The following is a 54,880-nucleotide window of genomic DNA, read 5'->3' on the forward strand; positions in this document are numbered from 1 at the left end:
GGCATCAAGGCATGCCCATTTCCTCATTTGTCTGTAGTTCAGAAGGTTCTCAATTCATGACTTACCGCTTGGTGACTATTGACGTTATCTCTGAGCAGCTATAGTCTTACTCAGAAAATTCTTACCTATGCCTATTTTTAAAAATTTATTTTATTTTTAGTTAAATGCAATTACAGCATTTCCCCTCCCATGCCTCCCTGAACCCTTGTCTCCTCTGCTCACTCTTAAATTCATGGCATCTTTAATTATTAAGGATACATGAATATATAAATTCAACCTGCCGAGTTTGTTTAGTGTTGCGTGCTTGCACTCACTCTCTCTCTCTCTCTCTCTCTCTTTCTCTCTCTCTCTCTCTCTCTCTCTCACACACACACACACACACACACACACACACACACACGTTTTTAGGACTCATCACTTGGTATTAGATAACCAATCAGGGCCTCATTCCTGGGAAGAAAGATGGTTTGAATAGGAATGGCTCCCATAGAATCATGTGCTGGAATGCTTGGCCTGTATAGAGCGGCACTGTTAGGAGGTGTGGCCTTGTTAGAGTAGGTGTGGCCTTGGTGAAGGAAGTGTGTCACTGTGGGGGCAGGTTTTGAGGTCTCATATATGGTCAGGCCATGCCCAGTGTGACAATTCACTTACTGTTCCTTGCAGATCAAAATGTAGAACTCTCAGCTCCTTCTCTAGCACCATGTCTGCCTGCCCACCCCCATGCTCCCCACCATGATGATCATGGACTAAACCTCAGAAGTATAAGCCAGCCCCAATTAAATGTTATCCTTTATAAGAGTTGCTGTGGTCATGATGTCTCTTCCAGCGATAGAAACCGTAACTATGACAGGCAGTTATGGTTTATTGACTAACGTATGGAAAGTGTTTGCCTCTACAGTCAGAACAATTTAGTTCTGGCGACTGTGTCTTTCAGTCACCATAAGCAGAGCTTGCTGCCCCTCCACATTTAACTCCAAAATGATTCACATGTTTTGTTTTGTTTTGGTTTTTTGAGAAAGGATTGCTCTGTGTAACAGTCTTGGCTGTCCTGGAACTCTCTGTAGACCAGGCTGGCCCTGAACTCATTGAGATCCATCTGCCTCTGCCTCCCAAGTGCTGAGATTAAATGCCTGCACCATCACTGCCTGGCTCCATTCACATGTTTGAAAATACCTTCCTGTACTTATGAACATTAAAATGGTAGTATGCTGCGGGCCGCAGGAATATCATAAGAACTCAGCTGGTTATGGCAAAGTCACTACCTGGAGGAATCAGGGAATTCCTCCAGAGGAAACCAAATCCCAAGGAGTTTTTGGTGTTACTTGGCTTGTCATATATCAGCTGTATTCTGTTATGAAAATCATGTGTGCCTTCATAGTTTTCCCAATTGACTTTTCCCTAAGAAAGGCTAATAGTGTGGACTGATCACTCTCTGGACATACACATTTAAGGTATTTGGAGAACAGCCTCAGGAAAGGCTTTCTCTGGAATCAGATATCTCCCCTAGCCACTTACAAGGACTAAAGGAGACATCGCCCAGGTGGTCACCCAATTTCCGAGGATTAACAGTGATAACAACCCACAGGCGAGTCTCCTGACTTAAGGTAAATTCCACAAGGGGACACCGCCTAGGTCAGGTAGACATTAAGTAATAGCTTTACACAATTTAGCTCAGACCCCTCCTTTCTTACAGCCTTACTAACTTTATAGACCTCTAACTACTTACCTAACCACTTCTAGGAATATTTAGTTAACCTTCTGTGCTAACAGCTATGCTCAGCCAGAACTCCCAGTTCAAGCCTCCCTGTAATTATCATTATTGGTAGCATCCGGCCAGGTCCATCACCGGATGGAGGAAAGTACCTTATCAGAGATACCTCTATACTCTCTAAGAACAGACTTAAGCATCCAGGCTACCTGTTTGAGAAGGCCTGGTGGATGTGCTAATTAAGCTTAACTTCCTCCTTTCCCAAACCTTACCTCCAGTTCCAGATCTCCCTTTAATTATCACCAGAGGCATCTAGCTGTACACAGGTTGCCTAGAGACTGAGCACACTTTCCCCCACCCTGCAGAAAAATGGCAGACAGCTTGGACAGATAGGAGCCACAGGAAAAAAGAAGACAGTTTTATTTTCTCCCATTGACCTAGCAACTTATAGATTTTTAACATCCTTTACCAAACACATTTAAGGTTATAGTTGTGCACGTAAGACCCCTCTTCTTAGATATTACCCATATTTAGCCTTTAGTTAATTCATTAGTCACTTCCCCTTTGGGTCACAAATGGTAATTAACAACTAGTGCCCCTCTTTGTAATTCTTATCAACCCTCCATTTGATCCTGATAGCAGACAATCACTGCCTGAGGAAGTTCAGGCTCAGTGTCCTGGGTGGAGGGGAGGATTGTGATTTTGGGGAGATATATAACTGTAAAGCAGGACAGAAGTGAGAAGAGAATGGAAGAACGAGATGGGTAAGAACTTGAGAGGAACAAACTGAGATGGGGAAGAAGTAGATTGAAGGGCTACAGGAGAGTACTAGAGGAACGAGATGGAAGATGAGGAAGAGCCAGATGAGAGAGAAGGAGACGGGAGAGGAGATGATATGGGAAGGAACAAGATGGATGAGAACCTAGAAGGGACAGAACTATATGAAGGAATTAAGATAGAACATAGAGGGGACAGTAGATAAATATAGAGAAATCAGGCAAGAAAGGAGCTAGACATGAGAACAGAACTGAAGCTGGGTATAAAGGATGTTATGCCAGGAGAATTAAAGCGAATGGACCAAAGAACTCTGCGTGCGTAGACTGATTTACCGACCTTAAAGAATAGATTCTCGCCGGGCGGTGGTGGCGCACGCCTTTAGTCCCAGCACTCGGGAGGCAGAGCCAGGCGGATCTCTGTGAGTTCGAGGCCAGCCTGGTCTACCAAGTGAGTTCCAGGAAAAGGCGCAAAGCTACACAGAGAAACCCTGTCTCGAAAAACCAAAAAAAAAAAAAAAAAAAAAAAAAAAAGAATAGATTCTCAGCTGGTTGATAGATCCTTCCGCGGACCCTGGAAAGGAGACTATTAGGGGCTGGACCCCAATAGTCCCCAACAGTAGTAGATCTTTGAGAACAGACATCTCTCTCACTCCTTCTCTCTTCCTCCCTTTCCTTCTTCCAACTCCTCCTACGTCTCTCTTCTGCATGCCCTCTCAAATTCATGGCTATATATATATATATATATATATATATATATATATATATATATATATATATATGTGTGTGTGTGTGTATACACACACACACACACACACACACACAAATATATAAATAGAGCACGTTGAGTCCATTCAGTAGTGCCCACATGTACATGATTTCAGGGCTACTACTTGGTATTGGATAACTAGTAGGGGCCTCCTGCCTGGGGGAAGACCACCTCCTTCACTCTCAGCCTCCCTTAGTTGCCTGTAGTTCTTAGAGGTGGCGTCCTGTGAGTTTTCACCCCTTCCCCTTAGCTTCTCTGTTGGTGGTGTCCTTGTTCAGGTCTTATTTAAGTAGCCACATTGTTGTAGTATCATGACTAAGGCTTCCCTGTCATTTCTAGGCGACACAATCTCAAAGCAGATTTCCTGGTTCTCTGGCTCTTATGAACTTTCTAGTCCCTCTTTCATGATGTCTTCTGAGCCTGAGGAACAGGGGTTTGATTGTAGATGTATCTACTGCAGCTGGGTACACCATGATCAATCAGTTGTTCTCTGCATTTTGACCAGTTGTGGTTTACTGTAATGGTCTCTGTTTAAAAAAGCTTCCATTCGTGAGGCTTGGGAGCTACACTTAACTGTGAGAATAAAATAATAAAGATAAGTGTTTAGAATGCCGTCAGGAATTGACTGTACTGGTTTAGTAAAGTGTTAAGTCCTTCTTTATGATCCATGACCTCACTAGCCCCTGGTAATCAGGTGGGTTTTCAGTACCAGGCAAGATTTCCCTTTTGTTGAGTGGGCCATAGTCTAAGGCACTTTTAGGGCACGATGCCTTCATATGCTTGTTGTTTTTGGGTTCATAGCCTTCACAGCTGGGCAGAACTAATTGTGGCTTCCCTCCCTTAGCAGCTTGCACAGCACCTTCTGGGACTATGAAGGTTAGTTCTCAGTGGGGAAATCATCCAGGCCAGATCCAGCTCAGATGCTCCAACCCTGTGCCCAAAGTGCATAGTGTCTTCACTATGCCTAGTTCATAAATTGTCTTCCTGCTGCATCTCTAGAAGATTGAGAAATTCAGGCCTGACACTGAGTTCTCTGATCCATTTGGAACTGGTTTCTGTGCAGGCTGAGTGAGAAGGACCTAGCTTCATTCTTCTACATGCAGATATCCATTTTTCTCAGTATCCTTTGTTCCAGATGCCGCCTTTTCTCCACTGTGTATGTTTGGCTCATCAAAGTCAGATGGCTGCAGTGGGCTTGTGTCTGGGTCTCCTCTTCTATTGTTCTACAGGTCTGTTTTTCATGCCAGTCCTATGCTGGTTTTATTACTAGTACCCTTGTAAGATAACATGCAATGAGTGTGGTGATACCTCCTGCAGTGTTCTCAGGGTTCAGGATTGCTACCTGGAGTATTTTGTATTTCCATATGAATTTTAAGGTTTTTTTTTTCTGTTTTTTTGAAGAATTGAGTTGGCATTTGATGGGTTTGCACTGAATTTGTAAATTGTTTTAGTTTCAAAGGCCATTTTTACAATATTAAGTCCATCAGTCCATGCACATGAGAGGTTTTTCTATCTGGTGTCTTCTATTTCTCTCTTCAAAGTTTTCAAGTTTTCCCTTTTCTTTTGTTTGTTTTGTTTTTTCAAGACAGAGTTTCTGTGTGTAGCCCTGGCTGTCCTGGAACTCACTCTGTAGACCAGGCTGCCCTCGAACTCAGAAATCTTCCTGCCTTTGCCTCCCAATAGCTAGGATTAAAGGTGTGTGCTACCACTATCTGGTCCTTAAAGTTTTCATTGTAGAGGTCCTTCCCTTTCTTGTTTTGGTTTATTTCAAAGTATTTTCATTTCTTTAGGCTATTGTGAGTGGGAATGCTTCCCTGATTTCTTTCTAAGTGTATTTGACATAGAAAGGCTTATGACTTGGGTATGTTAACTTTGTGATTGCCTGCCACATTGCTGAGAGTGTTTACCAGCTCTAAGAGTTTCCTCACAAGTCTTTGGGGTCTGTTAGGTATTGAACCAGATTGCCTGTAACAGGGATATTTTGACTTCTTCCTTTTCTATTTGTCCCTTGCCTTTTGCTCTAAGAATCCTAGTGCTATATTAAATAGGAGTTGGTAGAGTGGACACACTTTTCCTGTTCCTGATCCGATGGGGCTTCCTCAGGATTCTCACTTGAGCTTGAGAGTGGGTCTAGATTTGTTATAACCTTTATGTTAAAATAGTTCCTTCCATGTGGGGGTCTCTCCAGGGCTTTTATCATGAAGGAATGTTGGATTTTTATCAAAGACCTTTTCTGCATCAATTGGGATGAGCATGTAATCTTTGTCTTTGGAGTCCATTTATGTGATTATTTATACTTAATAATTTACATTTGTGGATCCATAACTGCATTTCTGGAAAGAAGCTAACTTGATCATGCTATTGATCTTTTTTTTGGGGGGGGGGTGGTTTCGAGACAGGGTTTCTCTGTGTTGCTTTGTGTCTTTCCTGGAACTCACCCTGTAGCCCAGGCTGGCCTCAAACTCACAGAGATCTGCCTGGCTCTGCCACCCAATTGCTGGGATTAGAGGTTTGCACCCTCCCACCCCCCACCCCAGGCTGCTATTGATCTTTTTTGTATATCCAGTTTGTAAGTATTTTATTATGACTTTTTAACCTCTGTGTTCATTAGGGAAATTGGTCTGTATTTTACACACTAGTTTTGTTGTTTTGTCTGGCTTTGTAAAGAGTTTTGGAACCATTCCTTCTTTTTCTATTTTATGAAATAATTTGAGAAATATTGGTGTTAGCTGTTCTGGGCAGATCTTGAAGAATTCTGCACTGAATCCATCTGGATCTGAGCTCTTTTTAGTCGAGAGATTTTAAGTTACGCTTCAACTTCATTTGCATTGTCATAAAAAAGAACTTTATTTACTAGAACATCTTAAATGACATGTTTTGTAGATCTCTGAAGTGTCTGAAGACCACCTGTGTATCTAAAATATATCTGTTTGACCCTGAAAACATACCTAATATAACTATAACTTTGATTGTGATAGGTGACTATTAACCTACATTTTCTTATTATCCTAAACAGTTTGTAATAATAACTTTTTTTTTTTTTTTTTTTTTTTTTTTTTTTTTTTGGTTTTTTCGAGACAGGGTTTCTCTGTGTAGCTTTGCGCCTTTCCTGGAGCTCACTTGGTAGCCCAGGCTGGCCTCGAACTCACAGAGATCCGCCTGGCTCTGCCTCCCGAGTGCTGGGATTAAAGGCGTGCGCCACCAACGCCCGGCTTGTAATAATAACTTTTAAAGACTAGAAATTTACATTACATAGTTAAATGACCTGCATAGGTATAATACCTTAAACAATAGTAGAAAGGTATGTACAGTATGTTCTAACAAAAATAACCTTAAATTTGTTTCAATATACAAAAATATCTTAAACAAGAGTAGAAACACATATACAGCATGTAGACAAATTGCCAAATGGCCTGTCTTTTTCTACTACTCACTCTTTAATATCCAAAGTATTAAGTGACAAAGTTTTTAAAAAAATACAAAAATGCACATGTATAATGAACTTAACAAAAAGGCAGAAAAATCCCCCCCCTTTTTTTAATAATAATAAAAAAACTGGTGGCGTATGCCTTTAATGCCAGCACTCGGGAGGCAGAGGCAGGCAGATCTCTGTGAGTCGAAGCCAACCTGGACCACAGAGTGAGTTTCAGGAAAGGCGCAAAGCTACACAGAAAAACCCTGTCTTAAAAACAAAAAACAAAACAAAAACCCTCACAAAATCTCCTTCCAGCATGTATCATAACATAAACTGGCTTTAAAATTCACATACAGAGAACTTCTTTCCGTAAACTACACAGAAAGAGTCTGACCGCGCTTTAGGAACAGGGTGGGGCAGGTGGGGTAGGGGCAGGTCAGCGGCTGCAGCCAGCGAGGGGCAGTTTTGATTCAACCTCCAACAGCTTCGTCTGCAAGGCCGTCAGGACGTCTTCCATCTGCTGTATGGACTTCTCCATTTCAACTCTGCTTTCCAGATTGAGAAGCTCCTTGTCTCCCGACACGATGTGCTTTTCGGCCGACCCTAAAGTGTAACTTTCAATGGCTTCAACGCTGAGGCAGAACAAGTCCCTCTTGTACTCGAGGTTCTTGGGCGTGCGTCTGTACACACAGCCGAGGCTGAGGGAACAGCCTGCACAATGCAGGGTCTCAAGAACGCAGCCCTCCTCACCTCTGCACCTGGACAGTCTCTGCTCTTTGTCCACCGACACATTGGAGGAAACACAGCGCAGGAGGATGCAGTTGTCGTCCTCCCGGTTGGTGACCCAGGTGAGCGAGTCGCCCAGCGGCCGGCTACAGCGCGAGCACAGGAACACGAGCGGGTTCTCCCTGGCCTCCGCCTCCTCCGCCGCTGCCGCCTCCACCGCCTCCTCCGCCGCCGCGCTCGCCTCCTCCGCCTCCGCCGCCGCCGCGCTCGCCTCCTCCGCCTCCGCCGCCGCCGCGCTGGCCATGCTCGCCCACTTCCGCAGCATCAGCAGCCGCTTCCCCAGCCACGAGGAGTCGCTCCGCTGGCCCTGGTGGTTACACACACAAGAAGTCGAGGAGCGACCCAGAGAGCAAGGGGCCGCCAGGAAAGACAAATCTGCCGCGCCCAGAGCCCCCAAAACACAGCTAAATGGTCTTATTAATGATCATTAAAAAAAAAATCGGAGCCAGAAATTGGGGTTAAAGCCTGAGAGATCAGAGGACTAGGAAAAGCCACAGATAACCTCACCTCACCAACTCTGCAGCTTCCAAAGCGAGTTACTTCTTGTCTTCCCACGCCTAGATGCCTTCCTCTTGTTCTCTCATTTGCTCTCAGCCCAGATACATCACTTCCTCTTCCTGCCCAGCTCGGTCACTTCCTGTCTGTCTGTACAGACCCCCAGACTTCTATGGTTAGTGCTGGGATTAAAGGCATGTGTCACCAGCCTGGCTCTGTTCCCAGCGTGGCCTTGAACTCACAGAGATCCAGACAGATCCCTGCCTCCCGAGTGATAGGATTAAAGGCGTGTGCTGCCATTGCCTGATTTTTATGTTAATATAGTGCCTGGCTTTTTCCTCTGATCCTCAGGTAAATTTTATTGGAAGACACAGTATATTGGGGATCACAATATATCACAACAACAGTATAACAAAAATAATCTTAAATTTGTATCAATATTGCTGGGCAGTGGTGGTGCATGCCTTTAGTCCCAGCATTCGGGAGGCAGAGCCAGGCGGATCTCTGTGAGTTCGAGGCCAGCCTGGTCCACAGAGTGAGTTCCAGGAAAGGCACAAAGCTACACAGAAACCCTGTCACGAAAAACAAAAACAAACAAACAAAATTGTATCAATATACAAAAATCCATTCCAATGTTTGGGAGCCTACAAGTGACTCAGTTTCCCAGGTTGAATCTGAAGTCTATTCTGAGTCAATAGAGTTCGAGCTTGCTTGCTCCAGTCTCCTTGAGGGCTGTGAGAAAGTCCTGATTAGCCCACAGGTAGGAACACACTATCTAGCTAAATGCAGGCTGCTGAAGCCAGCTGGAGGTACATCGAGATAGAAAATGAAACTGCCTGCTCCTTGACCCAAGGACGGGATAGATAGTGGTTGAATGCCTGTGCTGTGCATTGTTCTACCTCTGTCCTTCAAAATGTGTATATATAAGCTGGCTGTGAAATAAACTCAGGACTGTCTGGCATTGACTGGCTGTCTGCTTGACTCTGTTCTGTCTCCACTGCCTCTACAAGCCGCACGCCTCCACCCAGCTACCTGGTCAACTCATTGGCTGGCTCTGACAACAGTGTAAAATATTTGAGACTAGTAGTTGTTATTTTTAGCTTGAAAGTAGATACAATGATCTACTCTTTTATCCTATTATTTCTGTACCCCCTTTTTCTTTTCAGAATGAGATCCCTGAATCTAATTTCCTTTGCTTAGTTTCCTCCTTGACGCTGACCAATAACAACTTGTGACCAACCCCCTTAAATGATGACAAACATCCATCAAACAACCCTAAACCATCCATCGCACCGCTTGGGAATGTGGGCATTGTGTTCTCTAGACTGATTCCTGTTGTCTGGGGGTGCTGGCTTCTTTGGGGGACCCTGAGAAAACTGGGACAAGATCATGGTCTGGGAGGGCTGGCTGTGCCTCTGTTGTTCAGTCTCTGTGTAACAGGAAAGCTCAAGCTCATCTGAACTCTGAACTGCAGTAGTCTGTGAGGCTGGACCATCTCAGCCAGCAGCCTTGAAGCTGTTCTGGATATAAAACTCTGAGGAAACTGCAACAGAGGCATCTGAGAGGCTGGGTCACTTGGACCACCTGTTTTCACTAATGTCTGGACCCTTTGCTCTGAAAATACATAAACTTTCAAAGGTAACATATATATCTGTATTAACACATGTATGGAACATGCAGTGTGCACAGTCAGTTTAAGATGTTTTTTTTTTTGTTGTTCTATGTTTGAGCTGGTAAAATGTATCTGTCAATTTTATAAGTCTGTTGAACTGCATAACCAAACTGTAATATAAATCTTTATCCATGTCATATGAAAGGATGGTATGTAATAAGTCGTGAGGACTTTGTAGCCAATAAGATTTGTCATGTCTCACCTCATCTCTGAGCTGTTTCCATGCAGAGAAATCAGCTTACATATCACCTGTCTGGTAGTCTTTCTTGGCTTCCTCCCCCTTGTCTGTAGCCAAGGTACTCAGGAGGTCTTCCCTGGTCAAATCTGATCTCTATTAACCTGGAAAGAATCCACAGCCTTTTGATTCCTGTGGAAACAAAAGCATAACCTCTTCTCCAATGTAATACACTTTTTGACCTCCATTTTAAGTCAAGGCATTCCGCTGGGTGGTGGTGGCTGTGCAGGCCTTTAATCCCAGCACCTGCCATGACTGCTTTCGAAGAACCATGAATGAAATTAACCCTGTCCTCCCAAAGCTGCTTTTGGTCATGGTGTTTCATTGCAGCAATAGAAACCTAACTCGGGCAGTAACAGATAGGATTCATGTTTTTGCTCTTTTGTTATTCTTTAAACTCCTAATATCACCCAAGTGCTCTTTTTATGTGTTCTAATATGTTGCTTCTTTATATGCATTTGATGTATGTATCTTCCTCATATCTGAAGGTTAGAACTGCCAGTTAGAAATAATATAGTTTTAAAATCATATGTTCTTGTATCACATTTATGTAATTTTTCTTTGTGTTCTATTGCTTTTGTTTTATTTGTAGTTGTGAGCTCCTTTCCATTTTCGTCCAATAGGTGACTTTTTATGTTTCTCTTTTGTTCTGACACAATAGATTGTTCTACATCTGTATCATAAGATGATTCCTTTAAGGTTGTTTTTCACCTCTAGGCAGTACTAACCAGTATTAAAACGAAAAGGACATTTCAATATTTGATGATTTTTTAACCCAGTTAGTGTAGAGGTTGGAAAGATGGTTCAGTGGTTAAGAATACTGGCTGCTTTTCCAGAGAATCCAGTGTAAATGCCCAGTTCCAGGGGATCCAACAACCTCTTCTGGCCTCCAAAGGCACTGCATTCATGCGGTGTTGTGGTGGCTATTAGGAGGTGTGGCCTTGTTGGAGGAAGTGTGTCACCATGGAGGCGGGCTTTGAGATCTCAGATATGCTTACACTACTGTCCATTGTCTCAGACCACTTCCTGCTGCCTGTGAGTCATGATGTAGAACTCTCAGCTCCTTCCCCAGCACTGTGTCTGGCTGCATGTGCCATGCTTCCCACCATGACAATGGACTAAACTTCTGAACTGTAAAGGAGTTACCACAATTAAATGTTTTCCTTTATAAGAGTTGCCTTGTCATGGTATCTCTTCACAGCAATAGAAATCCTAACTAAGATGTGGGAGCCCACAACTGACTCAGTTTCCCAGTTTGAATCTGAAGTCTATTCTGAGTCAGTAGAGTTCAAGCTTGCTTGCTCCAGGGCTGTGAGAAAGTCCTGATTAGCCCACAGGAAGGAACACACTATCTAACTAGACGCAGGTTGCTGATGCCAGCTGGAGGTACATTGAGATAGAAAAGGAAACTGCCTGCTCCTTGGTGCAAGGCAGGATAGATAGCGGTTGAATGCCTGCGCTGTGCATTGTTCTACCTCTGTCCTTCAAAATGTGTATAAGCTGGCTGTGAAATAAACTCGGGGCTGTCCGGCATTGACAGGCAGACCTCTTGACTCTCTTCTGTCCTCTTTATTGTCTCTTCAATCTGCACGCCTCTACCAAGATACTCAGCTGACTGTTGACAGGCCCGACACTAAGACATGTGTACAGACATATATTCACACAGGACATGCACACTTATAAAATAAAATTTGATCTTAAAAAAATGTATCAGTCTAACCATAGAGTGGCAATATATGCCTGTAATTAGGATTTCAAGTTGGAGGATAGAATGGACTGTATAGCATATGCTTGTCTTTGACTTAAAATTTAAGAATTTTTTTTATGTATATGTATGAATGCCTACATTTAAAATCGTATGTTTCACATAGATCCCCTGAAACTGGAGTTAGAGGTAGTTGTGAGCCTCAAAGTGGGTGCTGGAACCAAACCTGGATCCTCTGCATGAGCAGTCATTGCTTTTAACTGCTGTTCCGTATCTCCTACCCCAGATTTAAAGTTTTAAATTGGTATGTCACAGTCTTTGAAGTTTTACATGATCACAGTAGAGCCATCTTCCCGTCAGATATATTGATGTACATAATACACTGTGGTGATATTTTGTTTGTGCTCTAACAAATAAAGCTTGCCTGGAGATCAGAGTGTGAGCTAGCCACTAGAGGCCAGGCAGTGGTGGCACATGCCTTTAATCCCAGCACTTGGAAGGAGGAAACAGGAAGTGATATGCTGGGCAGAGAGATGAAGTGATCCGGTGGGGTGGAGACAGGAGCTTAGCCCCTTGAGTCTGAGGATTCCTAGAGGTATAAAGTCCCTCTAGTGGCTGTCTGCTCTGCTTCTCTGATCTTTCAGCTTTTACCCTGATATCTGATTCCAGGTTTTTTTTTTTTTTTTTTTTTTTTTTTTTTGGTTTTTCGAGACAGGGTTTCTCTGTGTAGCTTTGCGCCTTTCCTGGAGCTCACTTGGTAGCCCAGGCTGGCCTCGAACTCACAGAGATCCGCCTGGCTCTGCCTCCCGAGTGCTGGGATTAAAGGCGTGCGCCACCACCGCCCGGCTGATTCCAGGTTTTTATTAAGACCAATTAGAATTTGTGCTACAATACACCAATTATAATTGAATTTCATCTTCTACAGAGAAAGAGACTGGATCTATTGCTACCTATTTTATTAGAATATTTTATATTTTTGTATCTTTGAAATGCAATAGAACACACTATTGAAACTATATAACTGATACTACTGATTCACTCCTACAGCCTTATGCACAGTATTATTCCAGTTACTGTTGGGATTCTGCTGCGTTCCAGCTGCATGACTGTGCACATGCAGTTCAGGAGCTAGGCAAGGGTTCTTGCATCTTACATCATCAGGGTGTGCTGGTGATTACAAGTGCAGGGCGTGGCCACGCAATCTGCATATGCGTGGTGTAGCTCCATACGCCCGCCTGCGCATGTTCACGGGAACCCTTAAAAAGCCGGACACAGACCCCTCCCCTTTCTCTGTTCTGTTCTCTCTACCCCCCACCCCCCCACCATCTGTTTCTCTCTCTGCTCTCCCCCAGGTCTGGTTCTTCTTCCCCCCCCCAATAAAGCTCTGATACTGGCCAGGCGGTGGTGGCACACGCCTTTAGTCCCAGCACTTGGGAGGCTCGAACTGTGAGTTCGAGGCCAGCCTGCTCTACAAAGCGAGTTCCAGGAAAGGCGCAAAGCTACAGAGAAACCCTGTCTCAAAAAAAAAAAAAAAAAAAAAAAAAAAAAGCTCTGATACTGGGTTTTGTCGTGGCTGTGACCTTTCCATGCGGTAACCAGCGCCGCTTATCATTAAGTTACTATTGATTACTTGCTGTTATTCTTGTGTACACGTTACTACAGGATTATTTATACACACATTTGCTGTCTTGTTTTTCTTCCCCAGTTTATGGAAAATACACAAACTGAAGTACATACAGAGATATTACCAGAAACAAAAGAGCTATTAAATATGTTGGCACTTAATTTTCTTTTTTGAGGGTGGAGATGTAATTCTTTAGTGGAATCTTTTCAGTGCATGTTTGCTCACATTTAACACAAGGGGAACAACTCCTTTCTTCCCCAACTTTTAAGGAAGAAATAAGAATGGTATCTGAGCTGGGCATAGTTGTGCATCCCTATAATGCCAGTAGGGAGGCAGAGGCAGGCAGATCTTTGTGAGTTCGAGGCCAGCCTGGGCTACAGAGTGAGTTCCAGGGCTGCCAGGTCTATGTAATGTTTTCTGGAGACTTCTACTTTCAAAATGTCCAAAGGGTACTGGGTTCTAGTCTCATGGACTTTCATTGAGGAACTCTGGGTCCCTGTTTCAAAAACAGGACCTTCATTAAGGAACTCTGGTATAGACGAATTTCTAAGTGGTCTTATTAAATAAAAAACATGGAGCCAGAAATATGGGTTAAAGTCTTAGAGAGATCAGGGAAATATGGAAAGCCACAGCTAACCTTACCTCACCAACTCGGCAGCTTCCAAATGTGAGCTACTTCCTCTCTACTCACGCCTTTATTGCCTCGCTGTTCTGCCCTCTCATTGGCTCTTAGCCCAGCTACTTCACTCCTTGTCACTGCCTGTCTGTACAGACCTCCAGGTCTCTATGGTTGGTACTGGGATTAAAGCATGTGTCACCATGCTTGGCTCTGTTCCCTAGTATGGCCTTGAACACGCAGAGACCCTGCCAATAAGTGATAGGATTAAGGGCTTGTGCTGCCTGACTTTGTTTACTTAAAATGGTTGCCCCCCCCCCTCATCTCCAGGCAAGCTTTATTTATCAAAGCACAAATAAAATATCACCACACTCTGGGTCCCTGTCTCAAGAACAATCTCAGTTAACATCTAGGACCAGGCCTGGAAAACCCTGATGGTCACCTTGATGTGGATCTCTATAGAGGCTGCTGAGTGGTGGCCTCACAGAACTCAGTGGAAGATTCTGGTCTGGGCTTTCTCTGAGTTTCCCATGAAGTGCTTGTGGTAATGGTCAGCCACGCTCACAGTCATCTTGGGCATATCCTGTTGGATGTAAGGACTGCCTGACTATCAAGATCTCAGCTTTGCCTCCCAGATCCCACCCATTCATGTCAAGCAGGTGCTCACACACTCAACTTGGACGTGCTTTCTGTTCTTATTAAACACCGCTTCCACCAGCCCAGCCTTCCGGAACACTGCTTTCTGACTCATCAGGCCCTTAGTGTGGAATCAGTTGGGCAGCTTGCTATGGTCCCTGAAAATCTCAAAGTCCCTTCTTGGTGCTGAAGCTGCAGGAATGAACATCTGGAACATCTTGGGCGTGGCCATACTGCATGAACCTTACTGTAGTAACCAATGCAACAGTAAGACCAATTTGGTGCTTAATTTTTGAAGTTATTATTAAATAAATAAGTAACAAATTAGCGAATAGTATGTATTCTTACTGTTTTCATTATTTGTAATTCCATCTGCATTTCAGTCACATTACATTAACATCTTCTTTTGAACTCTGTTATAAGTAAATAATATCTCAGAGTGTTATTCTAGAATGATAAATGTATTTGTTGCTGTTTGTGTTTAGTATTGTTCTTGTTTCTATTAGTTTGATGCTAAAAAATTTTTAAAAAATCACCATTTGTTTCTACTTTATGTCTGTTTTTATTCCTTTCTGAATTGTTTTTTCGTTTTGTTTTGTTTTTTTGAGAGGGTTTCTCTGTGTAGTTTTGTGCCTTTCCTGGATCTCGCTCTATAGACCAGGCTGGCCTCGTACTCACAAAGATACACCTGCCTCTGCCTCCCGAGTGCTGGGACTAAAGGCGTGCACCACCACCGCCCGGCTCCTTTCTGAATTTTACATAGCTTTCTCTCTCTAAATCTCTGGATTTAACCCATTTATTGCTGTTCTGGCCCATCGTATTAAGTATTCTCAATAAAACAACTGGCTTTCTGTTTAATGGTGAATCACATATTAAGATATGTATGTTAGAGATGTATGGATGGTCTCTGGCTGTGTTTGAGTCCCTAAATTGGTGACGTAACCTGTGACACACACAAAAGTGAGACAATATAAACATTGGGATCCTGGATAAAAGAGGCATACTTGAAGAAACAATGCCTAAAAACTCCCCAAATTTGATGGGCAAATATATCCAATAAGTATAATGAGAGGAATTCAAAGAGATCTACACCAAGATTAATGCTAGTGAAAATTTAAAAGTAAAATACAGCTATAATCCCAAAACTTATAAGGTGGAGGCAGGAGGATCAGCAGTTCAATGTTACATGGGAGTTTGAGGCAAGGTTTGGCTACATGAGCTCATTTCAAAAAAACTGGAGAAGAGGGCTGGAATAGCTCAGGTGGCAAAGTGTTACCGTGGAAGCATACTTCAGATGCCCAGCATTCACACACACACACACACACACACACACACACACACACACACACACACCTGAACACATCGAGCAGCACACTGAAGAGATGGAGACAGGAAGGAAGGTCCCTGGAGCTCACTGGCCAGCTAGTCTTGCCTAATTGGTGCTCTTCAGGTAAGAGAGCCTGTCCCAGAAATGGCTTAGTGGTTAAGAACACTGGCTGCTCTTGCAGTGAACCTGGGTTCAGTTCCGAGTACCCACACAGCAGCTCACAACTCTAGTTTCAAGAGACCTGATACCCTCTTCTGGCATCTATGGGCACCAGATATAGTGTATATACTACACAAATGTAAACACTCATATATATAACTTGAAAAGCAAGGTGGCATGCACTAGGGTGTAACACACACACACACACACACACACACACACACACACACACACACACACACGGAGAGGGAGACAGAGACAAAAAGTTTGCTTTTGAGACCAAAGACTCTGATTAAACCTATGGTCTGGCCTGGCCAGCAAGTTCCCTACATACCTTAGGAGAGTCAAATCCCTTGGAAGGGAGCTCATTTATGTCACTGGCATGGTTTTTGCCCAGATGAATGAAAAAAAAAAAAATAAAAAAATAAAAAAATAAATAAATAAATAAAAGGACATAACTGCTCCTAAAAGGCTGAGGTTTTTAATTATAGATATAAGGGAGAGCACAGGCAGAGACATCTGGAGGAGTCCAGAGTAAACGTAGGGCAGAAGAGCCAGGGAAAAACACCCTGACCCTGACTTGACTCGGAGACCACAGCCAAGGAAAGAATACTTTGACCCTGACTTGATCTCAGAGCAAGAAACAGAATCCCACCAGTCCCCGAGTTTGCCCCAAGATTAGGCCAAAAAGCTCACAATCCCAGGCCACCCTGGAACGCTCTGCCCACCCACTTCACGAAACCCTCTATAAAGCCCGTCTTCTGCCCAGTTCTTTGCTGTTTCTCCCCGGGGCAGAGGTAGCCACTCTTTTGTGTTTTCCCAGTAAATCTCAAGTGAGGTTTGTTGTATGGTGTGATTTTGTGGTATTCCTTGGCTGGGGACTGTCAGGATACCTCTCCCCTCAGAGCTGTTTAACACCAGATCCTGGGGATGCCGAAAGACTAGTGGACATCATCAGCTTTGACATGGTAACAGGTACCTCAGTTAGCCGTTTATGCTGGTTTTGAGACCAATGCTAAGGTTATACATTAACAAACACCCAACAGGATTCCACAGCACACCCGCATACTGCTTTCTACATTGTTACACTCAGTCACAATCCCCATTCACAACCATAGGACATACGGTTACAAAAATCACAATTTCACAACAGCTCATTCTCCTGCCTGTTTCGCCTGAATCCAATTTGCAGTCTCAATTCCCGCCTGGAGTCAGTTTGTGAAACTGTAGTGAGCAGTCTAGACTTAACACCAGTGTCTGGTACAAGCCAGAGGCGATGGGAACGCACGGTGTCTTCTGGGAAATGTAGTTCTTCACTGCACCACATCACCAAGATTCCCCCCCCCCCCCAACCCGAGTGTTAACGCGTTACTCGGAATCTCGCCCTGGAGGCCCGTAAAGCCTCTTCAGTACATTTGAACTGCGCTTATTATACACCTTGGCACACTACCGTCCTTTTTAGTAATAGGGTGAAAGCAGTGGTATCTGAGTCCCGGCCTCTTACTCCTCGGCCACCACCAGAGAGACCATCTGGAAAAACTTCGGGATTGACTAGAACCACCAAGACTTCTGGGAAATGTAGTCCACAGTCAAAAAAAAAAAAAAAAGAGTCGAATGGAAAAAGATTCGCTAGTTCAGAGCCCCGGTGGGCAGAGACCTCTGGGCGTGCTAGCAGGAGTGCGCAGGCGCAGGCTCCGTGGCTCTCCATCGTCGCCTTTGTCTGCGGGTGAGTTTGATTTGGGGGTCTGTAGGACCGGGGTTTTCCTGGGCCCAAGCGAGCCAAAGGAGCTGTAGGGAAGGGTTTGCTGCTCCTGCACGGGCGAGGATGCCCGAAGGGGTGAGAATCGTCTACTGTGACAGCGGAGCTGAGAACTTGTGAGGATGGGGGCTGGGAGAGGCAGAACCCCGGGTGGGTTGGCGGGTGGGGTGAGCTTACGTGGGAGGGTGTGTTTTGGTTGGTTTCCAGTTAGCAAGAAACTGGTTTCAAGTTTGCGAGACTAAACGAACAGTTCTCTAATACTTGTCGCATTTTGAAAATAAATAACGCGTTTTTCTGGTAATCAGGAAAGGGAACAGGATAAATATTGAGTGAGTAGTTTTAAGAGTGATTTTATTATTATTATTAAAGCAAGTCAGTAGAAAACGAAACTAACGTTCCTTTGAAAAATCTTTATTTTGTAACGAAGATTTCCAAAAACTTGTTATTGGGTGCCTTCACACCAGTAGGCATTAACTTAGTTCTTGGAGAAACTTTGGTTGAGCTATTTTTGAGTAGCCCTTGAATTTACGGAATAGCTCTTAGAAGGTACTTTCCATTAATACAGATGGGGTAGAATTAGGAAGGTAGTTAATTGTCCCACCTTTGGCAGAGAGGTCAAGAAGCTATTTAGTACTGAAATTTTTCAAAGAACTAGGCTCTTTTAAAAAGTATTTTGTCTTTTTTTTTTTTTTTTTTTTTTTTTAAACAGGGTCTTTCTGCATAGCCCTGTCTGTCCTGGAATTCACTTTGTTGACTAGGTTGACCTCTGTTTCCTGAGTGCTGGGATGAAAGGTATGGGCCACCATGCAGTGCATGTCATAATTACTTATTTACTTATTTTGAGACAGGGTTTCTCTGTGTAGCTCTGGTTTTTTTTGTGTAGACTTACTATCCTGGAACTAGCTCTGTAAACCAGGCTGGCCTGGAACTCAGAGAACTGCTGGCTTCTGTCTTCCACATGCTGGGATTACAGGCGTGCACCACCACACCCTGGCTTGTCATACTCCCCCAACCGCACCCCCACCCTGCCCGCCCACATGGTTTTTTGAGACAGAGTTTCTCTGTGTAACAGCCCTGGCTGTCCTGGAACACACTCTGTAGCCCAGGCTGGCCTCGAACTCACAGAGATCCTCCTGCCTCTACCTCCAGAGTGCTAGGGTTAAAGGTGTGCACTACCAGCTGTCATACTTATTTTTAAAATGTGTTTTTTTTTTATTTATTAAAGATTTTATTTTTAAAGAGTTATTCACGTGTATGTATGTGCCTGTGGGTTTGTGGGCATGGGTGTGAATGCCAGTGGAAGCTAGAGCAGGGCATCAGGTCACCTGGAACTGGCATTACAAGCAGTTGTGAGCAGCCTCGGGTGGCAGCTGGCCACCAAAGGCCAGCCCTCTGGAAGAGCAGTGCGTGCTCTTACCTGTTCAGCCGTTTCTCCAGCCTTTAACACGCTTTTCAATAAGGTGAAAAAGTGCCGGGGTCAACGATTCTGATAAATTAAGAAAGCAAAAGTTGTTCAAAATAACAAGACACAGCTCGTTGTGTGTGTGTGTGTGTGTGTGTGTGTGTGTGTGTGTGTACATGTTCATGCAGGTTTGGTGTGCGTGTGTATGTATATGGAGGCATCTACGTCTTAGGTAGATGTCAGATGTCTTCCTCTCTACCTTTTATTCTTTTTTTTGGAGCTGAGGATCAAACCCAGGGCCTTGTGTTTGCTAGGCAAGTGCTCTACCACTGAACTAAATCCCTAACCCTTCTTCCTCTCTACCTTATTGTGTGAGTCAGGGTCTCTCACGGAGCTTGGAGCCCGCTGACTCAGCTGGATGGCTGGTCAGTGAGCTTCAGGGATCCACTCGCCTCTGCTCTCCCTTCCAGCTGCAGATGTGTGCCAGCATGTGCGACTTTTGATGTGCTGGGGGTGCAGATTCAGGACCTAGTGCCTTCCCGACCATCTCTCCAGCCCCAGCTTGTTTTTTTTATTATCCCTCTGATATCGACATGCCTAGGATTGTGGGATTTAACTTCTTTTTAACCCATGAATACTCCCATCTACTGCTGTGTTTTTATCAGAAACAGATCACAACAGAGGTTTGGGGGGTTTTTTTTGGAGACAGGGTTTCTCTGTGTAGCTTTGGCATCTTTCCTGGAACTCACTCTGTGTAGCCCAGACTGGCCTCAAACTCATAGAGATCTGCCTGCCTCTGCCTCCCGAGTGCTGGGATTAAAGGCCCCTGCCCCGGACAGAGGTCCATTTTTAAGGGGGCTTTTTCTAAGTTTTTTTTTTTTAATTTTCTTTTTTATTAATTCTTTGTATCTTTCACATCATGCATCTCAATCCCGTTTATTTCCCTGTCCCTTCATATCTGGCCTCTGCCCTTGCAGCCCACCCCCCAATAGAATAAAATTTAAGAGTAAAAAAGGAAAAAACCTCATCATGGAAGCTATAGTGTGACACACTCATGCAGTAAACCCTTTTATCTATACATCTTTACTTGCAAGTGTTCGTTGCAAAGAGTCATTGGTCTGGTTCGAGGACTCTGGTTTCTGCTACACTATCAATGCTGGGCCCTCACTGGGACTCCTCTTGGTTAGCCTGCTGTTGCCCTGTGTTGTGGAGATCTTGCAGCTTGGGTCTGCAGGACTGACCCAAGTACTGCAGCAGATCATAGATGGGGTGGATGTTGGAGTGAGCCAACTCATAACCCTGGTTCTGGGCCTGGCAGGGTTGGTCAGCTCACCAGCTCTCCCCTGTCCTCACCGAGGGTGAGCTCTCCAGCATTGTCCCAGCTAGTTCACCCCTTGCAGCAATGAGCAAAGGGCAGGGCCGATTCTCCCCCACCCACGCCCACACCATCAGGACCAGCTCTGCTGTGTTGCCCAGGCACAGAGCCGCTCTCCCGAGCGCTGCAGCTCGTCAGTGGCAGGGCCGGCTCTCCCACTCTTACGACCTCAGGGCCGGCTCTCCCACTCTTACGACCTCAGGGCCAGCTCTCCTACCCACTCCACCATATGGCAAATAAGGGTTGGGGCCAGATCTCCCGTGCTTATGTTCTTGGGGCAGTTCACCCATACCCTGTCCATAGGGTCAGCTCTGCCAGGAGCAGACATGTCTCAGAGTCATTTAAAAAAAAATGTATGTTATTAAATGCCATATTCTGTAGATCTCTGAAGGGTTTGAGATGACCTATCTAAAATATATCTCTGCTTGACCTTGAAAATATACCTAATATGACAACAAATTCAATTGTAATGACTAACTACTAACTTCCATTTTTTTATATCCTAGTAGTTGGTAATAATAACTTTCAAAGATTAGCAAATTGCATTACATTGTTAAATGAACTGTATAGATACAATATTTTAAAGATTAGAAATACATGTACAATATATTCTAACAAAATCAATCTCAAATTGCTATCAATATACATAATTTGTATACAGTATACAAAATCCAATCCAATATAAAATATTTAAAACTAGAAGTTGCCTTTTAAAAGTAGATTAAATAATCTACCTTTTTATCTATATCATGTCTATATCCTCTCTTTTCTTTTCAGAGTAGATTCAATAATGTACCCTTTATTCTATCATTTCTATATCTTTTTTTTTTTTGGAGTAGATTCAATAATCTACCTCTTTTTTTTTTTTTTTTTTTTTTTGGTTTTTCGAGACAGGGTTTCTCTGTGTAGCTTTGCGCCTTTCCTGGGACTCACTTGGTAGTCCAGGCTGGCCTCGAACTCACAGAGATCCACCTGGCTCTGCCTCCCGAGTGCTGGGATTAAAGGCGTGCGCCACCACCGCCCGGCAATAATCTACCTCTTATCTATATCCTCTTCTTTCTTTTTTTCAAACAAGAACCTTAAATCTAATCTCCTTTGTTTAGCCCTTTTCCTGACCATTAACAGTAACAACTTCTAACCAACCATCCTAAACAATGACAAGTATCCAAAACCCATTGAAAGACCAAAAACCACCCACCCCACATCTTGGGAATGTGGGCATCATGTTCTTAAAATTACTTCCTGCTATTTGTGGGCAAAGGCATTTTAGGGGATTCTGAAAAGGAAAACTTTGGGTTAATTGTCAAGTCCTGGGAGAGGTAGCTGTATCATTTGTTGTCCAGTCTCTGCATAATGCAAAAGTTCAGGGCTTATCTCAAGTCCTGGCTTGAATAGTCTGTGAGGCTGGATCATCTCAGCTAGTCATCTTGAAATTGTCCTGAACAGTTTGTAGTCCAAACTGATCTTTGGGTGATGTTTGTCAGCTTAGTGATAGTATTGTCCATGTGGAATCATCATTGTAGGGCCCCATCATCTTTTTGGAGACTTCAAATTCACTGTTAGGTGTGGTTATGATTCCCTGCAGAAAACTAATAGAGACTCCAACACAAAAACATGTGTAGGGCTGGAGAGATGGCTCAGAGGTTAAGAGCACTGGCTGTTCTTCCAAAGGTCCTGAGTTCAATTCCCAGCAACCACATGGTGGCTCACAACCATCTGTAATGTGATCTGGTGCCCTCTTCTGGCCTGTAGACATACCTGCAGGCAGAACACTGTATACAAAGTAAATAAATCTTAAAAAAAAAAGAATAGAAGAGATGCCCAAGAGTCCAGGAAGAAAGCCCATACATTAAAAAAAAAATGTATAGGCAGCTAAATGACGCGTTTTTTCTAGAATTAGTATTCTATATGACTATGAATATCATAACAAAAGCTTAAACAGATCTATATATATATAAATCTTATAAATTTTGATATAAAATTCATACCTTAAAAGTATAAAGAATCAAAATAGAACCAAAGAATTGAGATTAGTGGCAATAGAATAGTCCCTTAGTTTTGGTTTTCTTCTGTCCCATATCAGATGGCTCTCCTGACATGATTCATAGATTTTGCATTTTCTTTTAACAAGCATGCTAGAGTTTACGGAAGGAGAGAGCCATTCTCCAACTTCAAAGCTGCTTTAATTTTTAATTGAACTGGGACTACATAAAAACCATTTGTGTTATGTGTCTGTAGAGAAGGGCAGAAACAAACATTTAGGAAGACTTATGAAAATTTATATGTATTATACCAATAGGCCAATTTACTCTTTTTCTTGGGACATTTATTCTACATGATTTGTCTTTTTTCTTCAGATGTCTCATTTGTCCAGTGTTCTTCAGATTCCTTAGCCTTCATTCTCCTGAAAGATAAAAACTTAACTTTGGGGAGGTTCCCTTCTGGCAAGTTATACTGATTAAATGAAAAGCATTTGTTAGTGGTATAATTTAACTTAAATTGAATGGTCATGCTGGTTGATGAACTATCACCTCTTCTAATTAAGAGGCCTCTCTTGTTCAAATCGAACCTTTATTAATTTTTATGGTATCTGTAGCTTTTCTTCTCCTGTAGAAACAAAAACAAAACCTCGTCCTCAATGTAACACATATCCTGGTTTCCATTCTGAGTCCAGTACATCTTTAAAGTATATAGGCTGATTTAATTCTGTAGTTTTTCTACTATCCAGTATCTCTCCGCAGCTGTTATTCCTTTCTCATTAGCATTGAGAAAATTCAAAGTTAATATACCATTATTCAACCTATTAATGGGGGGTTTTGTTACCCCTTTCTGTTTATTTAGCATATCCTTTAGAGCTCTGTTTGATCTTTCTATAACTTCTTGGCCTATAGGATTATGTGATGTACCTATAATATGCTTTATATTGTAATACGCAAAAAACTGTTTCTTTTTACCAGAGACATATGCTGAAGCATTGTCTGTAGCTGGAGTTTTCTCTAGTCCTGCTTGGGCCCCCGCAGTTCCACAGCCCATTTATAAAATAATCACTCAGAAGCTCATATTAATTAAAATTGTTCAGCCATTAGCTCAGGCTAACCACTGACTAGCTCTTACATCTTAAATTAGCCCATTTCTATTAATCTATAAGTTGCCACATGGCTTGTGGCTTACTGGTACTTTACATCTCGCTTCCTCTGTGTTTGGATGGTGACTCCTGACTCAGCCTTCCTGTTCCCAGAATTCTCTTTACTGCTTGTCCCACCTATACTTCCTGCCTGACTACTGGCCAGTCAGCACTTTATTTATTAACCAATCAGAGCAACACATTCACAGCATAGAGAACATCCCACAGCAATTGTCAGTTTTAATTTGTGCAGGTATATCCATGATGGCCATAACTTCTAGCAAACACATTATTACAGAATCAGCCTTTTCAGAACTCAAAGCAGTTGCCCATTGCAATCCTGAATAAGTATCAATTGTGTGGTGCACATATTTAATTTTCCAAATTCTGCAAAGTGAAACATGCATTTGCCAGATTTCATTCCTCTGAGTACCCTTTGGGTTACATCCTCCTGGTAGTGGAGTCTGATTGTAAAAAGAACAAGTAGGACATTTCCTTACAATTTCCTTGGCTTGTTGTCATGTTATAGGAAAATCTTTTTTTAAACCCTTACTATTGACATGATTTTTTTTTTGTGAAATTCTGAGGCCTCCAGCACATTTCTTATCAATAGTTTATCGATCTCATCATTACCTTTTGCTCAAGGGCCTAGCAGACCCATATGGGATCAGATGTGAGTTATATATAAGGGATGCTTCCTATTCCTGATTGTATCTTGTAACTGAATAAATGGTGAAGTTAATTCCCACTCATCAGGGATAAATTCTGCAGTCTCAGTATGTAATACCTCTCTTTCAGCATACTGAGAGTCAGTAACTATGTTGAGAGGTTTTGAAAAATCCATCAATACCATCAGAATAGCATACAATTATGATTTTTGAACCGAGTTATAAGGACTTTGAACCACTTTACTTAAATTTTCTGATTTGTAACCTGCCTTTCCATGTTTGTTTGCATCAGTATAAAATGTATACTATGCTCCAGATATGGGTGTTTCCCAAACAATCCAAGGCAGAATCCAATCATCTCTATAAGTTGAATTCTATCACTTTTGGGATATTTGCTGTTAATCTTTCCCAAAAAAATTACTGCAAGCTCTTTGCCAAGGTTCACTTTCTGCCCATAATTTGTCAATGTCATCCTTAGTTAAAGGTACTACAATTTCTGCTGGGCCTATTCCTGCTAATTGATGAAGTCTTAATTTTCCTCTTAAAATCAAGTCAGAGATCTTTTTCACATAAGTTTTTAATTTTTTTACTGTGTTTATTTGGTAGAAATATTTATTCCAGTATATCTTCCCTCTGTATTAAAATTCCTATAGGAGAATACCTAGAGGGTAAAATAACCAAAATGTAGTCCAGCTTTGGATCCATATGATCCACATGTCCCACCTGTACTTTCTTTTCCACCAAGGCCAATTCTCTCTCAACTTCAGCTCATAATTCTCTTGGACTATTTAAGTCCTTGTCACCTTCTAAGGTTTTGAAAAGATTATTCAGTTCATCATTTTTTACCCCAACAACAGTTCATAGATGGGAAATGTCTCTGAATAATCTTGAAAGTCATTAAGAGTCCATAATCAGCCGGGCGGTGGTGGCGCACGCCTTTAATCCCAGCACTCGGGAGGCAGAGCCAGGTGGATCTCTGTGAGTTCGAGGCCAGCCTGGTCTACCAAGTGAGTTCCAGGAAAGGTGCAAAGCTACACAGAGAAACCCTGTCTCAAAAAACCAAAAAAAAAAAAAATAAAATAAAGGGTCCATAATCAATCTCTCCTAATTATCACTCTTTGGGGTCTAATTTTTTTGGTAAACCTGTTTTATATCCTAATAATTAATAGAATCTCCTCTTTGTATTTTTTCAGGAGTAATTTGTAATCCCAACAAGGCCAAATTTTCTTTACTTCTTCAAACATTCTTTCTAAAGTATCTGCATTTGAGTCAGCTAGTAAAATATCATCCACATAATGATAAATTATAGATTTAGGAAATCGTTTACATATCACTTCCAATGGCTGTTGTATAAAATATTGCAACAGGGTTGGACTATTTAACACAGGGGTAGGAGAACCCTCCATTGATATTTCTTAACTGGCTGAGAATTATTATAAGTAGGCACTGTGAAGGCAAATATTTCTCTTTTTTTTTTTTCTTGTAAGGGTATTGAGAAGAAACAGTCTTTTAAATCAGTAACTATAAGAGGCCATCCTTTTGGTAACAAAGTAGGCAAAGGAATTTCAGATTGTAGAGAGCCCATTGGCTGAATTACCTTGTCAATTGCTCTTAGGTCTGTTACCATTCTCCATTTACTAGATTTCTTTTTAATAATAAATACAGGAGAATTCCAAGGATTGGTTGATTTTTCAGTATGCTGAGCATTTAACTGCTCTTGTACCAGCTCTTCTAAAGCCTGGAGTTTCTCTGTTGTTAAAGGCCATTGCTGGACCCATACAGGCTTGTCTGTTAGCCATTTTAAAGGCAGAGCTGCTGGTGTCTTTGAAAGATCAGCAGTTGTTGTGCCCTGCTCTTGTACAATCTGAATGGCTGGTGACCGTTCTTTATAATAATACCTCCTAATATTTCTCTCAGAAACGTGTTAGCTTATCGTTTGTTTCTTGAGGTTGGAGGAATGTTAATCTAGGTATTCCATTTTTGTAATAGATCATGGCCCCATAAATTCATAGCTATATTAGCCACATATGGCTTTAATTTTCCTCTCTGTCCTTCTGGCTCTATGTATTCGAGCCATCTTGCACTGTTTCACTTGAGTTAATGTTCCAGTCCCTAACAGCTGAATATTTACCTCTTTTTTTTTTTTTTGGTTTTTCGAGACAGGGTTTCTCTGTGTAGCTTTGTGCCGTTCCTGGAGCTCACTTGGTAGCCCAGGCTGGCCTCGAACTCACAGAGATCCGCCTGGCTCTGCCTCCCGAGTGCTGGGATTAAAGGCGTGCGCCACCAACGCCCGGCTCATATTTACCTCTTGAAGAGGCAGTTTGGATGCCAAAATTCTGGTGCAATTATTGTGAAGTCTGCACCTATGTCTACAAGACCTTCCAAGAGAATGTCATTTATTCATATTTTTAATTGGTCTTTGTTCATTTATAGAAGTTTGTCCAAAAAAATCGCTTTATGATTTCTCCTGAATTTCCTGTTCTCTCTGCTACAGCTGTTCTATCACGTGAGCTGCCTGGTTTATTCCAGTAGGCATTTGGTTATTTATTTGCTCTCAGAAGGGGTTTCTTCTATGATGGCAGGAAAGGACTGAACTGAATTTGCTGTGGGGACCTGTGTGAGGCCCCTCTGGGAGTTCCCTGAGGACAGAGGCAAAGGATTACCTTGTTTGTCCCTTGTTGATCTACATTCATTGGTCCAATGTTTACCCTTACCACACCTTCTGCATACTCCAGAAGGGAGGGGCATTTTGTTGCCATTGTACCTTGAAGAAGCATTGTTTCTAGGAATGCCCTCTTTGCAATTACCTTTTTAGGTGACCTTGTTTACCGCAATTAAAGTATCTGACATTATTATTTTTCTTCAAAGCTCCTGATATCACCCCTCCTATTCACATATTATCATTGTCATGAGAACCAATATTAATTGTGTCCCTGATCAGTCCTCCAAGGGTCCTGATCTGGACTTTAACAACTTGATTACCTTCTTGCATGCTGCATTGGTGTTCTCAAAAGCCAAAGATTCAATTGTTATCTGTCTAGTTTCTGAATTTAATATCATTCTATTTACTGCTGAAGACAGCCTTTGTAAGACATCCATGAAGGATTCTTTGGGATCCTGTATAACTTTTGTAAATGATACAGTTTTCTTCCCTGCTTCCTCAATTCTGTCCCATGCATTCATGGCTGCCATGCAGCATAGAATTAGGGTTTGGTTATCATTTAGACATTGTCTTTGTATATCAGTGTAATCACCTTCTTCAAGAAGCTGATCCTGGGAAATTTCCACACCTCTAGTCCTACATCTTTGTTCTATAGTTTTAGCCTCCTCTTTGCACCATGTTCTCCACTGTAACTGTGGACCGGCTTCTATCACCACTGTTAACTAATTCTTTCCAGTCCTAACTGATAATTTTATTACAAGTTGACCATGAGTTTAACATCTGCTTTACAAATGGATAATGCATGCCATATGATAATATAGCTTCTTAAAATCTCAAATCTAACATTTCCACTGGAGTCCAGTTAGATCTACACACCCTTGAGCATTTGACAGTTTCTGTAAAGTTACCGGGTAGATTAATGTTTGCTGTCTGGTAACCTGAGGCTGTTTCTCTATCACTGTATAATTCAATCCTGGAATAGGTTCATTTTTAAATTCTACTGTCTAGGTCTGAATTTCTCTATAATTCATTTTAACAGATTTTTCTAAAGCTTTTATCTTGGCACTCAAATTGACCAACCTTTTTAATGTTAAAGTAAAAATAATCAAACAAATAATATTCATAATTGATGTTATGTACAACCCATCAACATTAATTATCCTCTCATTTAATTGTTCCATTTTCGGACTGCCTAATGTGTTATCAAACAGAGACCAAATTCCTTGCATTGTAAAAATATTTCTTTTTTTTTTTTCTGAGACAAGATTTCTCTGTGTAGTTTTGGTGCCTGTCCTGGAACTCACTCTGTATCCCAGGCTGGCCTTGAACTCACAGAGATCCGCCTGGCTCTGCCTCCCAAGTGCTGAGATTAAAGGCGTGCGTCACCACCACCTGGCCAATATTTCTCATTTCTTATTGTGGGAAAAAAAATTACCTTTTAACTAATTTCTCCCTTTCAGATATCTTAATTGACTTATCAAGTTTGTCAACTGTGTAGAACAGTAGAAGTCCAAGGGAATATCAAAGCAGCTACCTAGTGTGGTAGCAGTCCGAGATGGGGATCCAGAGAGAGCCCACCACCTACCAGGAGAAAAAAAGCCGAAGAGACTGGCTCACGTGGAGTGGAAATCCAGTTGCATGCAGTTCTGGCCTGAGCCGTGCAGCTTGGGCTTGAGCTGGGATTGGGGGGGGGGGGTGCTGTAAGGCCACAAGTGGCTTTCTAGTGAATTCTTGCCACAATTTTTGGAGTGCCAATTGGTGACAAATTACTAAATGGTCCTATTGAAATAAAAAACATTGAGCCAGATATAGAGGTGAAAACCTGAGAGATCAGAAGAATAGGAAAAGCCACAAGCTAACCTCACTTCACTGATACCTCAGCTTCCAGAAAGCTACTTCCTGTATACCCACACCTATATGCATTTCTGTTCTGTTATCTCATCTGCTATCCTGTCCAGCTACAGCACTTCCTCTTCCTGCCCACCTCTGTCACTTCCTGTCTGTCTGTATAGACCTCCATACCTCCATAGATAACTAGTGTTGGAATTTAAGGCCTGTGCCATCATGCTTGGCTCTGTTCCCAGTGTGGCCTTGAACTCACAGAGATCCAGACAGATCCCTGCCTTCCAAGTGATTAAAGGCATGTGCTACCATTGCCTGACTTCTATGTCTAATATAGTGGCTGGCTTTTTCCTCTGGGCCTCAGATAAATTTTATTGGGGGACACAGATAAAATATCACCACAGTTTGTCTTTTTTCTTTTTCTTTTTTTATGAGACAAGGTTACTCTGTGTAGCACTACCTCATACTAGAACTCAGTATCTAGACCAGGCTGGCCTCAAATTTAGAGATCTGCCTGCCTCTGCCTCCCAAGTGCTGGGATTAATGGCATGTGCCATCACTGCCTGGCAGTTGGACTTGTTTTTAAGGCAGAGTCTCATCTGTAGCCAGGCTGCCCTGGAATTCACTTATCCATGTTGGCCTTAAACTCATAACAGTCCTCTGCCTCAGTATCCCAAGTTCTGGGATTATAAATGTGACCTACCATGTGTGAGTTAAATAGTCTTTTTTTCCCTGGAGCTGAGGACTGAACCGAGGGCCTTGTGCTTGCTAGGCAAGTGCTCTACCACTGAGCTAAATCCCCAACCCCAAATAGTCTTTTTTTAATTGCACATTTCTGAAGTTTTATTAGTAAAAGTGGGAGAATTCGTAGGTTGTTAAGCATGTTAATGAGAAGGTGATTTATTGGATACTTACTACATTTCTAAACACCAACATTTTTATCCTTGTTAATTCTTTTAGTAACTTTTTATTGTTCTCTTTTAGAAGCAGCCTCTGGAGTTTATACACAAAGAGGACACAGGATGAAAGACTCATGAGTTAAGTCTCATCTTTCTCTATGGAAATAGTCTAAAACAAATTGGAAAACCTAGGAGGCAAAGGACTCCTTCTGGGCACAGACATTGTATATGGGACTCAGTTGAAGAAAATTTGAACTGTAATTTACCCACATTCATAACTTACTTGTGAAAATGAGAGAAACTGCAAGAAAGAACCATTAATATAAAGCTGTGCTGTATTTCAGTCCCTTCTTGTAACCACATCTGAGGATACTCACATAAAAAAAAAATCTCTCATTATATATTCAGCTTCATTAGATACTTGTGAATTAATATTGAAAAGAAATTGTATGTATTAAGTGAATGTGGAAAAGCTTTCATCCTATCTCAGTAGATGCTAGGAGAAAACTCTTGTACATAACAGAATGTTGGAAAGTCTTCATCCTGAGTCAGATCTTCTACATGATGAACTTGATCCCAGAGAGAAACTTTATGAATGTAATGAATGTAGAAAAACCTTTAGCCTAAAACAAAACTTTGTAGAACATAAGAAAATGCATAGTGGAGAGAAATCACATGAATGTACAGAATGTGGCAAAGTGTTTTCTCGAGTCTCTTCACTTACTCTACATTTGAGAAGTCATTCACAGAGGAAATCATTCAAATGTAGTAAATGTGGAAAAGCCTTCAGCCAGAGAGGAAACTTCCTTTCTCATCAGAAACAACATACTGAAGAGAAACCCTATGACTGTGAGAAAGCTTCTGTTCAGATGACAACCCTCATTAGAAATCAGAGAAATACAGGGAATAAACCATTTGCATGTAAGGAATGTGGCAAAGCTTTTAATGGCAAATCATATCTCAAAGAACACGAGAAAATTCATACTGGAGAGAAACCATTTGAATGTAATCAGTGTGGAAGAGCCTTCAGCCAGAAGCAATACCTCATTAAACATCAGAACATCCATAGTGGGAAGAAACCTTTTAAATGTAATGAGTGTGGTAAGGCTTTTAGCCAGAAAGAAAACCTTATTATACACCAGAGAATCCATACTGGGGAGAAACCTTATGAATGTAAAGGGTGTGGGAAAGCCTTCATTCAGAAATCAAGCCTCATTAGACATCAGAGAAGTCATACTGGAGAGAAGCCTTATACATGTAAGGAATGTGGAAAAGCCTTCAGTGGTAAATCAAATCTCACTGAGCATGAGAAAATTCATATTGGAGAGAAACCCTATAAATGTAATGAATGTGGAACAATTTTCAGGCAGAAGCAGTACCTCATCAAACATCACAATATTCATACGGGTGAAAAACCCTATGAATGTAATAAATGCGGGAAAGCCTTTTCTCGGATTACATCACTTATTGTACATGTGAGAATTCATACAGGTGATAAACCCTATGAATGTAAAATCTGTGGGAAAGCCTTCTGTCAAAGTTCATCTCTTACAGTGCATATGAGAAGCCATACTGGTGAGAAGCCCTATGGTTGTAATGAATGTGGGAAGGCCTTTTCTCAGTTCTCAACTCTTGCGTTACACATGAGAATCCATACTGGTGAAAAACCCTATCAATGTAGTGAATGTGGGAAGGCTTTCAGCCAGAAGTCACATCACATTAGACACCAGAGAATTCATATTCATTAAAATTCTATAAATGCCTTAGATTTAGGAATGCTTGAGGAAAATCTATGATTAATAATATATCAAAAGATTTGTCTTACATTAAAGGTACACATCTAGGAAATCCTTCTGTAGTAACTCAGAACTTAAATACAGTATTTAATAAGATGTATCACAGTATTATATACTTCATAGACTCTCACAATGAAAGTTATTAGTATTATAATTTTAGGACCCTTCTCAATGAACTTAGAGTCCAGTGATTTCAATTATCATAGTCTTAGAAAGCTTATCAAATGTATTTAGATAATATGAGCAATATAAATGTATGACATTAAGAGGCAAAAATATTTTTGATATATGCTTTGCTATATGGATAATTTGTAAAAATCATTTCCCAAAGAAGGCATGTTGGAACAGGGTCTCCCTATGTACATATCCCAGGGAGACCTTAAACTCACTCTGTAGCCCAAGTTAGCCTCAAGTTTCTGGTGATCCATTTACTCAGCCTCCCAATGCTGCAATTATTTACATCACCATGCCAACTCAGAAGTCTTTGTTGTAGAATTGTATAAAATTGAGGTCAGGACAGAATATTGAATCTAGAAACATGAATGAATTCCTGGGGGATTAGTAATTGATTCTGGCAGTATCGCAGATCAATGGGAAAATCATGGACGACTTAAAAAATAATCTCATGATAATTAACTTTTTGTGTAGGAAAATAATAGACCTCTGATGTCCTCATTTATTAAAGTATTTCATAGGAATTCCAATGTCTTTGCAGAAAGCAAGGCTTTGTATAAAAAATTTGTTAAGAGGATTGGTTCTGAGACTTGAGTAGGACAGAAATTCTAGATTCTAGAATCCTCAGCTGTTATTCTTGAGCATTTATACTTATTCACAAGAAACTGATAGGCTTATGTAGGGAGTTATATACCAGTCAGTCTGTAAATTGCAGCATGAATTATGGCAGCAAAAAAAATGGGCACAGGTGTTTGTTGCTTATGAAGTAGATGAATAAAATGTAACAGTCATACAGTAGAATACTCTAGCAGCTAAGCACAACAGGTTAAATCTATGTTAACAGCAAAAGGAAATGAAAAAATTGGCATGAAGAAAATTGAAGTGATGGATATATTGTGATGATTCCTGTGTAAATTTAAATAAAACCAACTTGTCAACTCTGGTACTAAGCATTGCTTATGGTAAACACTTTTCTCTAAAACTAGAATTGGGAGGATATGTATTCAGTTCCCAAAAAGTGATTGTTGCTGTTATAGGAAGAATGAAGTTCCATAGAAATGAAATGTGACAAAGCAGGGTAAATAAATGCTACTCCAGCTTTTTATCTAAATATCTACTTTTCATTAAAAATAAAGGTTTCAAAAATAACAAATTGATAGTTCTTTGTTGTGGCAACATATATTCTGTGCTGTTTTTCTTTAAAAGATAGATATGGAAGAGATACATATTCTAGCAGTCCCCATTATATGTGTGGGATACATCCCAAGGCCCCTAGTGGATATCTGACGTCCTGTATAGTACTTAACTCTGTTAGGTTTTCCTATGTACGTATATACCTGTGGTGAAGTTTATAAGCACCACAAGAATCTAACAGCACCTTTTAAAACAGCATGGTAACCTCAGTATATGACTTTCCCCCTTCTTAAGATTAAGAACATTCAGCCGGGCGTTGGTGGCGAGCCGGGCGTTGGTGGCGCACGCCTTTAATCTCAGCACTCGGGAGGCAGAGCCAGGCGGATCTCTGTGAGTTCGAGGCCAGCCTGGACTACCAAGTGAGTCCCAGGAAAAGCGCAAAGCTACACAGAGAAACCCTGTCTCGAAAAAACCAAAAAAAAAAAAAAAAAAAAAAAAAAAAAAAAGAACATTCATGTCTCCAAGGAACTACAGCTTCACTTTTCCATCAATATTCTTGGGCTTTGGAGCCGTTAATTGAGTAAAATAAGTGTTGCCATTTAGTGTCTGTCCATTGATCAGACCCATACTAATAAAACTTGGAAAAGCTCTGCCCCGATCTGTTTTTTGTTTGTTTGTTTATTTGTTTTTGTTGTTGTTGTTTAGTCCTTTTGCTGGGTCTGGATTCCTCGGTGCTCTAGACCATGCCAAGAGGTTGGTGATTCTGTCTGTAGGTGGCGATGAGTTGGAGTGTCGTCATAGTTAACCATGACTAACTGGAGCAGGACCAAGGGAAGCTTGTGGAATGTCATATCAACTTTCATTCTCCAGTTTGTCCTATTTTGACCTTTATATGCCCTTCCCCATCTCTCTTCCCTCAAGGTCTTTATAGCGCAGCTGTCCTGGAACTAAATAGACAGGCTGACTTAGAATTCATAGTAATTCTCCTGCCTCAGACTTGGATTGCAAATGTCAGCCATTATACTAGACTTCACATTTGGTCATATGTCATTGGTGTATGGCAACTCAAGAAAAGGGCTAACATATCTTTAGCTTTGATCTAAACTGACCTCATGTTTTATTCCATTCCCTGTATAATAACTTCCATGAGTGTTTTTCCTTAGGATTGAAAAAAAAAAAATCCAAAGAAACCACAACCTGATCTAGAAGAAAAAATGCGAAATCCCCTTTCCCAGTTTCTAAAACAGTAAGGTTAGGAGGGGAGGGAGGGGAACTGTGGTTGGTATGTAAAATGAAGAAAAAAAAAACCCTTTTAAATACAAATTTAAAAAAAAGAAAAATAAATAAAACAGTAAGGTTGAATACCTAACTTTTGAGAGCTCAAATCTTAGAAGAAAGGTTGTTAATGGCCACTCTATGGGAAAGTGAGATTGGAACTACTGTGAACCGTGAGTAATAAGTGGGCTCTTCCTGCACAATTCAAGCTACCAGCCCAGTTGTCACATTCACATCTCTCTCCCCCCTCCCTCCCTCCCTTCCTCCCTCTCTCCCTCCCTCCCTCCCTCTCTCCCTCCCTCTGGCTGTGGAGGAGCATGATGGTTGTTTTGAGACAGGGTCTCACTGTGTATCCTTGGCTGGCCTGGAACTTGTTATATAGGCCAGGGTGGCCTTGAGCTCACAGAGACTCATCTACTGTCTCCTGAGTGCTGGAATTAAAGATGTGTGCCACCATGTTTGGCCCACATCCTCTTTTAGGAGAAAGTATGGGGACAGGGCCTTTTGTAGCCTAGGCTATTATTCTTGAACCTGCTACATAGCAAGGAATGACCTTGAACTTCAGATCCTCTGTCTCTTCCCAAGTTCTGGGATTTCTGGCATGCACTAGTATACCCAGTTGATGTGCTGGGAATTGAACCCAGGGCTTTGTGCATGCTAGCTAAGTACCTACCGACTGAGCAGCATGCCAGCTGTCAAACCCACATTCCCATTCATTCAGGACCCTTGGGTGAACTCATGAAGAAACCAGTGTGGGTATAGACTACTCACCTGGCCTGGAGGGGCCACATCTGCCCAGATGTGGAGAATGTCCGGCTCTGCATTGTAGCTGAGGATGAAGATGGCGCCACACGAGGGGGTGGAGCTTGCAGCCTCAAGTCTCTATCATCAGCAGGCCTTTGTCCTCTCCGGAGAGAAGCAGGGCTCTCCAGGTGTGTCGGCCCCACCCCTCTCTGCAGACAGGCTCAGTATGGAACTGACCAGGAACTTCCTATGTAGACTACCCAGGCTGGCCACAGGCTCAGAGATCTGCCTGTCTTTGCCTCCTGAGTGCTGGGAAAAAAGGCATACATCACCATGCCTGGCTATGGTCCAATTCATTTTTTTTTTTTTTTCCGAGACAGGGTTTCTCTGTGTAGTTTTGCGCCTTTCCTGGAACTCACTTGGTAGCCCAGGCTGGCCTTTAACTCACAGAGATCCACCTGGCTCTGCCTCCCGAGTGCTGGGATTAAAGGCGTGCACCACCACCGCCCGGCTATGGTCCAATTCTTAACATGCTTTTGGAAACTAAAGTTACCACACATTTGTAGTGGGATACATTCAAACCATAGCAAAATACAACTGATTTTAGTGTATTGCTTTTGTAGCCTGCAAATATGGCGATTTATTAGTTGTTTCACATGGATTTAAAAAATACTTTTAAGGTTTATTTATTTCACATGTATGAGTGTTTTGTCTGTAGTATGTCTGTGCACCATGGGCAGGTCAAAACTCAGAAGAGAACTTCAGATTCCCAGATTCTGGAACTGGAGTTACGGACAGTTTCAAGCTGCCATGTGGATGCTGGGAATCAAATCTAGGTCCTCAGCAAGAGCAACAAGTGCTGTTAACTAACTGCTGAGCCATCTCTCCGGTCCCACAGTGGTTCTTTTGTTTGTTTGTTTTCAGATAGACACAGTAAGTAACCAGGCTAGCCTCCATTCACAATTCTTAAGCCCCAGCCTCTAGAGTTGAGATTATAACTATGCACAGCCACGCTGAGCTAGAATGTGCTTCCCCAATACCTAATGCCTCTGTGCGTGAGAGTAAAAATACTAGACACCGAGGTCTGCAATGCAGTACCTTTATGAATTACTAAGACTGGTCAAATGAAAGGGGGTAGTAATGGAAACCCCCCTGAAAGAGGCGATAGAATATGACACTTAAACTATTTTCAGAATCTTGTCTGATAAGATAGCTCACTGAATAAAGGCCTGGTGATCTGAATTGGATCCCCACAGAAAGATAGCAGAGGATCACCTCTACAAAGTCTACTTAAGCACATGTACACACTCACACATGCATACAATACACAATTTTTTTACTATTTAAAAAATGGTACAAATGAGCCGGGCGGTGGTGGCGCATGCCTTTAATCCCAGCACTGGGGAGGCAGAGCCAGATGGATCTCTGTGAGTTCGAGGCCAGCCTGATCTCCAAAGTGAGTCCCAGGAAAGGCACAAAGCTACAGAGAGAAACCCTGTCTTGAAAAACAAAAAAAAACAAAAAAAAAAGGTACAAATTAAAAAAAAAAAAAAAAAGCACACATACAGAAATTAACCACATCCAAAGACTACAGTGATTTTCTACTCAGAGTAGTGATTTGGAACAGAAGCTGTGGAGCTTCGCATTGGATTTTATACTTTTCATTATTGAATATATTTTTGTGCACTTACCCACCACTAGAATAGGAAAATCCATGGCAGAGTGAGAACTAGAAAGACTTGTAGCTTCATAGCCTTCGTAACTGCTGCCCATCATATGCATTCAGGTCGTAAGCTAATGCATATGTGGGTCTCTATAGCACACAGAAAGAAGATCCAGAAAAACCACAAGGGGATGAGAAAGGATGAAAGTAGGTAATAAAATAAGATTTCAAAATACCTTGGAAGTGTTCCGAATCTAAAGATTTTGTAGACTATCTAATTGGAGATGTGTGTTAGCCATGGGTAGGTTGAAAAGAGATTGAGATGGACCTAATCCAAACTGGAAGGGAATAAGTAAAGTTATTACTGTTCACAGACATGTTGAAACCTAAAAACTTCATTAAAAATAGTAGAACAGGAGCTCTTCCAGAGATGGCTCTGTGGTTATGAGCACTAATTGCTCTTGAGAGGACCTGGGTTTGGTTTCCAGCACTCAGACAGTTGCTTACAACTGACTATAACTCCTGTTCCAGAGGATCAAATCCTCTTTTGGTCACCTCAGAAAGGCACACAAGTGATGCCCATATACTCAGGCGTGCACGCGCGCACGCACACACACACACACACACACACACACACACACACACACACATGTTTTGAAATAGGACCAATCCAAGTATGGTGGTGCACACCTGTAATCCCAGCAGTAGTGAGATTGAGACAGAAATAAAACTTTGAAGCTAACCTGAGCTAAAATGCTGTCTCAAAAACACACAGAACCCTGACATTATGCTAAATGGATTAAGTCAATCACAAAAAGACAAATCTGTAGCTCCATTTCTGTGACATATCCATAGTAACCAAATTCCTTGAAGCAGAAAGTTGAATGGTGATTGCCAGGGGTTAAAGGAGTGGTTCTCTACCTGTGAGTATTGACCCCTTTGGGTTTGCAAATCAGATATTTATAGTATGATTCATAACAGTGGCAAAATTACAGTTATGAAGTAGCAACAAAATAATTTTATGGTTGTGGGTCACCAAAACATGAAAAACTGTATTCAAGGGTCACAGCATTAGGAAGGTTGAGACCCACTGACACTAATGGAAAGGGAACAGGAAGTTATTTCATGGAAAAATTCTAGAAGCCAGGCAGGTGGCACATGCTTTTAATACCAGCACTCAGGAGGCAGAGCCAGGAAGATCTCTGTAAGTTCTAGGGCAGCCTAACCTACATACCAAGTTCCATGCCACATAGGGCTAGGTAGAGAGACTTAGTTGTTACACCAATCCTAAATGGTCTTATAATAAAAACCCAGAGCCAGATATCAGGGTGAAAGCTGAAAGGTCAAAGAAGCAGAGCAAGCCACAACCACCAACTCTTACCTCACCAACTCATCAGCCTGACAGAGCGCGAATTCCTATCTCCTTCTGCCTCATAGTCCTTTCTCTGGCCAGCCATATCACTTCCTGTCTCAACCTTCCTAGTGCTGGGATTAAAGGTGTGTGATCCCAAGTGCTCGAATTAGAGGTGTATGCCACAACTGCTGTTGTACCCATGTGGCAAGACCCCCAAGCAAGACCACCACATAGCCATTGTCCGATGTAAGCACACAGAGGTTTTTATTAACAACACAAGCTTGGTCCGCCATCCAACATCCGACACAGCGGGTGGAGGAGGACGGCCCCAGCACTCACTTTAAGGGGTTTATATAGGAAAGGTTTACATGCAGCTTGGGATTGGACGAGGGGGCTAGGGGTGAGGTAAGCATAAGGTTAATAATTGCTAACAGGATTCAGGGTATCTATAGAGACATAAATTTTTATTCCCTGTGTCCTGCTTTTGTTGACACATTCAGATTTTTTGTTGCAGTTTTACTCTCCTCTAAGGTCAACTTTTGGTCAGCAGAGTCCATTACTCCCCATATCTTGTTTTGCCAAGTCCAGGACACATAGATTTATTGTCCCAGCGTTATAAGTTCAATTTCTGATCACTTGTAAAACTGCTATTCGGCAAGTACCTTTGGAGGAGGGGAGGGGGAAGCGTCTCTCAAGATGGCTACTGATTTTTCCTTTCATTAGCACCTAACATTCCCAACATTCCAAGCATTAGATAAAACAAGGTAAGACTGCCAGATGTCCCTGAGACCAGCACACACCTTTTCCCCTTTTACTCAGACACCCACAGACAAATCTTAGCCAGTCATGGTCCTGAACCCTGGAGATCCCTTCACCTCCAACCTCTACTGTGATAAAAACCCTATCACCGCCAGGCTCTGGGCTCTATGATAGTCCGTCTGCATCAGACACGTGGAGAGTCCAAGCTTGAGCCTTAAATACATACAGGATTTGGACCATGGTGGTCTTTGGGGGTCTGAATGATCTAGGCATAACAGTATCTTAAACAAAAATGTAATAAAAGAAGAAACAAATCCCCTCAAAGACCCTTTTTTTTTTTAAAAAAGGCCTCATTTTGAAAGAAGTTTTGTGTGTGTGATAGGAGGTTTCTAGTTCTGGAGATACAGTCGTTTAATCTTTTGGGTTGTCTTGGGGTGCAGTGCTGCAGGATGAGGAAGGGAATTTATAGTAAAACAGTGAAATGTACCCCCTGCCCAGTGAGAATGCACTCTATACACTCAGGAAAAATAAGAAAAAAAGCTCTTTAATGATTGTATGTATGTGGCTCTGGCTGATATCCAAAGATGAACCAGGTATGAAGAGAAAATTTTACTACCTTATGTAGATCTTAGACATACATATTCCACGTAAGCAGTCATCTTTAAATCTCTTTCAGGTTCTAGCCTGAAGTTAAACAGACAAGAGACTGCTAGTCTAGCCCCTTGGGCAGATGGGGATTTACACAGCAAAGATCCTGCCAGAATGATTTTTACGTACACTGGTTTTGTTCCCTTGAAACAATTGCTGCCTAGGGTCTTCCTGCCCACCTGGCAGGATTAGGCTTTTCATAAGCTGAGAATGGGGTGGGGGCCTATGGCAGCCCAGGACTTAACAATGCTTGTTGCCCTGTGTTGTCCCCTGGAGCTGCCTGTTAGTGGAATCTTCTCTGATACAGAAGTGGGCCTAATGGCTGGCTGTAAGTCAAGGTTGTCTCTGTTTGCTGGGTAATGGAGCCTAATAGCTGGTCAATACTGCTGAACAAATATTTACAGAAGCATTATCCTAGTGTCTTAGTTACTGTTCTATGGCTGTGAAGAGACACCATGACCAAGGAAGGCAACCCTTTATAAAAGAAAGATTTTAATTGGGGGCTTGCTTACGGTTCCAGAGGTTTAGTCCATTGTCATCATGGTGGGGAGCGTGGTAGCATGCAGGAAGGTGTGGCTTTAAATCCTGGTCCATGGGGTGTGGGGGTGTGGGGGAGTGGGGATGTGGGGGTGTGGGGGTGTGGGGTGTGAGGGTGTGGGGGTGTGGGGGTGTGGGGTGTGGGGTGTGGGGGTGTGGGGGTGTGGGGGTGGGGGAGACGGACGGACTGACCGGGCCTGGTATGGGCTTTTGAAACCTCAAAGCCTACCCCCAGTAACACACCTCCTCCACCAAGGCCATACCTTGTTGTGTTCTGGGTGAGTGGGTAAATTCATGTGGATCGGTGGAAAGAAGTACAGAGGTACCTCAAGGATGAACTTAGCCTTTTCCAGCTGCAGGGTGGATAAGGGTCTTTCTATTGTTATACAAATCACACATTTAGCAAGTCGATTCCTTATACCATTGTCTCTGATCTAAGTCCCGCAGAGGGACAATGCCAAACGCAAATTCTCAGTAATAATACCACAGTTTTCTGGGTTGTTACTAAGTCTGCAAGACTTTGATCCCCTAGGAAAACTCTCAGCTAAGACGTCAAACAGAAGGCACAGAGACAGTGGGTTACAATCACAAAAGGCAGATCAAAGCCAGGTGCTAACACTCCAGAGTCCACCCGGCTATACCTTTGTGGGAATTCTCCCTCCTTACCTTTCCCAAGCCGTTCCACTAACTGGTGGAGCTCCAATATATGAGCCTAAGGAAGCCATTCTCTTTCAAACCACGGCACCTAGCAATCCCAAACGTCACTTATCTCTAACAGACCTGGTTACTGTAATACTTATCTCTGGGATATTTTGGAGGCAGTGATTCCTTAGCTCAGTTCTATTTCGTGTGACTTCATTGTTGTGCCCTGGGCGCGAGACCCCCCGAAGAGACCACCAGAGACACGACCTCACCGAAATGCAAAAGCAAGGTTTATTGAAGCAGGTCAAGCCGCAGCAGGGCCCTCATCCAGCCACCCAATGCAGTAGAGCCTGGAGGAGGTGCCCGCCCCTCTGCAAGCTCAGGTTTTAAAGGCAAAAACCATAAAATTACATCATTTAGGGGCGCTAGTATGGGTGCAATTCTGATTGGTTCAAGTTTCAGGGGCTTTTCAGGATTTCTGTGTTATCTTACTTTGTAGTTTTAACCAGTTGTTTGTCAAACTTTATAGACTCCGGCATTGAGGCATTCTGTGGTTAATCAATTGTTACCAGATAGTCCTTCAAACATCCTGACTTTGTACTTTGACCATCTCCGGCATTGGGTCATTCAATGGTTAATCAATTGCTACCAGATGGCTCTTCAAACATCCTGACTTTGTCCTGGGACCTATGTCAGCAGCTCTGAGAATTTTGAAACTCAGGCCTGTTTCAAGCTGGGGTAAGGGGCTTGCTTGAAATGGGGGTGCTGGGGTTCTCCATTCATGTCTCCCAGTAAGTTTATTAGTCAATAGTTTATAACATCCACTTCTTTCTTCAGATTCCTTCTCCCTCAGTAGGACTACTGTGGCTGATTTGGGAAGCGCTGGATGAAGAATGCTCTCAGCTGACCATTGCAGTTAATAGAGAAGTGTGTTAAGCCATGTTATTCTGTCTTCTGAAGAGAAAACCGTGATTACACAGAGATTTAGAGTTTTAACTTTAATGTCATTTAAACCATCTATTTCAGATCAACTGATTTGTAGACAAGATATATTTGTTATGAAAATAGTGCTCGCTTTAGCAGCACATATACTAAAATTGGAATGATACAGAGAAGATTAGCATGGCCCCTGCGCAAGGATGACACGCACATTCGTGAAGCGCTCCATATTTAAAAAAAGAAAGAAAAGAACTTCTAACAAAGATACTTTCTCCAAGCGTTTCACTGTTCTTGCTTTTGACCTAATTATTCCTATGTAGACAAGGATGACCTTGAGCTTCTTCTGATCCTGCTGCATCACCTGAGTGCTAGGATTTCAGCATATGGGAATCCAGGCCTGGTTCCTGATATTCACCCTTTCAACCTCGAGGACCTGCTTTGGGTCTCACAACATCTAAGTCTTCAGCACTAAAATATACCAAGTCAAATTCATTCCCAGAACAAGCCATATGTCCGCCCAGGAAATTTGCTCCTGCACACTTCTTGGGCCACTAGCACCCCAGAGGTGACCACGTCAAGGCTTAGCTCTCTGAGGAATTGAGATCACTTTTGAATAGTCCATCAGTCTTTTTTTTTTTTCTATTGCGCTAACTACATTTCCCAGAAACCTCAGCGGTGCGAATCCTCTTGTTATGCAAATCACACTCCGCCCCTAGCGCTCCCCCGCCCTTTTCCTGATGCTGTACATGACTTCAGATAATACGGAAGGACTGGGAAATAAATAAATGTCTAGGTTTTTGGAGTTGATCATTAAGGCAATGATGGAGAATTATTCAGGGTTCTATGAATCCTGCAGGATGCGTTTCGGCCACGCCTCAGCCGAACGTGCACAGAAATCCCGCTCTTCGGGAGCCATCTTGTATGTGGCGGTGTCTCTGACTACGTTTCCCAGAAGCCTCCTCGGCTTCTCGCGGGAAAGTCATGCGCCGGCGGGACTTCAGAGCTTCGCTGGCAATTGCTGAGGTGCAGTGAAGGGTGCTGGGTCTGGGAAGCTAGGAAGGCCGAGTTGGGGAACCCGAGAGGAGGGCGGGGCAAGCAGCGAGCCCGGGCTTTGTGCGCAGAGGAGTTGAGGTCGGAATTGCGCGGTTAGTTTGTGAGCGGTGATGGCGCGGTGCTGAGGGGCTGCATTTGTGATGAGCATCTGTTTCTGCTAACACCGTGGTGGGCACCAGCCCTTGGTGAGTGAGAGCGGGCGAGCTGGGGACCACGTGCGGTATTGTGTGGACAGTGCGTGGCTGTGGAGAGCCTGTGACTGGCTGAGTGCTCTGTCCCTGTGGATGCGTGCGATCTGTGATGTTGGGACCATGTGCAGCACAGTACAGGCAGAAAAGCTTTGGATTCTGTGCTCGTGGTAAAGTACGGCTGTATTTATGTTACCTCCCGGGTCCCCGAGAGTGTAGTTCTCGGCTTCGCTGGCTGCCTGTAGTTGAACGTCGCTACTGTGGGTCTGTGCGGGGTGGGTGGGTGTGTGGAGTTTCGGATGTGTATCTCTGCGTGCGTTGTATTTTAGCTTTTCCTCATTTTAGAACTTCACGTGAGTGCTAGCATGCTCTCCATTGTCTTTTATTATGTTTATTTGTACACCTGTGTGGAACTCATCCATGTTAAGTAGGATAGCGGCTTACCAAGTTGTTTTGCCGTTTGGTGTTCCAGGATCTGAAGTATACTGCACGTATTCATCCCGTCTATTAATAGTAGACATTTGAGTATTTCTAATTTTTAATCCTATAAACATACTGCCGTGACCGTTTTAATTTTTTAATTTATTTTTTTGGAGACTGTATAACCCTGGCTGGCCTGGAACTTGCTATGTAGACCAGGCTGGTCTCAAATTCACAGATCCACCTGCCTCTGCCTCCCGAGTGCCACCACTACCCCAGACTTATTATAATTACTTTTACAATAGGATACAGGAACTTCAGTTTCTACTAGTGCAAGTATTGAGTCATGTATTCCACTTTACTAACTGATGCAAAATATACCAGAGCGAGTGCACATATAGCACACATAGATGCTTGCAAGAGAAGTGTTCCATATCCTTACCAACGAATGAATGAATGAATAAATAAATAAATAGGCTTAAAATGTGATTTAAGAAAAAGATTTATTTTTAAGCCTGGTGCTCTGGTGCTCTGGAGGCCGAGGCAGGTGGATCTCTGTGACTTTAAGACCAGTCTACAGGGTGAGTTCCAGCACAGCCAGAGCTGTGTAGAGAGGCCTTGTCTCACAAAACCAGAGGGTGGCGGGGCAGGTTGAGGTAGAGAGGTCAGTCGTTTTACTGCCTCAGTGTCTCATGAGTGCTGAGATTCCAGGCATGTGCCAACATGCTCTAGTTTATAAAGAATTGTATATCTTCGAGGATATGCTTATGTGCACATGAGCCATCTTGCCCAAAGCCCTCCTGTTCCATTCCAGAGCCTGACTTTCTGAAGTTGGGGATGTTGAGATCTTTATAGCCCCTCCGTGTGTGGGGTGAGTTCATGGGGAGTGATTGTTTGGGTCTGTGTCAAGTGGGGTCTCACTGTTGTCTTTGCCTCTCCTAGTTCTGCTCTGTGACTGAAGAGCCGCACATAGCAAAGCCATGGCTCAGGTGAGGTGTGATTTTTTTTTTGTATTCAAATTGAGTCATTCTTGTCTCTAGTACAAATAAATGTCCGATTTCTTCATCCTGATGATGTTTCGGTTGGTGTTAAACAAGAAACCTTTCAATTTAGTTATGAACAGCCTGCATAGTCGCACCTTGCTCTAGTGCAGAGGTTCTCAGACTTCCTGACGCTTTCACCCTTTAACACAGTTCCTCATGTTGTGGTGACCCCCAACCATGAAATTATTTTTGCTGCTACTTCATAACTGTAATTTTGCTACTGTTATGAATCATAATGTAAATATCTTTGTTTTCTGATGCTCTTAGGTAACCCCTGTGAGAGGGTCATTCGATGATTTCCCCTCAAAGGGGTTGCAACCCACAGGTTGAGAACTGTTGCTCTAAAGGAGAGGGTCTCTAATAGACTAATTGAAAAAACTTTGGGGGTCCAACTTTTTTAAAGGCCAGGCTCACAACCAAAACATGGTGGTACACTCCTTTAATTCCAGCACTCGGGAGGCAGAAGTAAGAAGAGTTCAAGGCTAGTCTGGTCTACATAGTGAGTTCCAGGCTAGCCAGGGATACCCAGTGAGATCCCGTCCCAAACTAACAACAACAAAAAAGAATAAAGAAAGAAAATAAGTGTGATAGTTTTGCTCAATTTCAGTCTTAGAACCTGGCATGTCTCCTGGTTGATAAGCCTTTTGGGTTTGGAAGTATGACTGCTAGGTGGTCAAAACACTGACATTCTGATGAGCATCCATGAAAACTTAACCATCTGTAATATCACTAGTTTTTTTTGGAGGGGGGCGTCTCGAGAGCTTTTTATTATTATTATTTTTTAATCTTATGTGAATGAGTGTTTTACCTGCAACTGTGGCCGTGCACCACATGTATGCAGTACCTTCAGAGGCCTGAAGAGGGTGTCAGATCCCCTGGGACTGTATTTACAGATGGTGTGAGCCCCAGTGTTGGTGATGGGAACGGAACCTGGGTCCTCTGCAAGAGCAACTGGTGCTCTCAACTGCTGAGCCATCTCTCCAGCCCAATACCATTGTATTAAGCATCGTCTTTCTCCATCATCTTCCTGAAGCTCAGTAATAAAGGCAATTGACAGTTCAGCAGTGGTGTTATAAGTAACACTGTTCTCAATATTAAGATTGTCTTTTGTGGGTGTTTGTTTGGAGACAGTCTTTCTAGGCTGGCTTTCAACTCATTTAGCTGAAGATAACCTTGGGCTCCTCATCCTCCTGTCTTCATTTCCCAAGTGTTGGAATTAAAGGCATGTGCCACCATGCCCAGGTTATATAGCTCTAGGGATGGTACCCAGGGTTTCATGCCTACTAAACAATTGCTTTAACAAATGAGCTACATCCCCTGCTCAAGGAACGCTTTAAAGATTAATATCAACCTAAATGTCTAAAGGTAAATGAAAGTGTGGTGGCTCATCCCTGAATCCCAGCTCTTAAGATGATGGTGGACTTGAGGCTGGTTTGCACTCCAGTTAGTTCAAGGCTACTCTGGGGTACATAGTGAGCCCGTCTTGAAAAACCAAGAACTAGCAGGGTGGTGGTGGTGCATGCCTTTAATTCCAGCAAAGGCAGGCAGATCTCTGAGTTTGTGGCCAGCTTGGTCTACAGAGTGAGTTCCTGGATGGCCAGGGTTACACAAAGAAACCCTGTCTTGGGGGTTGGGGGAAGCCAAGAACTGGGAAGTAGCTCATTGATAAAATACTTGTGTAGCATGAAAAGGCCATGAATTCCTGGATTTCAAGTCAAAAATCAAAGGCAAGCATGTGAGCAAGAAATTGGCATTTATTATCTTTAAGATAGAGTATTATTTAATCTGAAATAAATATGCCTATAAAGACACTTATTATAACAAGCCTTCCCCCCCCCCCCTTTTTTTAAATGTGTCTTACTTTGTTGACCAGCCTGGCCTCAAACTCACAGAGCTCTGCCTGCCTCTGCCTCCCGAGTGCTGGGATGAAAGGAATGTGCCACCAGGCCCAGCATTCTACTTCCCACTGCTCATCTGGCTCCTTTAATTGGCTTATTGAGGATGGGTGAGTGAACCTGGCTTGGTGCACAGGCTCTGACTCCCAAGTTCAATAACGTCATTGCCACACATCCGTCAGTGAGTTCTTCCTTTTTTTTTTGGTTTTGGTTTTTGGTTTTTTTGAGACACATCAGTTTCTTTTGGACGTAGAGATGCCCTCCCATCCCTTTGTGCCCTCGTTCCCATCTGATCTGGTTCCTCTCTAGCCTGCCAGCACGTTCCCGAAACTTACTCTTTCCCCTGGATTTTCCTCTACTGTTCTCCTGTCGACTTTTAACTGTTTCTGGCATCCCATGGCTCTTTCTGGCTTACTCCTACATCCTCCAGTAGTTTCCTAGGAACTTGTACTTGAGGCCTTGTATGTCTGGGAATGTACATTCAGCAGAAAATAGTTTCCTTATAGAATCCTAGGTCAGAATTTATTTTTCTCCACTGGGTTAGTGAAGAATTGTTCTGTTCCTTGTGTTCAGAAGTGTTAGGAATCCCATTATCCTCTGGTTCTCGATGCGTTTATATAATCTGCTGTATCTGGAGGCTTCTAATATCCCGTCTTTCTCTTCTATCCTGAAATTATGCTCTTGGCTGTTTGAGACTAGAGGACCATGTAGTGAGAATACCATGAGGCTTTGTATAAATCATTTCCTTTAATACAGACGTCCTCCCAGCTGGATTCTGTGCCTTCCCAGCCTCATGCAGATAATGGAGGAATTCATTAAGGCCAGATGGCTTTGTCTGGCGGAAACATTGACATGGAAGCACAGTGGTTTGCTCACAGGCCTTCCCTAGGATTCCAGACATTCATATTCACTGCTTTTAGCATGTTCTGACTTACTCCTCTTCTGTTACTTTTCCTGCACAGAAACTTTATTTTATTATTAATTGAGCAATATGTGGTTATTGTTCCAGGTGTCAGTACTGTTCCGTGATGTGTACATAGACTTCTCTCAGGAGGAGTGGGAATGCCTGACTGAGGAGCAGAGAGATTTGTACAGAGATGTGATGTTGGAGAACTATAGCAACCTGCTTTCGATGGGTAAGGATGTTCATATTGACTCTGATTTGCCCATTGGTAGGTCTGTTTCCTCCCTTCCTCCAAGTGTGAGATGCTCGCCTGCCTTTGAAGAAACCATTGAGAGCTGGGCATGGTGATGCACACACCTTTAATCCTAGCTCTCTGGAGGCAGAGGCAGGTGGATCTTTGTGAGTTCAAGGCCAGCCAGGGCTATAGTCCTATCTTAAAAACCCCCAAAGGGAAAGAAAGAAACAGCTGCATGGAGTTGCAGAGGATTCTGAGTCTCCCTCGTGTCTCAGAGATGTCCTTTGCCTCTCTGTCACCCTTCCTGTACATGTACTTTGGATCCAGTTCCTGTCAAGCTTCTTGAGAGGTCTTAGATGTGGGGCTAAGGGGGACACTTGGATGGATTGTATGTAGCATGTGAGATGTTTATTAGAAGCGTTATTAACTCATGGACAGACAGACAGCAGTGTGGCTGAGACTCTGAGGACACTTCAGGCCCCAGCCTCACTGCAGCATAATGGGAACTAAAGAGTGACAGACCTGGGTTGGTCTTACAGACCTCTGAGGAAGAGGGAAGGGTTCAGCAAGAGCCTGAAGACAGGGCCTCTGATTTCCCATCAGGCAGTGGTGGAAGGGAAGTGTGGCTACCAGTAGGTCCTTTGGTGTGTTCAAGCCTGCAAATGCACTTCTTCAGATGAGAAGTCCAAGTCCTGGGAGCTGTTTGCTGGCGTTCACAGACCTTGCCCTCCATAGGGTGCCTGCCAGTATCTGTGAGGCCAGAGAGGAGACTGCAGGTACTGTGGCCTGAGCGGCAGTCTGGTCCAATTTCCAACACTTCTCTTTGATATACTCTGTCTAAATACTGGAATATGCATTTTCCTGCATTGTCAAAGACCAGACAGCCCTTTCTTCTCTCCTTCCCCTCCTTTTCCTTTCTCCATCCACTTTTCTTCTCTCCTTCACTCCCTCCTGGGGATTAACCCGGGGCCTGTGCCACTCTCTTAGGTTTCTGTAGCTGTGAAGAGACACCATGACCATGGCAACTCTCATAAAGTAAAAAAATTTAATTGCGGTGGCAGCTTACAGTTCTGAGGTTTAGTCCATTATCATCATGGCAGGGAGCATGGCAGCTGGGTTTGCAGACAGATGTGGTGCTAGAACTGGGAGTCCTACATCTTGATCAGCAGGCAGCAGGAAGTGAACTGAAACACTGGGTGTGGCTTGAGCATATCTGAGACCTCAAAGCCTGCCTCTATAGTGCCACACTTCCTCCAATGAAGCCAAAGCCACACCTCCTAATAGTGCCACTCCCTATGAGATTATGGGGCCAATTACATTCAAACTGCCACAGCCACTGACCTGCAGTTCTGTCAGACTTGCTTTGTTAACTAGGTTCTTTGTTTGTTTTGTTTTTATTCTGAAGTTCCAAGCCCTCCTTGATTCATCCATATACATACATATATATTTTAATTAAAAAAATTTTTTTTAAATGTTTTTGGTTTGTCAAGACAGGGTTACTCTGTGTAACAGCCCTCAATTGTCGTGGAACTCGCCCTGTGGACCAGGCACACCTTGAACTCTCAAAGATGCACCTGCCTCTGCCTCCCAAGTGCTGGGATGAAAGGCGTGTACCACCACCTCCTGGCTCATTCATACTTTTAAGTATTATTTACTGTTTCTCTTAATGTGTACAGTTCTCAGGTAGGAAGTACAGAAGTTAAAAAATAAACTGCAGCCATGTCAAATTCAGTGTTGTCCTACCATGGCAAGCACTGGCCCAGAGGCTGCCATAGAAACTGTCATTTTGGACCCTGTTCTCAGCCCTGTGCTTGGGGTCAGGGATGAATGTGGTCACAGACAACAAGCCTCTAGACCTCAAGTCTGTAGGTGGCAGTGGTTTTCACAACTAATCTTTGAGGTCTTCTCCACCTCCCCCAAAATAGTGATATTTAGGTCTAGGTGTGATGTGTGTATGTGTAAATGCACATACACTTAAAAATGATTTTCTATAGCTTTTTCAAATGTCATTAGTGTTACTTATCCCTCCTCTGTAGTTGAGATTTTCTTTGGACTGCCAGTCAGCTCCCAAATAAAGACACAGAGACTAATTATTAATTATGAAAGCTTGGCCTTAGCTTAGGCTTGTCCCACTAGCTCTTTTAACTTAATTTAACCTGTTTCTAGTCATCTATGCGTTGCCTCGGGGCTTTTTGCCTTACTTTTATCTGTATGTCCTACTTTCCTGCTTCCTCTGGCTGATTGGCCCTGGCATCACCTCCCCACTACCACCACCCACCCAACCCTACCCCTGCCTCTGAGTTCCTCCTCCTCCTTACTCTCCCTGCCCAGAAGTCCCATCTATATCTCCTTCCTCACTATTGGCCATTCAGCTTTTTATTAAACCAATCAGGTGCCTTAGACAGGCAAGGTGAAATAGCAACAAACCTTTACATAATTAAACAAATCCAACACATCTCTAGATAGTTAAACAAATGCAACACATCTTTGCATAGTTAAACAAATATTCTGCAACATAAACAAATGTAACACATCTTTGCATAGTTAAACAATATTCTGCAACATAAACAAATGTAACACATCTTTGCATAGTTAAACAATATTCTGCAACATAAACAAATGTAACACATCTTTGCATAGTTAAACAATATTCTGCAACATAAACAAATGTAACACATCTTTGCATACTTGAACAAATATTCCGAAGCATCCTCCCTTTCTCTCCTGTGTCGTCTATTTTCCCCAATTAAAGGACAATCCACACACACCACTGTAGGTGGAGTTTTCCTGTCCCAACAGTCTGCTCCAAAATAATCACTCAGAGGCTTAATATAAATTACAAATGCTCGGTCGATAGCATAGGCTTGTAACTAGCTGACTCTTACACTTAAGTTAACCCATATTTCTTATTTACCTTCTGGCATGTGGCCCATGGCTTGTTACCTCATTTTCTACACACCCTGGTCCCTCAGCACCTGGCTGGCGGCTCCCGACTCCACCTTTCTTCCTCCCAGAGACCCGTGCCGTCAGGTTTGCCAGTGCATGTTATTTCTGGGCTCCATCCTGGTGCTCTTACTCCTGCCTAGGTCACCCAGGACTGAGATGCTATTCAACAGATGAACAGTGGTTCAAACCGATGTTTCTGTCATTTTGCTCATGTTTACAGGAAGGTTTTTTTAGGTGTCACACCTTCATTTGTATTCTCTCACTTATTCCTGAATAAGTTGCTTTATTTGATCACTGACATGACTGAGAAAAGAAGTGTGTGTGTGTGTGTGTGTGTGTGTGTGTGTGTGTGTATGTATGTGTGTATATGTGTGTATATATGTATGTATGTGTGTATATGTGTGTATATATGTATATGTGTGTATATATATGTATATTTTTTCAAGGTAGGGTCTCTGTATGTAGTTCTGCCTGTCCTGTAACTCTGTGTAGAGCTCACAGAATGTGTGTGTGTGTTGAGGGGGTTTGTCTGCATGTATGTGTGCCATGTGCATATAGTGCCCATGGAGGCCAGAAGAGGATATCTGATCCTTGGAAGTGGAGTTATTCCTGACTTAGTTAAAATTTTATTCCACAATAGTATTAATTACCTACTACATACCACATAGTTCACATAGGCTTTCCTATGCAATCATCCTATCATCTCTTATTTTCTCATTTTGTTTTATTGAGACAGGGTTTCGTTTTATAACCCAGGCTTGCTTAGAACTCACAATACCTCTTTTCTCAGCCTCAGGAGTCCTGAGATTACAAACACGAGCCACCACACCTGGCTTTATCGTCTGTTTAATTTATTGATTTAAAAAAAAAATTAAAGTATTTATTTGTATGACTGTTTTGCTTCCCATGTATGTGCACTATGTACATGCCTGGTGCCCACAGAGGTCAGAAGAGGGCACTGGATCCTCTGGAACTGGACAGTTGTGAGCCACCCTGTATGTACTGGGTATTGAACCTGGGTCCTCTGCAAGAGCAGCCAGTGCTCTTAACTGCTGAGCCATCTCTCTGACCCCTTTATTGATTTTTTTTTTTTTTTTTTGGTTTTTCGAGACAGGCTTTCTCTGTGTAGCTTTGCGCCTTTCCTGGAACTCACTTTGGAGACCAGGCTGGCCTCGAACTCACAGATCACCTGCCTCTGCCTCCCGAGTGCTGGGATTAAAGGCGTGTTAAAGGCGTGTGCACCACCGCCCGGCCTTTTTTTTTTTTTTTTTATAAATTTCTTGAGACAGTGTTTATCTGTGTAGACCAGGCTATCCTTGAACTTAGAGATTTGTGCTGGGGGATATTCTATCACACTGAACCCAGAGTTGCATTTGGGTTAATTAAATAAAACTATGGGTCAGGAGGCTGAGTTAGCAATTAGTTGACAGAAAGTAATCATAGAGCATCAGAGGGCATCTGGAAGAGAGAGAGATGCGCCAGAAGTAGTGGGGAGGATATGGAGTGGTGTGGGTGTTTGTGTGGCTGAGCGGAAGGACTCTCCTTTTCGGAGATGCCACAAGGAAAGGTTAGGTCGTTGTTACTCAGCCTCTCTGAGCTAGCAGGTTTTCACCCCAGCCTTTGACTCTCAAGTCTTATTTATAAGTAGAAAGATAGGGATTTAGTTAAAGCTACCTTTATTTTTAGTGGCAGCAACGGAACTGGTGTCTGTGGAAACAGGAATTCCTGCCAGGCTGTGGCCTGAGCAGCTGGGCCACTGCCAGAGAAGCAGGCTGGTAACTTCGTAGTCAGAATTGCTGGCTGGAGTATCAGTAGGTTACGGTGCAACAACGGTGCTGAATTAAAACAACAGATTTTTCTGCTTCTGCCTCCCCAGTGCTGGGACCAAAGATGTCCACCACCACATTCACCTTCAATGTTTTTTTTTAATCTTTTAAAATTTTGTGTATATGTGTGTGTGTGTGTGTGTGTGTGTGTGTGTGTGTGTGTGTATACCGCGTGCGTGCCTCTTTTTATCCTAGAACTAGGATTACAGGAATTTGTGACTATCATGTGGGCACCGGCAACAAAACCTGGATCCTCTGTAAGAACCACAAGTGTTCTTAACCACTGAGCCGTATTTCTAGCCTCAGATTTTTTTTTTTTTTTTTTTTTATTCTTAATACAGATTCTCATAAAATCCAGACTGGCTTCAAACTCAGGATGACTTTGAACTCCTGACCCTTCCTGTCTTCATTTCCTGAATGCTGAGGTTATCAATGTATGCCATCTCATCCAGCTGACTGATATCTAGTTTCAAAAAATCACTTTAGTTCTACTGTGCTTGTATTATTCTAATTTAATTTCTGTGTCTCCCAAACAATAAAAATGTGAGTGATCACTTGTGTATTTTCTTTTAGTCCTGGAATCAAGATGTGAGGCCCAGAAATTGTTTTTGAAGAAGGAACTTTATGAAATAGAGTCAGCACAGTGGGAAATAATAAGGAAACTCACAAGACAGGACCTTCAGTGCTCTAGTCCCCGAGGTGCCTGGGAATGGAACAGCCAGTGTTCGAGACAGCCTGGATCTCAGGAGAGACAATTCAGTGAACTGATAATCAATCGTGAAGACACGCCCACTCACAATCAGTATCCATCCTTCAGGCTTCAGCAAATTATTAAGAATAAAGAGAAATATTGTGCAAGTAAAGAAAATAGGAAACACTATAAACATGGCTCACAGTTTACTACCCATCAAATTATTCGTACCACTGAGAAGCCATATGAATGTAAGGACTGTGGCAAGACCTTTAGACACCCCTCAGGACTTACTCATCATCACAAAATTCACACTGGAAAGAAACCCTTTGAATGTAAGGAATGTGGAAAAACGTTTATTTGTGGTTCAGACCTAACACGACATCACAGAATTCACACAGGTGAGAAACCCTATGAATGTAAGGACTGTGGAAAAGCCTTTAGCAGTGGTTCAAACTTTACTCGCCATCAGAGGATCCACACTGGTGAGAAGCCCTATGAATGTAAAGAATGTGGGAAGGCTTTTAGTAGTGGTTCAAATTTTACTCAACATCAGAGAATTCACACTGGAGAGAAACCGTATGAATGTAAGGAATGTGGCAATGCCTTTAGTCAGAGTTCACAGCTCATTAAACATCAAAGAATACATACTGGTGAGAAACCCTATGAATGTAAGGAATGTGAAAAGGCTTTCCGGTCTGGCTCTGACCTCACTAGACATCAGAGAATTCATACTGGAGAGAAACCCTATGAATGTAAGATTTGTGGGAAAGCCTATTCTCAGAGCTCACAACTTATCAGTCATCATAGGATTCACGCTGGTAAGAAAGCCTATAAATATGAGGACTGTGGAAAGAACTTTAACTATGACTCACAACTTATTCAGCATCAAAACTTATATTGGTGATAAACAAAAACATACAAGATGTATGTGAAGACTCAAAACAGAGAATCTACCTTTAAAACCCCTCTAGACTGAAGAATGTAGAAACAGTTTACTTGTCAATGACAGCTTGTTCATCTGAAGAGAATTCATATTGGAGAGATAACCTATGAATATAGTATATTCTGGAAGCCTTTTAGTAACTGTTCCTATTTTTATTGACCCAGATTGTTCAGTCTGCACATAATTGAAAACAATACTTTGAACTTAAACATCAGAATTCATGTAGGAATGTAATCTTATGGTTTTCCTTATTTCCTTAGGTTTTTTTTTTTTAATATAATTGTTACATTAACATTTTAATCCATTTTGACTTTACATGGCTATAAAATTTTTCTGTTAACATAGTTTCAAAATACCTTAATTTTTAAAGTTAATGAAAGTGCCATTTTTAATTTTAAAGGTGGTTTTTTTCTTTGGCTTTTTATAAAGCACGCTCTTGTAAACATGCTCATGAACAACCTTCATCAGGGTAAATGGGAGCTACATGACCAAACACCTTAGAAAAGCAACTTGAAGGGTGTCACTGCGGTTGGAACACAGCCACACATCAGCAGTTGCCTGAGGTTCTCTTCAGAGACCTCCACCCAGGCCAGACTGTGAGTCATGGCCTCACAAGAACTTCAGAGGGACCCAGATATGAAGCAGAGTTGGATTTATTACAAATAGAAATGAATGCTCTAAGAGAGAAAGGGAAAAGTGGGCTGACAGGAGGGATGTGGGTGTCTAGGGGAGTCACAGTTAGGTTCTTACAGTGAGTACTTAAGGGATCTGATGGCTTTCAAGTTACATCTGAAAAGACTGCTAAGAAAGCAACTCTTTTCTAACATTGCCCCCAAAGTGTCATTTGTAACAAGGTTAAGAGTTAAAGAATTTTTATAGACGGGCTTGATTGTCCACACCTTTAATCCCAGCAACTCAGGAGGCTGAAGCAGGTAGATCTCTGAGTTGGAGGCCAGCCTGGTCTACAGAGTGAGTTCCAGGACAGCCAGGACTGTTACACAGAGAAACCCTATCTCAAAAAAACAAAAGAAAAAAACTTAAAAGAACTTTTCTCAGTAAATGAAGTTGTGTGGTGGTTTACAAGGAGAACCAATCACTTAGGTACAGAAGAGATCGTGCCGGGAACATAAGGTTATACGTCCTTGAAAGCCCAAGTGAGCACAGCCTAATCGCTGTTGACATCCTTGATGGAGATTGGAGATGGCTGCTGGGAAAGTGTCAGCTGGTACAGGCAGAGCAATTTGTTTGTAGAGTTTTGTTAGGTTGTTTCATTTCATGTGCCTGGGTGTTTTGCCTGCACATGTGTACATGTACCAGCTATGTGCCTGGTGTCCTTGAGGCCTGAAGAAAGATTGCAGCCCCTGAAACAGGAGTTTCCAAATGGTTGTGAGCCCTGTGGGTGCTGAGAACAGAACCC

The 54,880-nt window shown here is 42.6% G+C and overlaps 2 protein-coding genes, 2 non-coding genes and 1 pseudogene across 10 annotated transcripts; 4 read left to right on the plus strand and 1 right to left on the minus strand.

Annotated features, from left to right (window-relative positions):
* Positions 1-6,072: 6,072 nt before the first annotated feature.
* On the minus strand, positions 6,073-8,064 carry LOC102912367 (protein Mis18-alpha pseudogene; annotated as a pseudogene). The gene is made up of 2 exons (XR_013044910.1): positions 7,959-8,064; positions 6,073-7,758 (listed from the first exon to the last, which is right to left on the minus strand). The product of XR_013044910.1 is annotated as a protein Mis18-alpha pseudogene (transcript).
* A 9,263-nt stretch (positions 8,065-17,327) lies between these two features.
* Znf260 (zinc finger protein 260) lies at positions 17,328-33,264 on the plus strand. Of its 4 annotated transcripts, none has more exons than XM_042268572.2 (3): positions 17,328-17,646; positions 18,389-18,471; positions 29,737-32,767. In XM_042268572.2, exon 3 carries the CDS (start codon positions 30,176-30,178, stop codon positions 31,397-31,399), a length of 1,224 nt encoding a protein of 407 aa, XP_042124506.1. In that variant the 5' UTR covers positions 17,328-17,646; positions 18,389-18,471; positions 29,737-30,175; the 3' UTR covers positions 31,400-32,767. The 4 variants fall into 4 exon arrangements, 3 of the variants coding, with proteins under 3 accessions (XP_042124506.1, XP_006982079.1, XP_076405646.1); XR_013043983.1 differs by lacking the exon at positions 17,328-17,646 and adding an exon at positions 17,654-17,757 and having other exon boundaries at positions 29,737-33,264; XM_076549531.1 differs by lacking the exon at positions 17,328-17,646 and adding an exon at positions 17,752-17,795.
* An 8,180-nt stretch (positions 33,265-41,444) lies between these two features.
* Positions 41,445-41,551, plus strand: LOC121826915 (U6 spliceosomal RNA). The gene has a single exon (XR_006069076.1). It is a non-coding gene; the product is annotated as a U6 spliceosomal RNA (small nuclear RNA).
* Positions 41,552-42,209: 658 nt separating this feature from the next.
* On the plus strand, positions 42,210-53,778 carry Znf566 (zinc finger protein 566). 3 transcript variants are annotated; one of them, XM_076550600.1, is made up of 4 exons: positions 42,210-42,339; positions 43,920-43,966; positions 46,925-47,051; positions 52,400-53,778. In XM_076550600.1, the coding sequence occupies exons 2-4, from the start codon at positions 43,958-43,960 to the stop codon at positions 53,422-53,424; spliced, it is 1,161 nt and encodes a 386-aa protein (XP_076406715.1). In that variant the 5' UTR covers positions 42,210-42,339; positions 43,920-43,957; the 3' UTR covers positions 53,425-53,778. The 3 variants fall into 3 exon arrangements, with proteins under 3 accessions (XP_076406715.1, XP_006982077.1, XP_076406755.1); XM_006982015.4 differs by lacking the exon at positions 42,210-42,339 and adding an exon at positions 42,346-42,554; XM_076550640.1 differs by lacking the exon at positions 42,210-42,339 and adding an exon at positions 42,676-42,732.
* On the plus strand, positions 48,767-48,899 carry LOC121827000 (small nucleolar RNA SNORA5). The gene has a single exon (XR_006069149.1). It is a non-coding gene; the product is annotated as a small nucleolar RNA SNORA5 (small nucleolar RNA).
* Positions 53,779-54,880: the final 1,102 nt, after the last annotated feature.

The sequence above is a fragment of the Peromyscus maniculatus genome, chromosome 1 (genome assembly GCF_049852395.1).
Source record: "Peromyscus maniculatus bairdii isolate BWxNUB_F1_BW_parent chromosome 1, HU_Pman_BW_mat_3.1, whole genome shotgun sequence".
In the NCBI taxonomy this organism is placed as follows: Eukaryota; Metazoa; Chordata; class Mammalia; order Rodentia; family Cricetidae; genus Peromyscus; species Peromyscus maniculatus.

Excerpts from the sequence above, each read along its gene's own strand:
- Znf260 (XM_042268572.2), top strand. The coding sequence starts at position 30,176 with ATGTTGGAAAGTCTTCATCCTGAGTCAGATCTTCTACATGATGAACTT.
- Znf566 (XM_076550600.1), top strand. Across the intron at positions 47,052-52,399 it reads TAGCAACCTGCTTTCGATGG|TCCTGGAATCAAGATGTGAG; the intron begins GTAAGGATGTTC and ends ATTTTCTTTTAG.